Below are 72,089 nucleotides of genomic sequence, written 5' to 3' on the forward strand. Positions count from 1 at the left end.
CCTCCCCTGCAGTGCTAATGTCCTGCCGCTGACCAGACACGTTGGAGGTTTGAGCTACTCCCTGTGGATCACCCCATTCAATGAGTGTTCATACTAGGAAGCAAGCCGGCTAGACAGTAAAACATCAGAGGCTGCTCCCAATGCTACACTCAGTTTTTCCAAAATTAGTAGACTTTATGGCCAGAAGAGACCTTTAGAGCATCTAATCTTACCCCCTGCATATCACAGGCCTCCTGCATACCACAATAGCTACTTTTGGGCAAACACATTCCAGAAACGCGTCTAGTCTTCATTAAATGACATCAAGAGATGGAGAATCCACCACTTTCCTTGGTAGCTTGTTCCTGTGGTGAATCATCCTTGCTGTTGAATAGTTGTGCCTTATTTGTAATAGGAATTTGTCTCTTTTCACCTTCCAGCCATTGGGTCTTGTTATGACTTTCTGTGCTAGATTAAAGCACCCTTTAATACCAATTATTTTCTCTCCATTAAGGCACTTCAACATATCAATGAAGTCAACTTTCAATCTTCCTTTGATAAGCTAAGCAGGTTGAGATCTTTCAATAGCGCTCTAGAAGGCATTTTTCTCCAGCCCTCAGAACATTTGGTGGCTCTTTGCTGCCCCAGCTCCAATTTCTCAACATCTTTTCCAAATGAGGACACCAAAACCGGATGCCGTATTCCAGTATCAGCCTCTCTGATGCTGTATCACCTCCCTATATTACTCACGGCTCTGCTCGTACATCTAATGATGGCTCTAGCCCTGTTCACCACAGCATCACACTGGGAGCTCATGTTGAGTGGCTTCTCCACTATGGCTTCTAAATCCTTTTCAGAGTCACTGCTTTCCTGGATACACTTCCCCATTCTGTAGCTGTGCCCGGCATGCCTTCTTGCTTGGTATAAGACCTTGCATTTGGCTCTCGTCAAACTTGTTTTCTTTGAATGGGTCCAACTTGCTGAATGACCCAGATTGATCTGTATCACTGCCCTCTCCTCATCAGTAATTACCACTCTGCCAGTATTTTTTCACCCACCAGTCTTATCAGCAGTGATTGTATGTTTTCTCCCAATTCATTGATAAAAATTATGTTAAAAAATTAGTCCTTGAGAGCTTCTTCAGACCCTTAGTACCCAGGACCTGCTCCCCACAGCACAGTGAGAAAAGGCCGTCAAGCCCTGCTGGTACATAGGGGATAAGAACAGAACAAACACACCTTTAGGACCTGTCTTGTCCATAGGCTCTGATCAACATGTGGGGGTCAGCAGCTTACAAATGCACTACAGACCTGTAGTGTAGCCAGGTCCCAACTGTGTCTCAGTTTCCCACCCTGTAAAATGGGAAGAACAAACAAAACCTTGATTAGCTCTAGTTGATAGTTGGGGAAAACGAGGTACCCAGCGGTGAAGAGACTCGCTCATGGTCCCAAAGCCAGGAATAGAAAATGGCAGGTCTTGTGATAGCCAGTCCTGGGACCTAGTCCCAGTTATCCTGGCCTTGCTGCCCTAACTTTAATCACAGCCTCCATGTCTTTTCCCCCATGTCCCTTAATCCCACGTCACTGCAGAAGAAAGATTTTTCTGTTAGCCAGCTGCCTCTAATGCATGTGGACGTCGTTCCAAAAGACATGCTCTGGCTCAGTCCCATGCTATGGTTGGCTGAAGGAACCACTTGGTGACATTCTAGGGCCTGAGTTATACGGAGGTGCGACTAGATGCACATAATGGTCCTTTCTGACCTTAACGTCTATCAATCTCCACATTTTCTGCTGCTAGGAAGAGAACTCTGGATCTATTTTCTCTCATTCACTTTCAGTTGGAATAATTTAAATCCAGGCCAAAGGATTTCCTCTTCCATTGTGTCTTCAGCACCTTTGGGAGCAAACAGTTACTGTTAGCCCACAGGTTTCCAGTTTCAACCTGTCCCTGGGTGAGATGGCCAGGAAAGGGGTTGGTGCTCAACTGCACCTAGCTCAGGTTATGCAGCTCCCTAGGGTGAAGGGAATAAGTGTGGGGGTCACGTGACAAGAATCAGCATGTGACTGGGACCCAGGCCTGCTGAGAGATATAAGGGCAGCCTGTGCTCAGCCAGGAGAGAGACCCCAAGGGGAGCAGGTATGGGGGGGGGGCTTGGATAGTCCTTTAAAGATCAGAGACAAGCCGGGAAGGGGTCAGGCTGAGCATTTAAGGCCCTAGGAGGAAAATACAGGGCAGTTTAGGTGATGGGGCAGATAGTCTTGTTGGTTTAGGCTCCCTGGGCCAGACACCCACAGGTGAAGGTGATTGTCGGGGCTTCTGTCCTTATTCCCCAGGGTAGATTTGATAGGGCAGAAGACTGATGCCGTAAGGGAGAAGTGAGTTAACCCCAAGGTCACCCAGTGAGTTTATATTACGAATGCATACTCGGAAGGATCCAATAGAAACATGGATTTTCCAGTCTCTTCTTTCTAGGAGTCCCCAGCGCTAAGGTAAAACCCCTGCTGCCCCTCCCCATTCTGCTCACCTCCAAGATGTGCTGGAGTTTGTCTGTGCTGGGGGCTGCTGTCAGCAGGATCTAGAACTCGTCATCCATGTTCTCTGGGCAGGCCTTGCTCAGAGCCTGTCAGCGGAGGGAGACCATGGGTCAGGGTTATGGAACCTGGGGCTACACCTGCCAGGATGACAGCTGGCTCTGCAGTTCTTGCCCAGAGCAGCTCTCTGCAGAGGGCCTGGTGCACAGCAGGGTAGGGAACAGCCAAGCTGCTAGGGATGGGAGCTGGGCCTCTGGACAGAGTCCAGGAACCAAAGCACAGCCTGCAGAAAGAAAGGACTGCCCACGGAGGGACAACGTAATGTCCCATGGAGGGAAGAGGCTCTCCCTGCCATTTTTTAACCTCATGGGCTGTTCTCATGCTCTTCCAACCCCACCTCTCAGTAGCTCCAGCTGTCCGAGGGAGCAGGGACCAGAGGCCATCCTGCTGCTGGGACGGAGGTGGAGGTTGATGTTCTACCTGCATATGGGTATTGTCCTTTCTCATGCCCACGGTGAATCCACCATGCAAGGGAAGCTCTCAGGACATGCGATTCCAGCTCCAGAGCCAGGGGCAGCTTCAGCTTGCTGGAAGGAGACCGTGTATGAGACCTTGCAGTTGGGGGATGAGACAGGCACTAGCATAGATATGGAAGTTTGGGGAAATGGGGAAGAGGCCGGTGTGCAGGGATTTGGGAAGCAAGATCTGAGGATCAAACACTGTCTAATTGTTGGTTAGGATTATCCCCACTTCAGAGAGGAGGAAAGTGAGGCTCCACATGGAAGCTGGATCTGGCCTATTGGGCTGAGTGTCTGAATAATCGCTAGAGCAAAAATATAAAAGCCATTAAGTGTCAGAAGAACATTCATCAGGGAATTGGAGAGTTCAAGGCTGGCCAGAAAATCTGTTGTATATGGCATAAACCAGTAGGCGCTCTGCCACCTCACTGGTTTTGGAGACAAGGGTACGTCTCTTGGAGAGAGGGGTTAGAGGCTCTTTCTCTGAGACACACAACTGTCAATAGTTGGGAACCGAAACCCCATCTGTAATTTTGCTCACTAGCTCTGCCACAAACTCCACCTTCTAACCATTCTGAGCCAGGACCAGGAACACCATTCCACTGTCATAGTTACATGTACCTGCACACCTGCAGACATAGCAGCTGGCACATGCACTGGTGCTGGCGCTGTGACATGACCTGGATGAACCACCCTGCTGGCCCCCATATCCTGCCTTCTCTCTCTGAGCAATCAGTCCTGCTCCCTGCTCTTCCTCTCTTCCTGGACCGTGTCCCTTTCCTCCTGGGAACTTTTGAAAGCAACGTGCTCCTTGTTCCTCCTTGCCCCTATCTCCAACAGCTCCTGCATGGTCCTCCTCCTTCTGGCCCACTGCTGGCCACTTGCAGCCCCCGCAGTCCCAGGCAGCAGGCTTGACCCCGCAGGTGTGGAAGTGTCTTCCAATGGAATGAAACGGAGGGTATGTTCATTGTATTGCCATGGTGGGAGGGAGAAAGAATCCCCCACTTTGGTTTCTGTCTGTCCACAGGGCCATGATTTCCAACATTGTGGAATGCTTCGATATCACTCATAAAGTCTCATGTACACTCCATCTCACTTCTGCCCTTGGAGGATTCACACACGCACATCCTATGCAGGTGTGTGAGTAACACTGATTTTACTTTAAATCAATACCAAAGAAATTAAGAGGCTGGATCTGGCTGATGCAGGGTAGGCTGAAGTCGTGTTTTGGGGACATTTACCAATACTGACTCGGACTTTGTTTCATGCTCCATGAAAAACTTCCAAACATCACCTTCCAGGAACAGAAGGAAACCAGGACCCAAAGTAACATACTTTTGATTAGAATGCAGTGTTCTGCAGGCAGCAGAGTAGAATCTAATCAACCCTCCTCCTGAATCCAGCAACAGAAAAGCCCGGACAACACAGGGCAAAAGAATGCCCTGCTGCACGAAGCATCATCTAAAGTCGCCATCTGCAGCATTAGATCGGCGTACCCAAGATAACAAAAAGCTCTCCTTGGAAAAATACGCCCTCAGGCTCTGCTAGGCCTGTTAGCTAATAAGAGTATGGAAAGCTATATCTTCAAGGTTTTTTCCCCTCTCTTTGGACTTGTGATTGGGAATACAAACCCCACACTGGGGAACAAGAGGTTAAGGAGCTGCTCTGGCCTCAGCCAGCCCAGCTCCATCACACCTGCAGGGGGTGCACAGACTGAACGAGGACTTGTGGGCAGACCAGGCAAGAGGAAGGACCTCTACGTTGCAGGCCCTGAAGGAAGGCAGGATCATTCCCTCAGCAACTGCCTGAAGGTCCCTCTCCCTGAGGGAAGGGAGGACCTGTTCCTGTTGCACCAGGGTGTGGTGTTCTGTCCCATCTAATGGCACTGAGACCACTTAGAGAGAGAGTTAAATGAGTCTGCTCTATAACCTTAACTAAGAGCTAGATGGCTTTTAGCATATGCTATAGAGGCTCATGCACTAAGCTCTAGAGGTCCCAAGTTTGATCTTGCCCACTGATGACTGGGGTCTGTCAGTGTTACAAGTGGGGGGTTGTGACGTTATTGACATGAACTGTTACCGTATAGATCATTGTTGCAACCAAGGTCCTATAGTTGCACCAAATCTTGTACAAGGGAGGTCAAACGAGGTGTCTATGAAAAGGTTGTAATTTGCTGGTTATGATTATGCTGTCTGTATGTGTGTATCATTTTGTATTTGAAGTTAAGAGTATTGGTTATGTATTTGTAGCTCACTGTGTTTGATTCTAAGTAGCATTAGTGAAGCATTTGGTCAGCTTCTTGAGAAAGGAATTTTCAGATTAAGTGCCCAATCAAGAAACACTTAACTGACAATGGACCTTGGGAGACTCCAATCCACATATGAGAAGCCTTCCTGGGAACGTTCAAGGTAGCATGTGAGCAATGGTTGTTCTACCTGTAAAGAACTGAGTCCTGCATGGACACGTGACTTGCCCATGTGACTCCAAAATCCACCTCGCTGCTGTGATTTTCCACAGTAAGAACAAAGGGGTCCTTCCACATGGCAGAGGATAGAAAAGGCCTGGGAAACACCTCCATTTTGTCTTCAGTCCTGCTTCTTACCTCTGGAGGAACTTTGCTACAAACTGAAGCTCTGAACAATGGACTGAATGAACCATCCAAATCTGTGGATGTACTCCAGAGACGTGATTTGTGCCTGCAGTTTATTCCATCACTGCTACAAGCCTGAACCAAGAACTTTGCCATTGCTGTATGTAATTGTTCCTTTAACAATGTTAACTCTCATCTATATTTCTTTCTTTTTATGAATAAACCTTTAGATTTTAGATTCAAAAGGATTGGCAACAGCGTGATTTGTGGGTAAGATCTGACTCGTCTATTGACCTGGGTCTGGGGCTTGGTCCTTTGGGATCGGGAGAACCTTTTTCTTTTACTGGGGTATTAGAATCATAGAATCATAGAATATCAGGGTTGGGAGAGACCTCACCAAGTCATCTAGTCCAACCCTCTGCTCAAAGCAGGACCAATCCCCAACTAAATCATCCCAGCCACGGCTTTGCCAAGCCTGACCTTAAAAATCTCTAAGGAAGGAGATTCCACCACCTCCCAAGGTAACCCATTCCAGTGCTTCACCACCCTCCCAGTGAAAAAGTTTTTCCTAATATCCAACCTAAACCTCCCCACTGCAACTTGAGACCATTACTCCTTGTTCTGTCATCTGCTCCCACTGAGAACAGTCTAGAGCCATCCTCTTTGGAACCCCCTTTCAGGTAGTTGAAAGCAGCTATCAAATCCCCCCTCATTCTTCTCTTCTTCAGACTAAACAATCCTAGTTCCCTCAGCCTCTCCTCATAAGTCATGTGCTCCAGCCCCCTAATCATTTTTGTTGCCCTCCGCTGGACTCTCTCCAATTTTTCCACATCCTTCTCGTAGTGTGAGGCCCCAAACTGGACACAGTACTTCAGATGAGGCCTCACCAATGTCGAATAGAGGGGAATGATCACGTCCCTCGATCTGCTGGCAATGCCCCTACTTATACAGCCCAAAATGCCGTTAGCCTTCTTGGCAACAAGGGCACACTGTTGACTCATATCCAGCTTCTCATCCATTGTAACCCCTAGGTCCTTTTCTGCATTGGTATTGGTTTTCATAACCATTCATCCTCATAAGGAGTGGTGCTGGTGGTGATACAAGGGAACTGGGGTATCTGAGGGAATTGCTTGTATGACTTCTGGTTAGCCAGTGGGGTAAAACCAAAGTCCTTTCTGTTTGGCTGGTTTGGTGTGCCTTAATAGTAAAGGACACCCAGCCTTGGGCTGTGACTGTCCTGCTCCAAGCAATTTGTCCTGAATTGATACTCTCAGTAGTGTCCCACCAGAGGCCGCATCGTTACAGGGGTCATCTGGGATTTCAACTGGGAAGTCTCTGAAGCTCAGGACGCGCTTCCTCAGCGAGGGGAAGTATGTAACCCACACACCTTCTGGGTGTGGTGGTGTGTCCCATCTAGTGGCACCGAGACCACTTAGAGAGAAAGATAAAATGAGTCTGCTCTACAGTCTTAGCTAACAGCCAATTGGCTTTTAGCTCATGCTGTAGAGGCTCATGCACTAAGCTCCAGGGGTCCCAACAACCAGGGTCTGTCAGCATTACAGAGGCAGCTGCCACCACAAGAGGGAGAGAGCTGCCATGCCACGCCCAGCTGTGAAGAGGTGCCAAGCAGTGAGCTGACACCCTTCAGAGCCTCCTGTGATAAACTCTGAACTTTGGACACTAACTGGCTGGTAGGAAGTGTCACACCCTTGTGTTGCCCTCAGAGTGGCCTGGGTGAGACCCTGTGGGAGGCCCTGGGCTCCCCCACCATCTGCTGCACCCTCCCCCTCCGCATGTCGAAGGGCTGAAACCCTGAACACTAGGCAACATCCCCACGAGCGAATGCCATCACGAGGCATCTGTCTTTGAAAGTTTGCAGAGGATGCAGGGGCAGAAAGGGGAGAGAGGATGATTCTATGATTCTATGATGAGGGTGGCTGTTGGCGGGGGGGGGGGGGGGGAGACATTGAGAGAGAGAGAGAGAGGGAGGGTGGGAGCCGTATGGGAATCTCTTGTTTACCGCCATCAACCCAATGATCAGACCATTGATGCCTAAAATGTTCCCTGACATGTTGTAATTGATTGGATCTAGATTTAAAAATGGTTACCACATTTACAGACAGAGAAATGTCAGCGAGTTGAGTGGAAGGCCATTGCAAGCTCAGCTAATTATGTAATGGGGGTTATGCCCCATCTAACAAGCTCCTTAAACAATAGCTCCCAATTTTCATTCACATTGTTCTGTTTAATTCTTTTGCTCCAAAACACTTTCACTAATCATTTTGGTCAGCTTTGGAAAGTTAACCCTTTCAGTGCACCAAATATACATATTGCTGGTTGGGTCTGCCCTCTGTTGGTCATAAGAACAGCCATACTGGATCAGACCAATGGTCCATCCAGCCCAGAATCCTATCCTCCCACAGTGGCCAATGCCAGGTGCCCCAGAGGGAATCGACAGAACAGGTAATCATCAAGCGATCCATCCCCTGTCGCCCATTCCCAGCTTCTGGCAAACAGAGGCTAGGGACACTTCAAGAGCATGGTTTTGTATCCCTGCCCATCCTGGCTAATAGCCAATGATGGACCTATCCTCCATTAACTTATTTAGTTTTGTTGAACTCTGATATAGTCTTGGCCTTCACAACATCCTCTAGCAAAGAGTTTCCCCAGGTTGACTGTGTGTTGTGATGAAATACTCCCTTTTTTTGTTTTAAACCTGCTGCCTATTCATTTCATTTAGTGACCCCTAGTTCTTGTGTTATGAGATGGAGTAAATAACACTTCCTTATTTACTTTCTCCATACCAGTCACCATTTTATAGACCTCTATCATATCCCCCCTTAGTCACCTCTTTTCCAAGCTGAAATCTCCACCCAGTCTTATTAATTTCATCTCATACGGAAGCTGTTCCATATCCCTAATAATTTTGGTTGCCCTTTTCTGTACCTTTTCCAATTCCAGGATATCTTTTTCAGACCAGCTCCAGTATTCAAGATGGGGCATGTGACGGGTTGGATCACAGAAACCCCCTTGGGAGCTGCCACCCAATGTACCAAGACTACTCCTGCTTCTGTTTTCCCTGCCAGCTCAGGACTCCAGCACCCTGTCTTGCTGAATTAGACACTCCAGTCCACTTCAGCACAGACCCAGGGTCTGAATCACTTGCCCCAAAGCTGCAAGTTTACCTGAAAACAGCGTACAGTAGTGTGCTTGTCTTTAGCACTCAGATGCCCAACTCCCAATGGGGTCTAAACCCAGATAAATCCGTTTTACCCTGCATAAAGCTTATGCAAGGCAAACTCATAAATTGTTCGCCCTCTATAGCACTGATAGAGAGATATGCACAGTTGTTTGCTCCCCCAGGTATTAATACATACTCTGAGTAAGTTACTAAATAAAAAGTGATTTTATTAAATACAGACAGTAGGATTTAAGTAGTTCCAAGTAGTAACAGACAGAACAAAGTAAGTCACAAGCAAAATAAAATAAAATGCGCAAATCTATGCCTAATCAAACTGAATACAGATAATCTCACCCTCAGAGATGCTTCAGTAAGTTTTTCTCAGACTGGACACCTTCCAGGCCTGGGCACAATTCTTTCCCCTGGTACAGCTCTTGTTGCAGCTCACGTGATAGCTAGGGGATTCTTCATGATGGCTCCTCTCTCTCTCTGTTCTCTTCTACCCCTTTATATATCTTTTGCATAAGGCGGGAACCCTTTGTCCCTCTGGGTTTCCACCCCCCCCTCACTGGAAAAGCAACAGGTTAAAGATGGATTCCAGTTCAGGTGACATGATCACATGTCACTGCAAGACTTCATTACTCACTTGCCAGCACACACACATACAGGGAGACTCACAGGTAAACAGCCATCTGCAGACAATGGGAGTCATCAAGATTCCAAACCATCATTAATGGCCCACACTTTACATAATTACAATAGGCCCTCAGAGTTACATTTTATATTTCTAGTTTTAGATACAAGAGTGGTACATTTCTACAAATAGGATGATCACACTCAGTAGATTATGAGCTTTGTAATGATACCTTACAAGAGACCTTTTGCACAAAGCATATCCCATTTGCATTATAGTCACTTATTATCAAATTTTTTATAAAACTATCCCAGTTACATTATATTCACTTATTATCATGTTTTTATAAAACCATGTAGACTGCACAACGTCACAGGGCATACCATGGATTTATTGAGAGGCAATATTACATTTCTGTCTTCTTACCTATCCTGTAAGGTGATTTTGGTACATGGTCATATTCTGTTAGGAATGTTGCTGCAATTCAAAATGGAGTTTAGAAATTCAAGATGGCGCATATGATAGGAAGGGTTTGAACGCCGTTATGGTACCCTTTCTTCATGGCATTTTCCCGCCAAAACTCTGTTTTCCTCAAGGAACCTGAGGGACAGAGAACTGGCGGGAACCAGTTGGGAGCGGTGCCTTTCAGAGTGTGCCTCAGGAATGCGCGCCTCAGACAGCGTATAAGGGACTGTTAGTGGTGATGCAGGTGCTGTCCACCATCGAGGCAGCCATGTCCAGGTTCTTTGTGTGGCATTAGATCAAGACTTCACTTACTAACATCTGTCAAGGACTCTGATACTTACCTGACTCCTGTAATCCACCAAAGGATCCAGTGAAGGCTGTGCTATCCGCTCAGATCTGTTGATCTCCTGCTTGGGCAGTAGAGAGCCAGATCCTCCGATGTTCCAGAGATCCTGAGACTCACCATCCGTTGCCAGTGTCCTCCACCTGCAGCTAGAAGAGAGACAGTAATTATTTTTTGGACATTTATTAGTTTAGCCAAGGGACAGTTTAAGGGCCTGGGCTTTATGCCCCCTTGCTGGAATCTATTCATGGGTATTTGTAGTGTTCCCCATAGTGAATCTTCCCCCAGTTGTATCTATCCCTTAATAAATCTGCTTTCTGTTTAAGGTTATATTCTTTCTATCCTTTATTTCAATGCAACATGGGCGGGAGGCACACAGATTTCTAATTCTCCCAGCTGATAGATGCAGGTAGGAGTTGAACCTGTTGTATATGTCACCTCCTTATTATTCCACACAGAGATTTTGGGGTAACAATCCCTTTCCCTTTCCTAATGATTTCCCAACATTTTGTTCGCTTTTTTGACTGCCGATGCACATTGAGTGGATGTTTTCAGAGAACTATCCACAATGACTCCAAGATCTCTTTCTTAAGTTGTAAGAGCGAATTTAGACCCCATCATTTTAGATGTAGAGTTGGGATCATGTTTCTCAATGTGCATTACTTTGCATTTATCAACATTGAATTTCATCTGCCATTTTGTTGCCCCGTCACCTAGTTTGGTGAGATCCCTTTGCCACACTTTGCAGTCTCTTTTGGCATTAACTAACTTGAGTTGGTTTACTTGTGGCACCTTAGAGATTAACACATTTATTTGGGCATAAGCTTTCATGGGCTGAAACCCACTTCATCGGATGTGGGTTTTAGCCCATGAAAGCTTATGCCCAAATAAATTCGTTAGTCTCTAAGGTGCCACAAGGACTCCACATTTTTTTTGCTGATACAGCTTAACACGGCTACCACTCTGTAACTTGAGTTGGTTTGTATCATCTGCAAATGTTGCCACCTCACTGTTTACCCCTTTTTCCAGATCACATAGGAGTATGATGAACAGTACTGGTCCCAGTACAGACCCCTGGGGGACACCACTATTTACCTCTCTCCATTCTGAAAACTGACCATTTAGTCAGACCCTTTCTTGCTTGCCTTTTAACCAGTTACCTATCCCAGAGAGGACCTTCCATCTTATCCCATTTTGCTTCAGAGCTTTTGGTGAGGGACCTTGGCAAAGGCTTTCTGAAAATCTAAGTACACTATATGCACTGGATCACCTTTATCCACATGCTTGTTGACTCCCTGAAAGAATTCTAGTAGATTCGTGAGGCATGATTTCCCTTTACAAAAACCATGTTCACTCTTCCCCAACAAATAGTGTTTATCTAGGTGTCTAATAATTCTGCTCTTTACTATCATTTCACCCAATTTGCCTAGTACTGAAGTTAGCCTTAGTGGCCTGTAATTGCCGGGAGCATCTCTGGAGCCTTTTAAAAACGTTGGTGTCGTATTAGCTATACTCCAGACATCTGGTATGGAAGCTGATTTAAAGGATAGGTTACATACCACAGTTAATTAGTAGTACTGCAATTTCACATTTGAGTTTCTTCAGAACTCTTGGGTGACTACCATCTGGTTCTGGTGACTTATTGCTGTTTAATTTATCAATTTGTTCCCAAACCTCCTTACTGGTCCTTACTGAATACAGTCAAGTCATGATCAGTGCCCCAGAGCAACCACGAACATCCAGTCCAGTGCTCAGTTCATCTTTATCCACCACAAGGAGGCCCACAATAGAGTCACCCCTAGTTGGGTACTTTGCATTAGAAAAGTATTTATAATTTTTCAAACTCTCCAAGGATGATTTACTCCTGGCTACGGGAGACCTCCCCGTCTGTCTCCCAGTAGGAAGTCCCCCGTGCTAACCTAATTTCTTCCCACAAGTCACAGACAGGTGCAAAAGGAGAAACGTTTCCTGCTCTCTGGTTTGGATTCAGTGAACTGTGCCAGCCCCCCACCGGTTCACCTGCTGGGCTGTGTGAATTAGCAGATTGATCCCTATCCATTCGAGGTCCTGGGGTTCTCAATAACCAAGAACATAAAACAGGTAATGATGTGTCTAATGTGGGGATTCTCAAACTTCACTGCACTCCGACTCCCTTCTGACACCAAAAATTACTAAACGACGCCAGGAGGGGAGACTGAAGCCTGAGCCCTCCCGAGCCCCACCGCTCCAGGTGTGGGGGGAAAGCCAAAGCCCGAGCCCCATCACCCTGCGTGGGGAGGCAAAAATCAAAGCCCAAGGGCTTCAGCCCCAGACGTGGGGCCTGCAACCTGAGCCTGACTGTCCAGGGCTGAAGCCCTCAAGCTTTGGATTCAACCTCAGGCAGTGGAGCTTGGGCTTCAGCTTTGGCCCCATGCCCCAGCAAATTTATGCCAGCCCTGGTGACCCCATTAAAATGGGGTTGCAACCCACTTTGGGGTCCTGACCCACAGTTTGAGAACCGCTGGTCTAATGTAAAGTGCCACCCTGCCCACCACTTTTATCCTCTCTCCCCTACCTCAATGGGTTGTAACCAGTGACATTAACATTCCAGTCATACACATCGTCCCACCGGGTTTCCCCATTTCCCCACCCCAGGGAGAATTTCCAGCTCCTCTTCCTTATTGCCCAGGTTCCAGTGCCAAGAGCAGTGTTGCTTCCCTTCACGAGAGATGTCTTGCAGGGCACATACACTGCACCACAGCATTCTTCTGAGTCCACACTTGGGTTACTGCAGGTTGGGTTATCTATAAGCCAGGGAGAGACTCCATCTTACGTGTTCCTTTCTTCCCTCCATTGGAAGCTGCCGGGGGAGAAAGAGAACGTGTCCCTAGGGCTGAGGCAGAATGGGATTGCTGGCATTGCAGCATGGGATTGCTGGCGTTGCAGCATGCTCTCCAGGAACCCTCAAGCCTTCCCTATCTGCTCTGCAGCATCAGAACAGCAGAGCCTGGATTGGAGCAAGGGAATGGCCTCTTTTCCCACAGAATCCTTCCCTCAGGCCCGGAGTATTTAGAGCAGAAACCCCTGTGGGTGTTAATGTTTCTCTAAAAAGAGTGGTGCAGCTTCTTGACTACACAACGCAAAGTGATCTGTTTGTAGAGATGCATAACGCCCTGTAGTGATTTCTCTGAGAAGATTCCCCTGAGCAGTTGTGGGAAGCAGGACCTTATTCCTTACCTCTCATGATAGGGCTGTGTGAGAGCTTGTAGAGAGCCAGAGGCAGCTTTCTAGAGGGTTCATTCAAAAATTCCCTATGGAACCTAGGGGCTGCGGCCTACAGCAGGAAGGAGCCAGGTGGTTGTTGGAATGACTCTAGGTGGAATGCTATGGGATGGCTTTCTGATCACCGCTTCACTCTGCTTCTTCCCACACCCACCTTCGGGGTAAGTCCATCACCTCCTCCTTAGTGTAGATGGGCTGGAACCCAGATATGGCATTAGGGAGGTTGCCCACTCAGCCCAGGCACAGGAGGATCCATTGCAGTTCAAGTCCTCCTGCTTGTTGCAGCCCAGAGGAATGCATGACACTGAGCCTGAACTCTGTGACTGCATTAGTCACCAACAGGTGAGTGTGGCAGGAGAGGACACACAACATAAGCTCTGGGATCTGAAGAGAGGTCTCTGGAGCCTCGGGATGTGCAGGTTTGGAGACATGTGGCTCCTACCTAGTCCAAAGTAACCTGCCGTGCTCCCTGACAAGAGCCATATTAACAGGCAACACTGCGACTGACCCCCATGCCTCTCTATTTCCTTGGCCACATGTATTGTGTCCTTTTTCTGGTGGCTAGTCCAGAAAAAGAGAAGAAGAGCTCACTACTGCTACCACCTCAGGGATTTGTTGGCTTGAGATCATGTTGATAGAAGCATGCAGTAGTGACAGAAACTGGGATGTCAAGCCCCTAGAGTGACTTCTTACCTTTATAGACCTGCCCTTTCATCGTACAAGGCTATTTTAAAGTTGAGTGTGATAGTAAAGAGACCCATTTTCAACCCTTCACCACACAAGACAAAGCCCGCAGTATTCATCGTTAACTATTTATTTCTACGCTCCTGGCTCCCAAACTGTTTTTCCTCCTTACTGCCACCAGCCACCTTCGCGTTCTCCCTCTTCTCTCCCCAGCTCTGCTCACTTGAGTGCAGCAGCTCAGCGGATGCTCCAGCTTTACTCTTTCACTTCCATTCGTCTTCACTTCTGTGGATGGCTGTATTTGCCATTGAGCAGCAGGATGGAAATACCTGAGTCCTCTGTCTAGGCACGCAGGCCCAGCAGCTAAAGCCAAAGCCCCACTGAGAGCAGTGGGAAATTAGCTTAGTGTGTCAGGAGTGGAGGCTTGGCCCATGGGGACCCCAGGCACTGCAGCTGCTGCCACCTACATGGTGAATCCTCCAACCCATCGCCAAACAGCTCTTCCACATTCTGAAAACTGGCCTCACTGGCTGACTCTCTAGGAGCATAGAAACCCTTTGTTAGGGCAGGAGAGTCTCTTCAATGCAGCTCTCTTTCCACAGACCCCAGAGGGTCACAGTGAAACACCTGCAAGTCTCTAGGAGTCTCTCAAGGAGTTCCCTGCTCAGTCACTTGGCACCCACTAGCAATGGTCTCTGACACTGTCATTGCAAAGGGGAGCTCAGCAGATGGTCCCTTTCTATGGCTTCCTGAGTGGGAGGGAGGTTGGTCTTGTCATTTAAGGCCTAGCTGTCAGAGTCAGGGCTCCTGGGGTTCTCTGGCTTTAGAGGCGGGTGGAGTCTAGTGGTTGGAGCTGGACTGGTATCAGTACCATGCTTCCTTCCTGCCTCTGGCAGCGATGTTGTGTGTGACCTTGCAGACAGTTGCTTTCTATCCCTGTGCGCCAGCTAACAGAGATAATACTGACCCCCTCAGAGGGGCTGGTAGGGGTCACTACCGTCATGACTCAAATTGGAGTGAGTTGTGCTCTTGGCAGCGAAGGGCCCAGATTCAGTCCCCACGGATGCCTAAGGTATCTATATGTGGCCAAGGTTTGACTCACCTACCATTACAGACTGTTTAGCCCGGTCCTGGCCATGCGTGGTGCATCTTCTCCTGGCCCTCTCTGGCACACAGCTCCATCACACACAAGAACATGGCCCATCAAGGACAATCTATCAGCTCCCATTTGGTGTTCAGCTCCAAGATGGATGGTGAGCCCTAGTCAGACCATAGAAAGACAAGGTGGTGTTCTTTGGTGGAAACTGCTGGAGCTTCAGCCTCTGCTCCCACCCCCACCCACATGCTAAGGGCTTCAAAAGTGGTCCCTGATCCCAGGTCAACAAAGTAGCTGAGGTGAGGCCAGGGTGGGTGGAATTACTGTTGGGACTGATCCTAAGAAAAGAGGAGATTTCTCCTCTGCTCTAGGGAGATTCCCATAGGAAAAGCAGCTGGGGTGAGGGTGGGGGCAATACAAGCACTACCCCTCAGCCCTTGAATAGCAGGCAACCAGGACTTTGGGAGCCAAGGTACTGGTGTATCTTGCTGGACAGCAAAAAAGAGCATTGGAGAAATTGTACAATGTCACGGCTCGGTCAAGGGCAGCCAGACCTACTGGTCAGAGCCAGAGTCCACACTCACATGACAGGAGTTGAGACTCAGCTGGGTCAGGATTCTGGAAGATCAGAAGCACAAGAGAAACTTGCAATCACAACCACAAATCAGATGTCACAAAATCAAGCCAGGGGAGCAGCAGCAGAAACAGGCAGCACATGGTCCAGAACAGGGAGCAGCCCTGGTGTTCAGTCAGCTTCCTTTTCCTGCTGCTGCCTTAAGCAGGGCCAGAGGGCCAATTAGCTTCTCTGGGACTCCTCCAATAGAACCTCAGGAGTGGAGCCTCAAACTGGGGCTGAACTTCATGGGTCCTAGGTAAGCAATTTTCAGCAGGCTTCCAGGTGGAGGGTTGGAGTGTGGCTGCTTCCATGAACCCTACAGCCCCGGGTTGAAGACCTCTGGGTCCTGACAGTGAGTGATCTCTCCCCGTTCAAACCTCCTGCAGAAAACATTATCCAGGATCCTGGACACATCCTCTGAGAATAAAAGGAGGAGATCATGATGAGAAAAAATAGGTCTCTGTACCAGGGCTGGGATCCAGGGATAGGGAAAGCTCCCAACCAGGGTATGTAGCAGTAGCCCCGTTTGTTGCAAGAGCCTCAAGTGGCAGGAAGAGTCAACGGTTCTTACCTCCAGGAGATGCATGGGATCTTCCATCTGAGCCTCAATGAGACCCATGTTGCTTGGGGTGACAGGATGAGATCACCTGTCTCCACTGCTCCCTGAGCTGGGTTGGCTGCAGGATACATCTCTGTGAGAGGCTGGGACAGAGCCTGAAAGACAGATGTGACAATCAGGGTTCTGTCACCCCAGGGGGAGAACAGAGGGTCTCTGCACCCCAAAGAATAAGCAATTGAATCAACTGAGTCAATGCAGAATTATTGTACCATACAGGTACCTAATAAGGTCCTCTCATGGATTGGTAACTGGTTAAAAGATAGGAAACAAAGGGTAGGAATAAATGGTCAGTTTTCAGAATGGAGAGAGGTAAATGGTGGTGTCCCCCGGGGTCTGAACTGAGACCAGTGCTGTTCAACATATTCATAAATGATCTGGAAAAAGGGGTAAACAGTGAGGTGGCAAAATTTGCAGATGATAAAAAAACTACTCAAGATAGTTAAATCCCAAGCAGATTTAACTGCAAAGAGCTACAAAAGGATCTCACCACACTGGGTGACTGCGCAACAAAATGGCAATGTTCAATGTTCAGAATTCAGTGTTGATAAATGCAAAGAAATGCACATTGGAAAATACAATCCCAACTCTACATATAAAATGATGGGATCTAAATTAGCTGTTACCACTCAAGAAAGGGATCTGGAGGGGTATGGAACAGCTGCCAAATGAGGAGAGGTTAAGAAGACTGGGATTTTTCATCTTAGAAAAGGGATGACTAAAGGGGGGATATGATAAGAGGTCTTTGAAATCATGACTGGTGTGGAGAAAGTAAATAAGGAAATGTTATTTACTCCTCATCATTCAAGAACTAGGGGTCACCAAATGAAATTAATAGGCAGCAGGTTGAAAAATAAAAATAGGAAGTATTTTTTCACACAACACATAGTCAACCTGTGGAACTCCTTGTCAGAGGATGTTGTGAAGACCAAGACTATAACAGGGTTCAACAAAGAACTAGGTAAGCTCATAGAGGATAGGTCCATCAATGGCTATTAGCCAGGATGGGTAAGGATGCTGTCCCTAGCATCTATTTGCCAGAAGCTGGGACTGGGCGACGGGGATGAACCACTTGATCATGACCTGTTCTGTTCATTTCTTCTGGGGCACCTGGCATTGGCCACTGTCGGAAGACAGGATATGGGGCTAGATGGACCTTGGGTCTGACCCAGTATGGCCGCTCTTATGTTTGGAAAGCTGACAACACTCTGGTGATGAATATCCTTGTGTGATGTAGGTCTGAGTGGGGTATAATGAGTTCTATACATGTACTGGAAATACACCCCCTGAAATATGTTGAGGGATCAGACTTGATAAACCAGTTTGGCTTAGCGATAGAGAAGAAGTTCCTGTTTGTTTCATGTTCATAGAGCCATAGCTTAATAGCCAAGGCAGGAGGGGAGAAGAAAGTGTACCAGGGCAAGTGCAGGGGTAGGATCCGGTCAAGTGCCCAGCTCTCTCCCAGGTTTGTGGGTGAGAGCTAGGACAGGTCTCTGTTGGATAAAGGACAACGCCCTGCTCCTTACAATCCTCTGTGTCCATGGGAGAGAAGGGATGAATCCCTCCTTGAGAATCTCAGCAGCTTCCTAGGAAGGAGCCAGTGCTCTTCTCGGAGGGCCTTCTCCTGGACCTCACAGGGGTCTGATGCTCTCACTCCACAAGCCTGCCTGGGGCCTTGGAGTTAGTGCTCAACAGAACCAGGCAGAGCCCTGTTGTCGAGCACCAGTGCCTTCCTTCTATCCCTGAAGGTGGAAGGGCCCCAACACTGCCCTGCACGGACTGCCCTGACCACGGATGGCTCTCAGGTAGCAGGACACAATGGAAACGTGGATCATCCAGTGTCTCATTTCCAGGCCCCCCCTAGGGCTAAGGTAAAATTTCTGCTGCCCCTGACCATTATGCTCACCTCCAAGATGTGCTGGAGATTGTCTGTGCTGGGGGTTGCTGTCAACAAGCTCTTCAGCATGGCATCCATGTCTCTGGGCAGGCCTTCTTCAGAGCCTGCCAGCGGAGGGAGACCATGGGTCAGGATTATGGAACCTGGGGCTACACCTACCAGGATGACAGCTGGCTCTGCAGTCCTTGCCCAGAGCAGCTCTCTGCAGAGGGCCTGGTGCACAGCAGGTAGGGAACAGCCAAGCTGCTAGGGATGGGAGCTGGGCTTCCTGGCAGAGTCCAGCATCTGCAAGGAAGGGATTCCCCACAGAGGGGCAACATAATCTCCCGCAGAGGGGGAGTCTCCCCCTGACACTTGATTAAATCCTATGGCCTCTTCCCACCTCTGCCCACCCCACCCCCAAATCAGAGCAGCTCCAGCTACCGAAGAGAGCAAAAACCAGAGGCCTTCCTGGCCCTTGGGACAGAGGAGTAGGTTCCTGGATGTGAGTTTTGCCTTCCCCACGCCCATGCTCTATACTCCCTTCAGGGCAGCGCACAGGAACCCACCATGGACTGCTCCACCCTTGTGTTTGTCCCTACTTCAGTCTGCTTCATCTCTGTGCCAACCGTTTCCTCCTTCACCTCCCTGCAGCACTCGGCAGGGTGTGTGTGTGAACGATCAGCATGGTCCCCTTAAAAGCCCAGTCACCACTTAACCAGGACAAGAAGAACTTGACTCTACCCAAGCTCATTCTCTGCTCTGCCTCTGCCTCCCCAAGAGGAACACCCCTAACCCACAACCCCTGCAGCAGCAGATGCTACAGCCAGTTGGAGCCAGCCCGCCTCATCCCTCCTGGTGGTGGGAGGGGAACAGGAGAAAGGTCAAAAGAAGTAAGAGATGAAGAGAAAGGAAGGAGGGATAATGGAAAAGGTGAAACAAAAAGGACAAACCCTAATGTCCCCAGTGATATGGGACAAAATCCCAGGTGGGGAATAAAATTCTGCCACCTTAAACTAGTGTTTTCCATGCCTAGAATTCAGCTGGCACCGGATGGATCAGACTGAACAGGTTACAAACCTCTCGGAGGTACTTACCTTCTCAACAGGGACATCTGTTTTCTAGTAAAATCAGTCAAAGGAAAAGAGAAAACTCGAAAGAGGTTCCTCCTCGCGCTCACGTACGTGAACCCTAATACTCTCTCAGTCCTCAAAGAGAGACCTCGAGAAGGAGACTTGCTGAAGCAAAGCCACAGGGGTCTCCCAGGTTTCCCTGGCCCTGCGCCCCTGTCCTGCCTGGCTGATGTCAGCATCTCTCTGTGAGGTCACCACCACCCCACCACCTTTCACCAACAGCCTGAGGTCCTGCAAAAGGCCTTTGTGATGTCACTGCCACAACCACCCATCCCCTGAAGTGCCACAACCACCCATCCCCTGATGCTTCCGCGTCAGGCTCGTGCTGGCTGAGGCGATGGCGGCGGCAGCGTGACCGAGGCCGCGTGCAGCGCTCGCACAGCCCCCGCACACCCTGCTCGCTGTGCGGCCGTCCTCGCGCCCTTCCTGGCGCATGCGCAAACTATCCCACCGCTCTACTAGCCGCAGGCCCCCTTCTCCAGGCACGCGCTTTACGGCTGCTGCAAACCACGCCCCCTGGCAGACGCGGCGGCGGCCCAGGTAACGGAATGGCGGCCCGCGGGGGCTGCCCGCGCCACCCCGGGGCCCGTGCGGGTGTGGAGGGGGGCCTGGCTGGGTCCAGCGCCCCGTGGGCTCCGAGTGACGGGCCGGGGAGGTGGGGGCGCTCGGGGCGGATCCGGCCCGCTCCCCGGCCAGCTGGTGGGGAACGGGGGAGGGAGGTGCAGGGCCCCCAGGAGCTGCGGGAGAACCGGCCCCGAGCCGGGCTCTGCAGCCTGCCGGGGAGCGAAGCGCGCTCGCAGCAGCGGTCTCTGCCTGTGTGCGGGTGACTCGGGCACGCCGCTGGTCTCGGCCCGGAGCCGTGTGGCCGGTCGGGGTGGCCCCAGGAGGACCGTTCGAAGAGCTGCCCGGCCCCTGAGGTGGGAAACACACAGCGCCCCCCCCCCCCAACGCTCCTTAGAGCTCGGCCTTGAGCACGAGTAACACTAGTGCTGCCAGCTGTCTGAGCACAGAAACCCAGTGCCAGTCGTCCCTCTGCCCTGACCCTTTTCCCAGACCCCTTCCCCGCTCCCTCACTTTCACTGGGCTGGGGCAGGGAGTTTGGGGGTGGGAGGGGGCTATGGGTTGGGGGAGGGGTGCAGGAAGGGGGTGGGGGTATGGGCTGGGGGAGGGGGTTTTGACCTGGGGCAGGGGGTTTGGGGGTGGGAGGGGGCTATGGGTTGAAGCAGGGGGTTGGGGTGCAGGAAGGGGGTGGGGGCATGGGCTGGGGGAGGGGGTTTGGGGTGCAGGCTCTGACCTCAGACGGCTCCCAGAAGCAACAGCAGCTCACAGGCGGCCTGGCAGCTCTGTGCCTGTAAGCACTGCCCCCGCAGCTCCCATTGGCTGCGGTTCCCCATTCCCAGCCAATGGGAGCAGCAGAGTTGGCACTTGGGGCAGCGCGCAGAGTCCCCCTGGACTTCCCCGCACTTCCTGCTAGGAGCCACTGGACATGCCGGCTGCTTCCAGGAGCGGCACAGAACCAGGGCAGGTAGGGTGCCTGGCTTAGCCCTGCTGCACTGCCAGACTTTTTAGCGGCCTAAAATCTCCCAGATTAGCTTCAGTAGCTTCTGGGAGACTCCTGGCCAAAACAGGAGGGTTGGCAACCTTAAATATGCTTAAAGTGCTTTTCAAAGATTAACTATTCCCCAGAACATAGAATTCCTCAGAACATAAAATTTAAGGCAAGAAGGGACCATGAGATCATCTAGTCCAGTGCTTTTCAACCTGTGGTCCACGAACTCCTGGGGGTCTGCAGATTATGTCTAAGATTTCCAAAGGGGTCTACACCTCCGTGTGAAATTTTTTAGGGGTCTGCAGATAAAAAAAGGTTGAAAACCACAAATCTAGTCTGACCACCTCTAGATCACAGGTCACTACCCTGTACCTGCACAGTAACCGATGACCGAAATGAGACCCAAGTATTACAGTCCACAGGAGACTAGCCTGTTACATGCCCCAGACAGAGAATAGGAGAGTGCACCAATGTCTGAGGCCCTTACAATGGCAGGGATTACGTGAAATATGGCCAGATAATCTTGGCAAGTGACCTGCACCCACAGTTTGCAGAGGAAGGTGACATCCCCTCACCCCCAGTCACTGCTAATCTGATCTGGGGGGAAATTCTTTCCTGACCCTACATATGATGCTCAGTTAGACCCTGACTATGTGAGCAAAATCTAGCCAGCCAACCACCTGAGAGAATGCTCAGTGCTACCTCAGAGTCCTAGCCCTCCCTGTCCAATGTCTGATCGCCCATGATGCTTCAGAAGAATGAGATTTAAAAAAAAACAAGTCCTCTCAGAATACATTGGGCGGGGGGATTATTTACAACTGTTACAATAAAACTGACGTGCTTAAATTACCTGAAACATAGTGAGTAGCTAGCATAGATGAGATTAGAATTTGACTCCCTATCCTGAGCTCAGACTGCTATGCCAACCAGACAAATCTTTTACTTTTGAAATCAGACACTGCTTTCATATCTCAGACACATACTGTTTGATTGTATGCTGGTGTTAGTGCCAGAATAGAATCCAATTTATAAAGTAGCTGAAAGCCTTACTAGAGAAGAACTGTAGGTGTTTCCCACCCAGCAGATTTCCCAAATTATGCCAGCTCAGAAGTGACAGATTGAGCTGGAGTCTCAAACTTTGATCCCCCGAATGGTAGTTGCGTTCTACTACTACTGCTATAATTAAATGTTGGTGTTCAAACTCACTATGTTTAAAGCTCTGATTTATGTTTTTGACTAGCATCATCAGTACTACTTTAAGCTCATCTTATATCAGTGGTTCTCAAACTTTTGTACTGGTGACCCCTTTCACATAGCAAGCCTCCTGAGTGCCACCCCCCATTATAAATTAAAAACACTTTTTTATATATTTAACACTATTATAAATGCTGGAGGCAAAATGGGGTTTAGGGTGGAGGCTGACAACTCGCGACCCCAGTTTGAGAACCCCTGTCTTATATGGACAGGGAACCGGAAGCTATTTAGCTAAGGAAGAGCAGGATTGAAGAAAGGAAATGAACCAAATGTTATCACTCTGAACAACACAATACATGAGACATAATCAGAGATGTAATCACAGTGTAAATGACTGTTCTAATGTCTGGTGTCTCCTCAAATGCAGGATTTTCTCTCACAGAATGAAGTTTCAGTGCATTCTCATTTGATGTCCCAATTTCTGGTCAAGTGAAAGGAAAAATAAAACACAAAAGAGGAAAACGTTCTCTTTCCTATCAATTAATCCTGGTTTCTTGCTCTGATTGTTGTGGATCTGTTTTTCCTCTTTCTCCCATTATAGTTAAATATTTTAAATAACAAAATGGTCTCAATACTAAAATTGTTCCTCTCCCCAGCCAATGAGTCTTTTTAGGTAGTCTCTCTTATTTAGTTGGCATTTCTTCCCCTTCAGTAGGTGATTGTTCCTTATTAAACATGATAGTTGCACTTTGATGGTATTCTCACTCCAGTAGCTTTCCTAGATGTCTAGCTTATATAGTTAGGATTGCATCTAGATTGGCTGTAGTTTGAATGGGTTTTATTTGTTTAAAATATGTTTTTTCAAAGATAAGACTAGAAACCCAGTAGTCTCACTGATTAGCTCCCATTTCGTGTGGATTTACTCATAATTTGCATTACTCTTTTGTCTTCTGTAAGTACTTTATGTTCACACAATTTACTATAGTTTAAATTAGCTTTTCAGAACTGTTATACCTTGTTATTAAAAAGTAGATTTTGTATGTATATTTTTTACTTAAACTATGTGACCTTCCTTTGCTCACAGAAAAGCAAAGAAGTAATACGCAGTCTGAAAAGATGAAAAAGACTGAGCTGCTTTCAAGTGATAATCAAGTGAGCCCTGAAGACTAATGCAGAGAATTAATAAGAACGTGGTTTTGGCTCTTCTTACTTTGACAAGTTCAGTGTTTCTCCTGTTCCAGTTGTACTATTATAAGTACTACTTATCGCCAAAGGTAAAAAAAATCACTTTAAAGACTTGAATTTGGCACACATAAAAAATTAAAATAATACTTATTATGCTCAAGTGCGTTACAAATATTAACTAATTATTACTCAAAAATCCCTGTGGGATTGACAGCTATTACCATAAAATTGACATGCAAAAATTAAATACATTACCCAACAGGACACAGTGAGCAGGTAGCATAGAACAGATGAGATTAGAATGTTACTCTCAATCCTGAGCCACACTGCCAGCTAGACAAAGACTTTACCTATGAAATCAGACACTAGACTGAATTTCCGCGATTCCAGGTTTTGCTGCGCATTTGAACTCAGTCTGGTACATCAAAAGGTTTTTTTTAAACTTCCTGAGTGCATGCACTTTGACTTAACCCAGACTGATGTATGATTCTGTGTTGAAACTTGAGACAAATGGAGTTTCTGTAAGGCTGTTTAGGGAAGCAAAAAAGTAAAATGCAATTTGTTGTTTGCTGCATCTTCAACAGATGTGTTAAAATTAAAAGAAGCTACTGTTTCTGCAGAATCTGTCACCTTTAACTTGTCTCTGGGGTTCTGTTGTAAAGCTTTCTAGATACCAAATGTAAATTCCTGTAGTTATGATTCTGATTTAGATGTAATCTTTCCATAATGGGAAAATAAAGGCAATAATTAGCTAAAATGCTGCTCGAAGTGAAACCTTGCCTCATGAGGATTAAATGGTTTATCTCTAGATTTCAGTTCACACAGTACAAGAACTGAAGGCAACATTATGTCTTCACTTTCTCCTTCTTTAGAAGGAGAGTCTGTTGGTATCTAATTTCCTGGCTTAGCTCTTTTGGTGGGGGGAACCCTTATTCAGTCTGAAGTCTTCTTAGTGTTACATGACATTACAGTCTGGCTTCCTCATATGCTGTCCACAGCAAAGCTGTGAATTAGAAATCATTGTCCACTAGGTAGCTAGGAATCTGAGGCTTTAACACAAATATTTTCTTATGACACAAATATTTTCCTTCTCAAACTTATCTTTGACAGGCTGCACCACTGAACCTCATGTATGACTTTTCCCCAGTGTTCTGAGGCTACTGGCATTATCTCATCTTCCTTTTTCAGAGTGGATTAATTTAAATCACTGACTTTAATCATGATTTAAATCAACAAATAGGAAACCTTGATTTAAAAAAATCAATTTTAATCGTGTTTTGCATTTGTACATTTTAGTTATTTTCCATAAGAAAGCTTGATTTTCATTGGTTAGTAACCATTCAAACATTGATTGCAACTAAATGTAGCCTTTTAACTAAATGTGGTGCTTCTTTTTGCTAACCAGGTGGGTACATTGTATTTATGCACATTTATTTAAGCAAGTATATTGCTTAACTTAAAAGAAGTTACTTAATTTTTATATTTTTTATGTTAGAAAATGGTGAATGATGCATTTCTTATTCGCTAGATAAATTTTTAACTTGCACTTTGCGTCACGCTCTAGTTGGATGGAAATTCAAATTAAATTTAAAATGCAGAAAACCAGCATTTTAAATTAAATAAAACTACCTTAAATAGCCTGGATGCATAAGAAAATAATTATCAAAACATATTTTGCCTTTACAACTAACTGATTTATTAAACGAAGTATTATCTGTAGTTAGTGAATTGAACTTATTGTTTCTGGTTACCATGTCTTCATTTAGAAGTAGTAGATATCATCATCTCACCTTGTTTTTAATCATAGATTGAAAAGCAAGAAAGCTTGTTTTCCTTTTCTAACTCCCAATTACTTTTTTAACTTTGAATGCACTGAACTTGCTGAACAAACTGAAATGAAGGAAGTATTCTTGCTGCAACTGCAGAAGAGGATACTGCTGTCAAAAGCTGGTTTAGCACTTCAGCATACTCTGATTTCAAGTCCTTTGCCAGTGACTTCCACAAGTTCTGTAATTTGACTTTCTTTAATACTTTGGCAGCAAACGTACCGCTTAATATTATTTTTTGTATTTAATTTAAATTATTTTAATATATTATAATAAGTTTAGGCCTAAACACAGGTTGTCAATTCAAAATGTAATTTTAAATATGTATATTTTTAAAATAAACCTATATTTAATTTACATTTTAAAAAATTGTTTTGTTTTGATTTTTTTTTTAATCTATTCTTACCCACTCTGTCCTTTTTTCTTTTACTAATTGGCCTATTGACTTGGAAACATAAGGCTAGATCCAGCAATCCTTGCATGGTCCTTCTAAATATATTAAGTGAATACTACTGGCCATGCTTTTTGCTCCATGTAACATATATAAATAACTTAAAACTGCAATCCTTGAAATGTAAAGTGTTAGTGAAAAAAATATGTAAAATTTCCTTTTATAAATCTAAACAAAACCACCATTTGGGACATCTTAGCTTTTAAAATATCTTTTGTCCTTCTTCTTGCTAGAATGGAGCTGTTTTTTCAAAAGTTAAAGGAAGCCAGTCAGGACAAGATGGCATACAATGGGTATGTACAATGTTCCTTATTTATGCAGCATCTCCTGTAAGTATCAATGAACTCTTATAGAACTGCAAATTATGGGTCCACTTCTGCATCCAGTTTGGTCATTGGGAATTTTGTTGTTTTAAATGGAAGCAGCCTCGATCTTACCGCCCTGAACGTGACCATTAAAGGAAAGGGGATTTCTGAGTGCTCAGTTGTCTCAGGATCATGCCCTGTGTGCTGTACACATAGGCATCACTTCTGAAATGCACCTGTTTCTAGAGGGGAACTTAGCCTTGTAGTTGTGGCATCAGTCTAACAAAATAGTTTAGATACAGAAAGTGAAGAATAACTTATCCTATTAAAACAGCAGGGACAAGTTAGATAGGCAGCATGTAATTTAACCTGATTAGAATTGAGCCAAAACACTAACGCAGAAACTGGAAATCTTTAATTTACTTTTTTTAAAAGTGAATTTAGTGTTTGTGAAAGGTGTCAGATTGATGGATTTGAACACTGAAGTCTTCTGTTTATCCATAGAATACACTTGGGCATGCTAATGGGAGTGCAGTGCAAGCGTCTCCAAAGCTCCTGTGCCCCCATCTATAATATACTGGTTTCAAAACCTATTCAGTTGGAACAGTTTAAATTGTTCATTCAACTCTGTTTGACGCTTAATATAAATGGTGCTTCAGGGCTCAGAGGGAAGTCATTTTCCATGTCTGTCCAATCCTTGGCCCTTTTGATGAGACAGCCAGCACTGGTCACAGTTAGAGCCAATTGTGACAATTAATTTCATGATGTAAACTTCTCTCTAATCAGAATTGGACTGAGGCACATACTCATTTACATGAGCCAACCAACAATTATTTTTACAGTGTGCTCAGAGACATAACTTTTTTATTGATTATGGTGGTACCTAATGGGGAGAACAAAGCTGAAGAACTGAAAGTTCCTTACCACTGAATTCCACTCTCTACTATAAAGATTAATCAGATTAAATAGGTCATTGGGAGGCCTTGCTCTCCACTTCTCCAGAGGACTTTTTGAACCTTAAAAGAAAAGGTTCAGATTGGTCACTTGCTATTTAAGAGCAGAAAAAATGCAGATCTGCGTGGTGGCATTGTTAAAATGATGGATCATCATCGTCCTGTTCCTATTACACCTCTGGCGTTTAGGGCAGTGACGAAGCTCCTCCACTCCTGTCTGTTTCTGGTAAGTCTTTCAATGGTTCCCCAGCTGTGGCCAGGGTTTTTCAGCTCGGCTTCCACAGCTCTTCGCCATGTTGTTTTCGGGCGGCCTCATTTTCGCTTGCCTTCAGGTGTTCATCTTATTGCTACTCTGGTGGTGGAATCTGTTTCCATCCGAAGCACATGACCAATCCATCTCCGATGCCTCCTGGCAATGATGGTGCTCAGATCCTCTTGGCTGCACTGCGTCAATAGATCTTGGTTTGAAATTGTTCTGGGCCAAAAGATGCAGAGGATTTTTCTGAGGCAGGTTGTGTGGAATGAAGACAGTTTGGACATTTCATACTTTCTCATTCCCCAGGATTCTGCACTATAAAGTAGTGTTGAATGTATGCAGCTCTGATAAATCTTGAGTTTGGTTTTGGTGTTGTATTTTGATGATTTCCAGACTGTATTTAAGCTCTTGAAGGTGTTCCTGGCTTTATTGATTTTGTTCCGGATGTCCTGGCTTGTTCCACCGTCCTGGCTGATGATGCTGCCCAAGTATGTGAATGTTTCTACATTGGTGAGAACATAATCCTCTATCAGTACTGGTGATGGTGAGGCAATATTAAAGTTCATGATATATGTCTTATTGCGGTTGATTTTCAGTCCAATTTGCTGGCTGAATGCATTGAGTCGAGTTGTTTTTTCTTGTATATGGTGTTGGGTATGTGCTAGGAGAATGACATTATCTGCAAAGTCCAGGTCTTCAAGGGATGAGAAGAGTGTCCATTTAATGCCTCTTGGCATGTTTTCTGTTGTACGCTGCATTACCCAGTCGATGGCAATGTTGAAGAGGATTGCAGACATGACACACCCCTGAAGTATTCCTGTTTTGACTCCAAAACTGAGCTCACTGTGATGAACATTGCATGTAAAGTTGAAATGGAAGCTTTTGATGACGTTAATTATACGGAAAGGAATTCCATATGCCCGCAGAATGCACCATAGGCTGGTCCTGTGAATGCTATCAAAAGCCTTCTCAAAGTCTATGAAATTTATGTAGAGTTGCCGTTGCCATTTTAAGCACAGTTCTGTTATGTTTCGTAGAGTGAAGATCTGGTCTGTGCATCCACACCCTTTCCGAAAACCAGCTTGCTCTCTTCTGAGAACACTATCAACTGCCTCTGATATACGCTAGACTATGATCTTACACAATACTTTGCTTGGCATAGATAAAAATGTAATACCATGCCATTTATTACAATCACTAAGAGTTCCTTTCTTTGGTATCTTCACCATAACCCCATTGGTCCACTCATCTGGCACTTTTTCCCTTTCCTAGATTGATGTAAATAGAGGGGCCAGGATAGATGCTGCTAATTTAGGATTTACCTTGAACAATTCTGCATTCAAGTTATCCTTGCCAGGAGCGTTCCCATTTTTTTAAGGATTTGATGGCTTGAATGATCTCTTCCTTAGTTGGGGTATCTTCCTCCTAGATGTTTGCTTCCTCTTTAGGTGGCTCCCTGTTCAGCAATTCTTTGAAATGCTCTGTCCAGCGCATTTCTTGTTCTTATTCAATTGTTAGTAGGTGTCCTTGTTTGTTCCTGATGAGTGTTTGTTGGTGTCTGCCATTTACCACTGATAAGCCGCGTCATTTTGTAGACGGTTCCTTGTTCACCACGAGCAGCTGCATCTTCTGCTTGTGTTGCCAGATTATCACTATAATATCGTTTGTCTGCTCTCACAAGGTGTGTGACTTCCCGGTGTGCCTTGCTATACTGCTCGGGGTATTTGTCCTTTAGCTTCTTGGATTTTGTGTCTAAAACTTTTTTCTTCAGGGCTTGTCTGGTTTCTGTGGCATTCCATGTGCTGTGTGTAATCCACTCCTTCCGTCTCTTCTGCCTGTAGCCTAGACAGACTTCACGGCTCTGTTTATAAATTGCTGTTACTTTGTACCACTTCGTGTTGATCTCCTCATCCGCATTCCCCTCCTCTTCATCCAGGTCTGCAAGTGCCTGAAACCTGTTCTTTAACTGCAGAACAAAGGCTTTCTGTATTTCAAGGGACTTTAGCTTGTCAATATCATAACGTCTTTGTCCCTTGTTTGGTGGACCCACACTTCTCAGTTTTAGCTTGATGGAGGCTGTCAGAAGGTGGTGGTCACTGCCAACATCTGCACCCCTTCTCACTTTCACACTTGTCAGTGAGTGTCGCCGTTTGCCATTGATCATGATATGGTCAATCTGGTTCTTATCTCTGTCATTTGGAGAACACCATGTCAGCTTGTGAATTTCACTATGTTGAAATAGGGTTCCCCCGATGACTAGGTCATTCATATTACAGAAATCAACAAGCCTTTCTCCGTTTTCATTCATGGTGCCACACCTACGTCTTCCCATTGCTCTGCCGTTGTTTGTGTTGTCCTTACTGACCTGGGCATTCAGGGCTCCCATGACGATAGTTAAGTCGTGACGTGACACTCTAACTCCGCCTGTAGTATAAGGTAGAATTTGTCCTTTACTTCTTCATCACTGTCATTTGTCGGAGCATAACACTGAATCAGGGTGATATTATTATGTTTCCCTTTCAGTCTGGCTCTCAAGTCTGCTGCTGATGGATTTCCATTCAAGCAGGGAATCTCCACTCCCTTCTTCGAAAGGATGGCAACACCCTCATAGTGTTGTCCATCATCCCATCCAGAAAAGAGCAAAGTTTCTCCCGAGGCTGTTGTTAATCTTCCTGATCCCATCCATCTGCTCTCACTGACACCCAGGATGTGTAAGCTCTAGCGTTTCATCTCTGCTGTGACCTGAGCTAGTTTCCCTGTTTCGTACATTGTCCGTACATTCCAAAAACCAAGTTTGGTTTTTGTCTTGGTGTTGAGCACTTCAGTCTTTATGCCAGTGGCTTCCTTTTGGCTTTCACCACTGGCATTCATACGGGTAATTGACTCCTGAAGGCTGTCACACACAGTAATGGTTGATTTCTCCGTCGCTGTTTCTGTAACATATTTTGTTTTTTACAGGCCAGGGTTGTTAGCCCTGTGCCTAACCCCCAACCTGGAGGACCAGGGTGTCTGTTTTGTCTGGCCCCTCCCCCACAGACCAATCCGGGAGCAAAAAACCCCCACCGACACAGACTCTGGGGATTGTTAGAGCATGCAAGCTGTCCCACCATGACCGGGCACGGACACCAGAGGACAGAAAATGGATGGTCTTGCCAAATTATCTACCTTTTAGGAAATAGTTTATTTTAACTACAGTTCATAATCCTGTGTATATGATACAGTACAGTAAGACTCTCCATAGCTTTCACGAAGAATCCAAACCCGAATATTTTTAAAGAGAGTTTATAGCAAGTGTGGAATTATGCAATGATTTGGATTTGGATTTTTGTCCAGAGTCCTTGCCGTTGCTGGTTAAATTTTATATCAGAAATGTTTGTAGCCATGTTCACCTTTCAAAAATCTGGGTAAAGTAAAAGATGCCTTCTGTCAGATCACCATACAGTGTAATACTTATGTGCACCAAATGATGCCTCTGTCAGATGAGCAAAATTACAAAGCATTTGAAGACATTGGTTGAAATTCCCTATTTTTGAAACAGAAGTATTGAACTAGGGTTGTGGGTTTGGGGACCTCAGAGATTCTTTTGTCTGTGTAGTCCTCAAAACACTTTCCCACCTTTTAAGAAACATTTCTGCAGGACCTGGCTTTGTCTTTCCTTTTCTGATGTAGAAGTTCTGATCCATACCTTTGTGTCCTTCCAAATTGAATATTGAAATGCTTTGCTTATTGGAATTCCAGCTTGTTTAATAGGCTGCAGCTGGCACAAAATCACCAGCTACAATTTGTACTGGCAGATAGTTACATTACATAATACTGCACACTCTTCCAGTTGTTTGACCTTATTTTGCTTGCTGTCACTCTAGCTTCATGTTAGTTGTTTATGCTGACTTATAAAGCTCTTCACAAACGAGGCAAAGTTACCTTTCTGAGCTACAGCTCCTTACTCCACTGGTTGGAGGCAATGCTGCAGGTCTTATTACTACTTCAATATCAAGATATATTTTGGTTGGCTACTTTTTTAAGGGCTTAATCCTGCAGGCTGCTGAGCACTGCTGAAAGAAGCTCAGAGAGCAGAAGGTGTAATGCTTACGCTTGGTATTTGTTCAGAACCTCCTTAGAAAAGTGGGTTGTGAACAAATCTCTGGGCCTGCATTGAACTCCACACTGGTGGTTATGGAGAAAAGTGGATGTAAGGGGGAGACTCTGTGTAGGGTTGCCAACTTTGTAATCGCACAAAACTGAATACCCTTGCCCCACCCCTTCCCTGAGGCTCCACTCCTTGCCCCATTCCCGAGACCCCAGGGTGCGGGATGGGGCTTTGGTCTGGGGCAGGGAGTTGGGGTGCAGGAGGGGGGTGAGGGCTCCAGCTGGGGGTGCGGGCTCCGGGGTGAGGGTAGAGATGAAGGGTTTGGGGTTCAGGAGGAGGCTCCGGGTTGGAGGGTGGGACCGAGGGATTCAGAATGTGGGAGGGGCTGCCGGTTGAGGCAGAGGTTTGTGGTGTGGGAGAGGGTACGGGCTCTGGGCTGGGGCCAGAAATGAGGGCTCTTGGTTTGGGGGGGCTCAGGGCAGGAGGTTGGGGCGCTCCCAGTCAGCGGCATAGCAGGGCTAAGGCAGGCTCCCTGCATATCCTGGCTCCGTGCTGCGCCCCGGAAGCGGCCAGCAGGTCCAGTTCCTAGGTTGGGGGACCAGGAGGCTCTGCGCGCTGCTCTCACCTGCAGGCACCGCCCTCCCCACCCTGGCCAATGGGAGTGCGGAGCCGGTGCTCAGGGCGGGGGCAGCGCGCGGAGCCCCGTGCCGCCCTCCCCCCCCCCCCCGCCTAGGTGCCGGACCTGCTGGCAGCTTCCAGGGCACAGCGCGGTGCCAAGACAGATAGGGACCAGCCTGCCTTAGCCCTGCAGCACCGCCGACTGGACTTTTAACGGCCCGCTCAGTGGTGCTTACCAGAGCCGCCAGGGTCCCTTTTCAACCGGGTGTTCCAGTCGAAAACCAGACGCCTGGCAACCTTAAGAATGTGCCCTGGGTGTGCCCTTTGGTTTAAATACAGTCCTGTGCTTGCAAGTGATGTGCATAGTAGCCATTTTAAAGAAGTTTAGGTACTGCCAGCCAGGAATAATGGCTACTCGGGAATGTTCTAGAGCTGTATTTGGGGAAAGTCAAAGCAGGGGTAGCTGCGAGGACTGCCTTCTTACATAGAAATATTTGATGATTCTATGAAGTGGCATTTCTCATAGCCAGCTACTGAGTGCTTCGTGACATGTACTGGACGTGATGTTCTTTCTGGCTCAACAGCCTGCAGGAATAGCTCCCTTGTAGCTTTTACTTTATTGGATTGTTAGTAACAAAGCAGAATACTTATCCTGCTGGTGGCTCATTGCAGTTGTTTCTCAGCTTTCATTCTGCAGGATAAAGCCCTAAATTATTCAACTTCTCTGAATACCTGAAACTTCTTGACTTCAGGACTATCCCTCGGTGCCTCTTGTTTAAGTTTAAACTTGAAGAGCATTTCCTCTGTGAAACACCTTCCTTTTTCCACAGATTTACTCCCTGATATTCAGAGGTAAATCTGCTCACTTTAATGACAAAAGTAATACTTTTACTACTTTACCTTCCTAGTAGCTGTATTGGCTCTGCAGAGCTCAGGGAGGGAATGGATTTCATCCCTGCTTGTGAAACTCCTATAGAACTGGTTCCTAAATTCAATTTGCTGAGCTATATTCTGTTGTCACTTACACTTATGCATCCCTATTAAAGCCAGTCGTGTTCTAGAGGTGGCAGAACATGACCCACAGAACATATATTACACTGCTCTACAGCCAAAATGCTTCTGAAATAAATGTAGTCAAACTTTACTAATTCTGGGTCACTGAGAACGAAAATGTTGCTTAAAATTGTTGATTGGCTCTAGTTTTCAAGATATGCTATTGGGTCAGTATATACGACCCTTGACTTGGGAATGGCGGAGGATAAGTGAGTTATAAAGGGAAGGGATCTCAATTTAAACCAGAAATGACTAAAATACATCTTTGACTGGATCTATGAATAAATCTATGACTGGGTTTGGACAGTACTTGCTTTTTAGGCAAAACAATGAATGATGCAATCTGAAGCTGGTATTGCGTCATACATGATATGAATTGCATCATGTTATTCCTAGAAGTCATGGATGATGCAATCATAACAAAGCTTACATCACTCTGCTGAACAAATTGCCCTATATCAGCTCTAGAAATCATACAGTGTCGTGCTCTCTTATTTGTGAGTGTTTGATTTTGCAAAGGGACACATTTCTGTTTAGCCAAAGTGAGCAGAGATGCCTCGTACTTGTGTGAACAGTGCAGATAACTTCTGCTATGTTTGTGGTGAAGTGACTTTTGCATCACAAAAGCGCGGTATAACCACTATGGTTAAGAAAGCCTATCACCTTTATTTTGGCTGCAAAATTGGAGATTAAGACAAGAGGTGGGCCCCACACACATGCTGCAACACTTGTGCAACAAATCTTCGCCAGTGATTGAACAGGAAAAGGAAATCTATGCCTTTTGCAGTGCCAATGATTTGGAGAGAGCCAACAGATCATACCAGCAATTGTTACTTCTGCATGGTGCCTCCAGTTGGGAAAGGTGTGTCAAAGAAGAAAAAGTGGACTGTGCATTATCCAAACATTCCATCAGCTATACGCCCAATACCCCACGGAGAAGGACTGCCGGTTCCTGATGCACCAGAATCATTCTCACTTGAGTCAGACGAGGAAGAGGATGAAACTTCTGGTCCTGAACCATCAATGTCACAGGACCCACATTTTCTCCCATCCTCCTCCTCTGAACCACACCTCATAACACAAGGTGAACTGAATGCCTTGTCAGGGATTTGGAACTACCCAAGAGTAAGGCAGAGCTGTTGGGCTCCAGACTACAGCAGTGGAATCTCCTGGCAAGTGATGTTAGGGTTTCCATGTTCCGTGACCGTCAAAAGGATCTTGTCCCATTCTTCTTCATGGAAGGTGATCTTGTAGCCTGCAACAACATCGATGGTGTGATGGCAGCCCTCAACATCGTTCACGATCCAGATGAGTGGAGCCTGTTCATTGATTCATCGAAGACGAGTCTTAAAGCTGTTTTACTGCATAATGGCAATGTTTTGCCATCAATTCCAGTTGGTCATGCAGTCCATATGAAGGAAACCTATGACAACATGAAACAACTTTTGAGGTGCATAAACTATGACCAACATCAGTGGCAGCTTTGTGTTGATTTGAAGGTTGTTGCTCTCTTGCTTGGTCTGCAGACTGGATACACAAAGTACTGCTGTTTTCTCTGCGAATGGGATAGTCGTGCAAGAGATTCCCACTACATCAAGAAAGATTGGCCACTCTGACAGTCATTGGAGCCTGGGAGGAAAAGTGTTTAGCATCCACCACTTGTTGAATCAAGGAAGATTTTGTTACCACCCTTACCCATCAAGCTGGGTCTGATGAAGAACTTTGTCAAGGCCATTGACAAAACACAAGCAGCTTTCAAGTACCTCCGTGGAAAATTTCCAAGGTTAAGTGAAGCTAAGATAAAGGAAGGTGTCTTTGTTGGTCCTCAGATTCGTGAACTTCTTCGAGATGATGCATTTGACCATGCACTGCGTGGCAAGGAAAAGACGGCATGGAAAGCCTTCCAGTTAGTGGCAATAAATTTTCTCGGAAACAACAAGCAGACAACTACAGGTTGTTGGTGGAAAACCTCCTCAAGGCATACAAAAGCCTTGGTTGCAACATGTCACTAAAGATACATTTTTTGCACTCTCATCTAGATTTTTTTCCACCGAACTGCGGAGCAGTGAGCGACGAGCACGGCTAGCGATTTCACCAGGACATTGCAACAATGGAGAAACGCTATCAGGGCAAATGGAGCCCATCAATGCTTGCAGACTATTGCTGGACAGTGACAAGAGATGCTCCATTTAATGAATACAAGAGACAAGCCAAGAAGCGCCGAGTAGACACTGAATAGGACTAAACTATGTACATAATAGTTTTTTGCCTTTTGTTTCATAATAAATTTTATTTATATAACCCTTTTGCTGATTTTTAAAGTGTTACATAAACAGGACAGGTGAAATATCATGTAAAGCAACCATAAACACATGAAAAGACCTAGGTTTACAATTTATGATTAAAACTCTACTATCTACACAATATACATAGACCTAAAATGTAAAAACTTAAATATCTTAGAAACAGTAGCCAATCAGTTGTTTTAATTGTCATAATTATTGGACACAATGTGTGACCCAAACAAAACCATAGCTTGGCATTCAAATGCCAGGTTCAGTTTGCAGGGCTGTAGTTGGAGGGTGGGGCAAAGTCTCTTGTCTGAACACATTTGATCTGGAATCATTGAGGTATGATGAACATGCAACCAACCCTGCAATGCCATTTTTACATTCACTTTCAGAGTAGAACTGCACATTAAGGCATTTGCTTGTAATTGATTTAATCCATCCTGCAGTGTTAAATTAGATTAACTTTTAATTGTTGTCACAGTACGATAAATTGCTGTAAATGTTTGTTGATTTTTCATCTTCCATGGAGATGTGACTGTATCTAATTGAAAGAATACCTGTGTATGAGTCAAGCTAACAAATCACCCTCCTAGAGACTGGATAATCTGGCTGAAGCATCTAGTCCTTACAGTGCTTTTTTGATACTTACAAACATCAGAGTGGTCTAGACCAAACAAAGAGTGCATTACATACAAGCTTGCCTGAACAGTGCACCTTTTGTACATACCAGAAACCATAGCATTACAAAGAGCATACTTGATACAGGACTGATGGCATGAATTGTGCAGTTCCGCTTAACGGAGTGACAAATGTCCAAGTTTGCTCAGGATATTCTTGAAATCCACCTGCTAATTCTTCTCCCTTGCCCCTCAAAAATAAATATGCAAAAATTCCTGATTAGATTTGCCAGTTCCACAGCAAAAGAAACTGTGAAATAGTGCTACCATGAGCATGTTTTATGATCAGAGATCGTTTCCTTCACTCTTCTTGTCAGTTTCACCATTTGTAAAATAGGATAAGAATATTTATCTGTTTCTGTCATATTGATGAGAATTAATTAGTTAATACATGTGTCACGGAGAATGGGGGGACTCAGGGCCCCGCACCCCTCTTCCTGAGATCGACTGTGACTCTCAACCAGCCAGTAAAACAGAAGGTTTATTAGGGGCCAGGAATACAGTCTTAAGCAGAGCGTGTAGGTACGACCAGAACCCCTCAATTAGGCCCTTCTGGGAGGTTCAGGGAGCTTAGACCCCAGCTTGGGGTTCCCTGCGTTGCACCACCCAGCCTAGCCCTCCTCAGACCCAACTCCTCTCTACCCTAGCAGCCCCTCCCTCCTTTGTTCAGTCTCCCAGGCAGAAGGTGTTACTTCCCCCAACCCCCCTCCTGGCTCAGGTTACAGCTCAGGTAGCTTCCTTCAAGGGAAGTCCCCCATCCCCAATGCAACCCCCCCTGCAACATTCCCCGGTCAAATCTGCCCCGCTCCCTGCTCCGTCACAACATGTATAGTGCTTTGAAGACCTAAAGTGGTGAATACATGCTAATTATTATTATGGCATACCATATAGTATCTACTAAGTGTAATAATAAACTCCTCTTCCTCCCAAATTTGAGTGACCATTTTGTAAGATGACTAGCTCACGTGATTATATAAACCTGTTGACTGGGATTTTTTAAAAGTAGTCTTGTAAAGAATTTTAATTCTAATTTGTATGAATATCACATTTTGTGCTTTCAGGAAAATTATATATTTTTATTAACTTATTTCATAAGTGAAAAAAGCCAGTAAATTTCACTAAACCCACAATTTACTCTTAATTTTGCTGCTGTTGTCTAATGATCATTGTCTCAAAAGCTAGTCTGGCCTTACTTTTTCCAGTAGAGGGCTCTGCTGTACAGCAAGAAGTGCACTGGCCAGAAACATGGAACACAAAACGTGAGCTTAGAGTTCTTGAAAATATATGGACATGAGAGCTCCTATATGTCCACATAAGGACTACGTCACACACATGCTATTGCACATAAAGTATAACCAGTCAGTGAAGAATTTTGTTCTTAAGTGTGTATCACAGGGGAACCCTGTTCTTTTATGTACGCACTTCACTCTGTAATCTCCTTTGGAGCTATCAGGTTTGGTGCTTATTCCACTTTCTGTTCCCATTGCAGAAGTCTTATTGGGAGAGATCAATTCCTAATGGATTCATAATTTTAAAAGGTTAACTTTTACACACTTTTAGGGTGATCTGATTCTTATTTTTTGCTCTTCCAAACAGCACGTGATTAAGAAATTCCTTGGTTTAGTGTCCAGTCACAATGTACCAGTGTATCTCATTGATCCTTTGGTTCTGGGATTAATTCAGAAAGACTTTGAACAGCTCAGCAGCTCTTCTGATGGCATGAGCCCAGAATGCAAGTATTTGTGTGCTCCACGGGACTTCACCACATTTGCATTACTGGACAAAACATGGAAACATGAAGTAAGATATTCTCCTTTTTCATTTTTGTCTGCTGTGATGCACCCAGCCATTATAGAATTAATGGTTGAACAGAAAATACTTAGACTTCCAGGTTTAAAGTTCATGATGTGAAACTGGTCTAAAAGTAGTGGTGTACCTAAAAATTTTTTTTTAGAAACCTTGGGGTAAAGGGAAGTCATGCAACGGTCTGTTCAAGATGCATGGCACATGGCAGGGAAGTCCCAAAGAGAGAATAGCTTCTGCCAACACTCTTGAGAAGCTCAGATAAAATGTTTCAAAGGCAGTCTCAGTGAATTGAGAATTCATCAGGTAGCCCAAAGATAGTTGGGCAACTGTCCACAACATACATAGACTGAGGGGAGAGGGGACCAACTTTCAGAAGGAAGAGAGGGAGAGATCTGTTAGAAAGGGAAAAGAAAAAGAAATAGAAATTTATCATACATATAGCCATAGTAAATTTTGAGTAGTATCCACTGCAGAGGTAGCAGAGCTGTTAATGTGTATTTATATGATTGTTTCATAATTACAGCAACCATATACTGATATATGTTTGTTACCTTGTCATTTTTTTTATATTATAAGATTTTAATTAAACTCTTTCTGACAGAAAAAGCTGGGGCTTTATGATAAAAAAAGCTAGGTGTACAAAATTACTGTATTCTGGAAATGTGTATTATTTGATTAACTTGCACAAGATGTATGGAGATGACTTCAATAAAAATCTAAATAATTTTATTTAAGAAGGGGGAAAAAATGTGAGACAGGCAGATGTAAAACTCTTTACTCAAACGCAGTGAAAAGTGGTGGCATTTTGGGCCTGAGTAAAGAAGGTCAGCTGTATTGCTTTCTTTCTCTCTGTCAATACTAATTTTAGCTTACAGAAACTGAGCATGGGGCCATGAGTCAGAACACTATTCTAGGTTTCCCTCTTTGTGCCTCAGTGATGCCATCTGTAAAAGGGGAGCTTACAGTTTTGGATTTGCTGTTGAAAAGAGGTGTTTAAGTCTTGAGTGTTGATCTTCTCTTTAGTCATCATCTTATTCCCCTCCCTTGAGGAATATGTTAAAGCTGATTGGCTTCATGTAACTTGTGAAATTTAGGCTAACATTTATGCAGATCATAAAAGAAGGATTTGCAACAGTCAAGTCATGATATAATCAAGGCATAAATAAGGATGTCAGAAGAGTCAGGTTCAATATAAGGATGAATTCTGGGAGTGATCCAAAGCTAAAGACAAGGTGCTGTGGGGTGGGAGGAAACAAGTAAATTCAAAGTCAAGGACTCTCTCAAGGTTTCAGCGTTGGATGCAAAGTAAAGGTCCAAGTTAAGGAGAGTAATTGAGACAGTGGGAAAACGAGGACTTTTTACTCTGTAGAAGGACTACAGTCTTTGAAGCATTCAGTTTTAGAGGATGTTATGATCTCGCCGGGGCTGATATGGTTGAGACAGGCAAAGATAGATGGGAGACAAAAGGGTCAGAGAGTGAATGGAGAAAGCTGAAGGATGAAGTGATGATCACGATTTAATCTAGCAGTGAAATTATCTAGTCTCTTCAGAAAGAGAAGACTATCTGGAGTCATAAGACGTATCAGAACAAACTCATGACAGATGTTAGTCACGTTGGTTAATGCACTACAGGAAGTCATTTGGATACTACAGTCTGACCATCGTATGACAACCTATGTAGACTAGAATATGAAGCAAATGAAACACTGAACATTTTGAGGTATTTGATAGTGGATGGAAAGATGTGAAGTGTGTGTGTGTTTTTTAATGGCTAAAGAAGCAGGATTCAAACAAGAAGAGAAGAATACCAGGGAGCTGAGTACTTGCATAAGGCATCAGGAAGGGTACAGTGTTTCATAGCAGAATCTATAAAGTAGCACAGAGGTTGGCAGCTTCAATGTAAACATTTATAATCATTCCAGTGAAAAATCTGCGCGTATATATTTACACAGTGACAGTTTTGTTAGAATATTTTGTGGGAGTTGGATTTAAGTAAGGGCTTGTCTACATGAATATTTAGTTTGCAGCAAGTTGGGCTGTGAATCTACCCTGCACTAGCCTGCCGTGTGCTGTCAATGTGCACTCCGCTGACGCGCACTAACAGTTCATTAATGCGATTTGATCTCATCCTTTTTGAAATGGGACTAATCAAAGTGCATTAATGAACTGCTGATGCATGTCAGCAGGATCCACGCTGAGGGTGTGCTGCAAACTAAGGGCTTGTCTACACGGAGAACGTTTTAGTGAAGAAGCTACTATGCTGACAGGAGAGCTTCTCCTTTTGACGTAGTTAATCCATCTCCGCAAAAGGCGGTAGGTATGTCAACAAAAGAAGTCCTCCTGTCAACTTAGCACTGTCTACGCCGGGGGTTAGCTCGGAGGTCTGGATTTTTCACCCCCTGAGTGATGTAGTTATACCAATGTGCGTAGTGTAGACCTGGCCTTAAACGTTCATGTAGGCAAGCTCTAAGTAGTGGAAGAGGTGTCATATCCCAGTTTGTATTGTATGATTACGGGACTTTCACCAAAAGAGGGAACTCATCATATGGTTTCATTGTGCACTACAAAACTGGGAGAAATGGGGACATTTAAGCTTTTTTTTTTTTTTTTTTTTTTAATCTGTTTATTTTGGTATTGCTGTGATTTAAGGTAAGTGAAGTGAAAACAAGTAGAAAACAAAAATGTGCATAGATGGTTACCATCCTTTTAAGGTTTAGGAGAAATTCTGGAATAGGTAGGGCCTGATTCTGATCTAATTTGTATGTTGTAAATCAGGAATAACGTATGTGCATGAAGAATTGGCCCTTAGTGTTGAAGTCTTGTTTTTGTCCTCTTCACAGTAAGTGTTGTTTCTCTGATGTTTAGGTGAGTTTGGTTAGAGCTGCTGAAAAAATGGGGTTCCGGTGGCTAAAGATACAGAACAAAGACCCCCGTTTGGAAGGGATGGATGACCTCTCTGGGATTGAAATTCCCCTCCACTATATCTTCAAACTGGCCGCTCATGCCATCCACCTGGTGGTCTTTTATGAGAGGAGTGGTAACTATGTCTGGCATGGCCCATTGCGGCTGAAACAAAACATAGACAGAAAGTTTGTTCCTTTCCGAAAGCTACATTTTGGTCGCTACCCTGGAGCTTACAACAAGTAAGTTAAAAATGGAGGAAGACAAGGAGGATTTAAGGCTATTATAGCACGTTAAATACTACCACTTTGTCTTAAGATCAGTAATTCATGGTTCTAAAGGGCAAGTTATGAAATTCATCTTGTGTTCACTAAAATATAGGAGAATCAAAAGTTTAAGGTGACAAATCCAATTATATTAATAGTAAAACAAGTATTTTCCCCAATTTACAGATGGAGAAATTGAGACACAGAGAGGTTAAGTGGCTTAACCTGGGCGTGAGAGATCCAGTAATGGGCCAACCCAGCATTGATTTGTGGTAGGATATTTTGATTTCCAAAGAGGTATGGTAGCACATCTTGCCAGCAGATAATTGAATGACTCTGCTTGTCAGCTTATGTCTGAAATATTTTGAAGTAAATATATGTCAGGAAAGATAGGGATTGTCATATTAGCAATATCTGATATTAAAGAAGTGTAACCTCTTTCCATACGTTTTGTATTATGCTACAGAGCCAAAACTTGGTCAGAAAACTTCATATGTGACACTCTCAGCATTGAGAAAAGGGGAGGCTACATTTGCAACAAAGGTCATTGTAACAGTACCTAGTGACTAATGTGGAAGGATATTGAAGAGAAACCTCTTTTTTGCCAGCATAGCTGGGTCAGAAATGCATTTGAACCCATTGCGTCAAACCCCTCCCCCATATTGGTGCATGCAAATAAGGGAACCCATATTTATGCACAAGTGTGGGGTTTTTCTGGTGCAGTAGATTTAGGTCCATTTATTTAGTTGCTTATATATAGACTATTGAAAACCAGTGGTTTTTCAGCCCTGGTTACCTCAGAAATGACCAACTGGAATTTTACCAAAAGCCTCCCCTCAAAAATAAAATTTTGAATGAGCACAAGCAATTTCAGCCAGAATAGGAGTAGTAACATATTATCTGATTCTGCACCATTGAAAGCAATGGAAGTGTTGCTATTTACTTAAATGGAACTGGGATCAAGCCTATAGTGCTTTTCATATTCAATGCACTTCACAATGTTAATCCTCACAACACCCCATCAGGTACTTGTATTCTTGCCGTACAAATAGGGAAGCTGAAGCAGCAAGGTTAAGTGAATTGCCTTGTCAGATGTGCAAAGTCTGTGTCAGATCTCGGATGAATTATTTGCCCCCAGTCTTGTGCTTAAACTGTGCTTCTCTTCCATTTTTAAAGTTACTGAAATAGGAACTTGGCATGAAAGTGCCTCTACTAAAATTGGTCAAAAACAGGTAGCCTGGCTCTGAACTTCCCCAGAATTCCAGGGTGATCAGATCTGGAGTTTGGGGTGGGTTTTGAGAGAGAATTGACTTCACATTTTCTGTACTGTGACTTTATTTATTTTTTTCATTATAGGGGCCTGATTCTTTTATTCACTTTAGTAAATGTGGTAAAATAGTAGTGTCAGAAATAATTGTACTAAGGTTATAATAAGGGAAGGTTAAAAAAGGAATCCACAGAGAGTAACATCATTGGGAAACTGATAAAAAGCTCAGTAACGGTTGACTGGAACTCTTGTAACTTGACTCTTTGCGTCTCAATTTCTCTTTCTATCTTTCTTTCTATATTTGCCTTCCCTGAGCAGCATGTACTTTGGTGTTGTAAGCCCAGCCTTCTAAGCCACAACTAGGCTGCCTTCACTTATGCAGTGTTTCAGTAGCATGTGAAAAATGGCAAAGCCACACACTTGCTGCAGTCTTGGCGAAGCAAGATGCATACAGCCTGACTGTGAGAATAATATTCCTGCAGTCTACTTGACATTGTCACAACAACCAGAACAGAAACAAACGCTTGTAGTTTAAAAAAAAAAAAAAAAAAAAGGAAAACTTTTTGCTAAGAATTACTGAGTTACTAAACGTCCCTTCTATACCTTGAACTCTTGTATTTATTATATGCATAAACATTTAAAATCCGGGGCATTAACTATCGAATGTCATTCAACATTTCAGTTGTCATGAAGGCCTAAACTATTGTTAAATTATTAATATGGGCCAAGACTTTCAAAATAGGGGCTAATATTAGACTCCTAAATCCATATTTAGGCACTGAATTAAATGGCCTGGTTTTTCAAATGCTCTGAAAAACAGCAGCTCCCAGTGAACTCGGTGCGAGCTGCTGGCTATTTGGCACATCTGAAAAATAAGGTGATTTATTCAGTTGTCTAAATATGGATTTAGGAGTCTAATATTAGCCCCTATTTTGAAAATCTTTGCCTAGGAGAGTAGTTTGTAGATTTTATTGCACCCAAGAGGTTCTAGTTTTGTGTAATCAGTTGTAATACATTTGGTTATAGGTAGCAACTGCTCAAGTGCTCAACATGTTTTAGATCTTTATAACCTGGGCCAGAGATAGGAGGTGGTGTTTGATTAGTCACCGATGATGCATTCTTGGCCAGGTTAATATAATGTCTTTCTTTCACTGCAGGCCAGAAGTACTACAACTTTCCATTGATGACTTAAAAGTTCAGATTCCAAAAAATCTGTCCCAATTTCTAGAGGAGATGTCACACTCTAGGTTTCTTGAATGTAGGTACAGAGAAGCTCGGGCATTCTTTCAGGTGAGTGGTAATCAGGTAGTGTTTCCACTGAAATGTAAAGTAGATTTCCACTCATAGGCCTCCATCCTTCAAACACTTAGGTATGTGTTTGACTTGAATGGGTCTACTCATAGGCTTAAAATTAAACTCTTCCATAAGTGCAGCATTGGGGCCTTCGTTCTCAGAAAGTAAAGAAACTAATTTTTTTTTACAATTGAGAGTATAACCTGAACTTTTTTCTCTGAATAACTAAAGATGTTTCATTTGTTTGGTTTTATTCTGGCTGCATTTGTCTCTGCATTTGAAATCATATGGAGAATAGATAAATGGTTATATATAGATTTACACACACTTTAAGACCCCTCTACTCTGTCAGAGTTGTATAAAGCAGCCTTAGAGTAAATGAGAGTCCCAATTTTCTGGTAATTTTTTAATTTTGGTCACAGTAGGATTGACCATGCATTACAGCACATTTGTAGTGTTATGCTTAAATTTGAGAGTACATTCATTCAAAATCCCCTTTTTCAGGGGCTTGTAACTTTTGAAGTGATTGATTGGGTTGAATCTTTTTAGAGCTTGTTCAGAGTAAAGAAAAAACATTTTTTTGTTTTGGAAAGTTGGTACCAGAGTTATCCCAGTGGAGACCTTTTGTTGTTAAGATGCTTTTTTGTGCTCTGATAACTTGAAAATGCACTGCTACTCTTAAATGACTGTGCCTCAACTGAAATAAGTGTAAACTTGTAACTTCACTACACTATTTTAACACTTGGTGGCACCAGACAAGTTGTAAAAAATGTGCTAAAAATAACCACAGTGAGCCCAATTCTGTCCCCAGTTGGTATCCATAAGAGTTTTGTAATTGACTTTAGTGAGAGCAGGATCAGGCTCAATATGCATTATTGTTGTAAGCTTTGCAGAGGTTTAATCACAGCATTTACATACACCTCTACCTCGATATAACGCTGTCCTCGGGAGCCAAAAAATCTTACCGCGTTATATTGAACTTGCTTTGATCCACCGGAGTGCGCAGCCCCGCCCCCCCGGAGCCGCTGCTTTACCGAGTTATATCCGAATTCGTGATATATCGAGGTAGAGGTATATTTTGTTTCTTTAATATATACATTCATCTTTTTGGTTTTGGTGTGGATCATTCCAGTAGTACGTTAATACTGACTTTTACATTTTATGAGTTTGGAAAAGGTAACAGAGGATGGTTTATTACAGGGGTTCTCAACCTTTTTCTCTCTGAGGCCCCCCTCGACATGCTATAAAAACTGCAGGGCCCCGTGGGGGTGGAGGGGCTTCGGGGCAGGGGCCTTGGGTATAAGCGTAGTTTGACTTCTATTTAGGGGAGAGGCAGGGGCCAGCGGGGCTCGAACAACCTCCGCATGGTGGGGTCCAGGGAGGGAGTGCCACCTCCACCCCGACTCACCTCAGCAGTCCACCCACCTGTCTGGGTTGGGGGGGGGGGGCAAGCAAAAATTATAACTCAAAGGTGGGGAGCTTAGCTCGAAAAATTTGAAAACAGCTTAGGGTGCAGGGAGGGGGTAGCTCAACTTGCAGGAAGGGGGTAGCTGGGGCTGTGTGCACACGGGGTGGCTGTGGGTACAGGGAGGGGGTGGCTAGGGGCTGTGTGTAGGCAGGAGGTAGCTCAGGGTGCAGGGAGGGGGCAGCTGGGGCTGTGTGCAGGCACGGGGGTAACTCACAGTGCAGGGAGAGGGGTACTAGGGGCTGTGTGCTGTGAGGACTCCCCTGCGGTCCCTGTTCCCCAAGGAGTCTGCCAGCCACGGTGCTAGGTCTCCCCACCTGGGGGGACTCTTACTGACTGCCTCTGCCGGAGCAAATGGTAGCTGAGGAGCATCTTCAACCTGGGGCACCGCAGGAGAGGAAGGAACACTGTTGCTGCCTACTCCATGGTGCCAGCCAGAGCAGCAGCTGCCCCGCACTGCCCGGCTCCAGCTTCCGCCTCCGACCTGGCCAAGGGGCAGGGAGAGGAGATGGGGAGGGAGGTGTGGAACTGCCCCAGGGACTGCCGTAATCTAGTGCTGCAGTTTTTGGGGGAGGGGGGGGGAGGCGCAAATGCCCTCCATGTCCCCAATTCTGCTCATAGGCTCAGGCTTCTGCCTCACAGGGAGCACCAGGGCTCGGGGCTCCGGGCTTCAGTCCCACAGGGGGTGCTGGGGATCAGAGCTTCAGCCCTGTGGAGCGGGAGGGGGGAGGGGCAGGGATTGGGGCTTCAGCCCTGTGCCGCCCATCTTCAGCCCCACGGGGTGCGCCGGGAATCGGGGCTTCAACCGGCCCCCTTGAAAGAGCTCACGGATCCCTAGGGGGCCCCGGTTGAGAACCACTGGTTTATTGTATAGGCACTTAAATTTTACTTTTCTCCTTTCACCGTTTGTATTGCCAAACAGCCACAAGATGGTGGTGTGGACAGTGTCCAGAGACTGACTACGGTCTTGAAAAAAATTGCCCCCCCCCCCTTTTTTTTTTTAACTAAGAACATTTTCAAAATTAAGGTGCATTTATGTCTGAAAGTAGTTTAATGTTCCTTAACCCTTTAGCTGTATCCTGATGATGCCTCTCTTGATGCAGTGGAGTTTAGGAAAAAAGCAAAAGCATTGCTTCATCTGGCTGCCCTGACATTAAATAACTTAGGAGTGAGGTTCTGGCTGAGCAGTGGAACATGCCTTGGTAAAGTATTTGAGCTTATATTGTATTGCTTTTCAAACCCATTAAGGCGCCTTTTGAAATCTGAAACATTTAATCCTGTTTAGTTCCAGTGCTGGTGGCTGAGATTGACAGCTGAATGCATCAGGTTAGTAGGGGGTATCTGATAGGTGTGTGAAGCAGTGCATTAGCACAGTTAAAATAACGTCACTGCTAAGTCAAAATGAGGAATCCACAAATTACAATAAAATAGTATTTGTTTTATTTCCAAGATCCCTTTCAGAAGCCACTTAGAGCCCAGCCATTTGAGATGCTGGACATGCTTCATATGAAATGTTGAGCGTTTTCATTTAAGTCAGTAGTACTTCAGTACATTGATCACTTCTCAGGAAACTCTCAGCAGCTTGCAGGACCAGGTCACTAATAATAATTTGTAAAGGTACTTGAAAGAAAATGCAGAGGAATCTTGCTTCTCAGTTATCTTTTATTTTAGATGCAGATTTTTCTCCATCCCACACAAACTTGGTGTTTAGTGTGATAAATTATTTATAAAACTTCAGTATAGGGGGGACCATACGGTAACCTATTGACAGTACCAAGGTTGAAAGCAATATCCCAAATTCATTATGGGTGAAAGAGAATGTTAAATTCCAAAGTAGATTATAGCCATAGATTTAATAATTCTTGTTAGTATTTCATTAAATGTTAGGGTTTATTTTTGCCTTAAAATGGAGTATTATTTTCGTGATGTGCAGTTACCTACGATGTGGCTTAAACAAAAGGGGGTAGGGGGGAAGCATATCTGGTTTCTAGTCTCACCATTTCCCAACAGCAGCACGTAGGCAGTTTACATCCCAGAAATAACTAGTATTTGAAGTGAAGTAATCCATTTTTAAAAATAGAATTGTGACTCCATAAATATTAGATTAAACTTGGCATAAAGGGCTCAGATCAGGAATAGTTTTCTTTTAAAAATGTAAGTTAGAAAACAATGTAAGTTAGGCGAGAGAGAGGGGCCGTTGTTTAAGTGGTGGTAGGCTCCTTCCCAATACTCACTTCTCCAGAGGAGACAGCTGGCCACAAGTGGAGTTAGCTCCCTATGCTCTTCCTTTTCCAATCCAGGTGTCTCTGTAGAGGGCAGCTGAGTGGCTTCCCCCAAAGATATCTCAGTTAGTGGCACATGAAACTTCATTCTTACTTAGTTTCAGCTCTAGCTGTATATTCACCATGTCTCTGATTTCGTGTTTTCTCCATTTTTTAGGCTGGTATAGACAGTGTAATATTATTCCCTATAGCAAAGACGTGGATTTGGGGATCTTCATACAAGACTATAAATCTGATATTATTCCAGCATTTCAGAAGGCAGGACTACCACTGAAGCACAAGTTTGGCAAGGTTAGTGAGTAACAAATCTGAACGGTGAACTTTATCTTCATTATAACATTTTTCTCAAGGTTCTAGTTGGCTGAAGGTGTTTAAAAACAGTTTTCATAAGGGAGGATCTTGTGGGCCTTGATCGTGCAAATGTTTGTGCACATTTAATTTACCCATGTGTAAACTCATTGACGTCATACACTTTCTGGGGCTAGGGGAAATGTGTGTTTTGTACAATACCTTTCATAATGGAATCATGATCCTGCCCCTGAATTCTACTCTGTATGTGGGTTTCTAGCTGTGTGTTAGTGTCACTAGAGAACCTTAAATATGAAGGTGGATTGTGTTCTTTTGGTATTGATTTGGCCTGCTTATAGGGGTATCATTCTGCATAGACTTGTGCTTACAGCCAGGAGGGGCTGGAAGGGCTGCAAGAAAAGTGCCTCAGGGTGCCCATCAGTGACCCCCAGCTGGTTCAAGAAATAGCATTGTTAGACTCCAAAGAGTTGATGGCTACAGTGCAGGATCACAAGGGTGGGGTGAAGAGACAAAATCACAGGTCTCGGACAGAGATGCGGAAGACCTCAGAATTAAAAAAAAACATTGTTGATTAAATGTAATTATAAGTGTTTTATTAGGGGCTATATACAGCCCCTATGTCAGTGTGTGATCTCACAAACAGTCTTAGTTTAGCTTGGGTTCAGGAGATTCATCATTAACTGGTGCTAATGGACATATGAAACGAAAAGGAAGGAATGTTAATAAAATTAATTGAGGTTATTCTGCTCTTTTATTGAGGTTATTCTGCTCTTTTATGTGACTCTCAAACTGGAGTCAGTTTTTTGCATTTTGCGTTCTAATAAAATACTCCTGCTGTGAGATCTGGCTAAAGAAATGTGGTTACACTTGCATTGTTGCCAATATGTATACAGAATAGAGCTATGGAAACTGGTCTTCTGTGGTCTTAGAGAGCAGTTGTTTTCTTGGAGAGGGCTTGTTAAAGGGTTTCCTTGCTGACCAGATTCTTTTTTCTCTTTTTACCCTTCAGGTGTCCCCCACTGAGGGGGACACCCAAGATGGTAACAAGGCAATTACTCCCCTGTAACATGTCAGCACAAATAAATCACAGGCAACCTCTTGTTTTTTTCCTGATTGTTATATGAGGATATGAAGTGTATTTGTCTGTCTCACAGGTAGAAGACAGCTTGGAACTCTCCTTTCAGGGAGAAGATGATGTGAAACTTGATATTTTTTTCTTCTATGAAGACGATGACCACATATGGAATGGAGGAACTCAAGCCAAATCGGGCAAGAAATTTAAGTATGAATTCATTTAAAGTCTATAGAAGGGAAAACTAGTTGAACAAGTTGTTACAGCATTAGATGCTGTTATTAAATACTATGTGTTACTGTAATGGCAAAGTTTTAGAAATAGTAGTTACAACAGTTGGCATTTAGCTTTATCCTCCAAGCAAGAAGGTGCTTCAGGAAGAGAAGAATTTGTAGAGATTTTGCACAGTGAGGGCTGGAGAAATGGGAAGAGAAACAGTGACATTTAAGTGTCTCATCAAATTGGTGTTATATTCAGCATTGTCAGCGTGCTCTTTGAAAATCTGCAGTAACCTTGGAATCTAATTGTTAAACAGATGTCATCTGGACTAAGACAAGCACTAGTTTAATAAAAAGGGAAAAGGGGACTCAAGCTAAAAAATTTTTCTTTCAAGTGCTTGTTTTTATGTATTTTGTAGCACTGAGGGTTCAGTCATCTATTTGTGTGATTAGAGATTATGGCACAGGGGCTCACCAGTCCTTGCAAAATAACCCAACTCATTGAGATTCTGCAGTAATGGTCCACAACAATACATTTCACAATAGCATTTCTGCAGTGATATGGGCCGTTACTCTCAAATGCCTTTGGTATTTTTTAAAGTATGTTCCTGTTATTAAAGTGGTTTAGGAAACATGGAACCCCATTTACAGTATCTTTCTCTTTTCTGTATCAAATATGCAGGTAAATGTAGATTTAAGCATGCAGGTTAAGTTCATGGAGGATAGGTCCATCAATAGCGGATGGCGAGGAGAGTCAGGGAGGCAACCCAATGCTCTGGGTGTCCCTAAACTTCTGACTGCCAGAAGCTGGGACTGAATGACAGGGGATGGATGACTCAATAATTGCCATGTTCTATTCATTCCCTCTGAAGCATATGGTGGTGGCCACTGTCAGGAACAGGATACTGGGCTAGATGGACCATTGGGTCTGACCCAGTACGGTCATTCTTATATTCTTAGGTAAACTGTCAGCTGAGCAAACTCAGCCTGGGTTCTGAGAGTTAGACTGGGTTCTTTCCGTCTGATACCTCATCTCCAGTGATAAAGGTTGTGCCATACCTATGTTGTGACATCTAGTTCCTTGCCAAAAGAGCTGATATTCTCTTCCAAAATTATATGTGTGCACCAGTCATTATGGGCATGAAAGCAGCGTTTTTTCTCCCTGCACAAGGCAGAATGCCTCCCATGTATGAGAATGGATGTTGGCTTTGAATTCATGCTCCAATGTTGTGCCCAAGGTGCTGCACTCTTGGATATGGTACAGATGTTCTAATCCTTTTTTTTTTTTTTTTTTTTTTTTGCTTGTTAAGCAGTATTGGAGAAAGGCTGGTGTGGAAGTTTGGTCTGTGATAGTCAGGTGGGGTTAGAAAGTAGTCAATATAATGAAAACTTGAAATCCTAAAGAGATGCTTCCTAGGTATAGTAAACTATATCTAATATATATCAAAAAGGAGCATGGAAATTAGTCCTCTTGATCAGTAACAGAATGTACCTGTTCAGAATGTCTTAACCTAGCTTCCATTGTATTAAATACCTTCTTAAAAGGAGAGATACAAGGAGAGATTTTTTTTTTAACAGTTAAACCTTATTATTAACCACTCTTGACTTTAAAGGTTGGGATACCCACCACCATTAGGAGCTTTCACTTTGTTCTTTCAAAATGATTGTGGAACGTGGGAGGAAATGGGGTTGGTCAACCAAGACAGAAGTTATTCTGTTTAAGTCATGCTAGAATCTAATTCTTCAGCTTGGAGTGAGTTTCAAAGAATTATCACCTTAAAAACAGAGCTTTCTACTGTACGAGGCTGCAGATGGGAGAGTTTCTAAACATCAAAGTGACAACTAGAGAGTTTAGAAGCTATAGAGTTACTGCTGCAGAAATTAGAAGCTCTATCATAAGTACATACGGCGCTCATATGAACTTTTTATATTGTCGTATCTCTAAGTGACCTCAGCTAGGTCTGAGCCCCTGGAACTGTATGGACAGACAATAAATGATCTCTGGATTGACTGTTCTTCAAGAATAAATGGTGATAATACAGTAGAAGCTCAGAGTTACGGACACCTTGGGAATGGAGGTTGTCTGTAACTCTGAACAAAGCGCAGTTCGGGCTCCAAATCCAACAGCTGACACTCCAAGCAGCAGCTGAGCTCCCTACTCAGCCCTGGCATGAGTTTGCAAGCTTGTCCCCTTCGGCCAGGGATGTGTGTGAGAGAGAAAACAGCATGTCCCCTTCCTGGCGGGGAGGGGAAGGGAAGGAGGGGAAAAAGCTGCGCAGACCCCAGCGTTGCTCCTTCACTGCAGACTATAGTTGCCTTGGGCTGGCAGCCCCAATGTCTTGCTGTAAGTGGCTGCCCTGAAGGTGGGGGTGGGGTGGGGACAAGCAGCCCAGATGTGCCTACCTTTAAGATGCAATACAGGCACAGTACAGTACTTGTTGCTTTTTTTTTCTTTTTTTTTCCCCTCCCCTTTCTCTCTGCTGCTGCCTAATTGGTTACTTCTGGTTTCACATGGTGTCCAATTGGCTGGTCAGTCCATAACTCTGGTGTTCATATCTTTGCGGTTCTACTGTACCAGAATTTCTATGGTTGGGAGTGAATGCTGCAGAATTTAGAAGCTCTGAAGTTACTGTGGTGTAGCAACAACTTAATATTTCACAGTAGAAACAATAAGATATATTAGATTTAAATCAACCAACTAAACAAACAAATCACCTTGGGAAATAAACAAAAAACTTAGCAATAGGGTAAATAGTATTAGTATAGGAACACTATGAATTTCCTCATTTTCAAACATTAATTTAGTAAAATTTTATTGGAGTAATGATAGTCGTATAATTATTTACAACTATAAGTATTTTAACAACGTTTTTGCCTCTGAATTATAAGGACAATGCAGCTGGTTGATCAGCAGACACTTTTATACTGGCATTTGAGAGACTGTTAATTTGACATCATAGGAGTGTTGTGCCTTAACTAGTGTGTAGTAAGGTTTGTTGCAGACTTTTGTTACGGAACTGGTGTGATCAGATAGTGTCATTTTTACCAGGGCTTTGGAGGAGAGCCCGGAGCTGGAGCGCGGAGCAGTAGGTTTTTTCCCGGAGCCGGAGCGGACCAGTTCAAAAATTTGATTGCTCCAAATCCCTGATTTTTACCACACAGAGTAAATGCCCAGTGTAGAATGCTCACCAGTTATTTACATCATACTAGAAGTGATCTTAATGCTTTACAGTCATGAATAAAAGCAGGGTCCCTACTCCAAGAAATGTATAATTTGAATAACCAAAATATAGATGAAGGATGTGGGAAAGGAAAGCAAAGTATCTGAGCAGTTATGTTTGGCACATGTTGTTTAATTTTTTAGAATTGTATCTATTTTTCTCTTTTGTTCTTGTGGAGCTGGTTTCCTAACTTCCTCAAGAGATGCCTTGAATAGACATTTTTGTGAGTATGGCCCTAGTCCTGCAAACACATATATTGTGATTAATTTTATGCACGGGATACTCCTGGGGGAATTCTGCACCAAAAAATTTAACATTCTGCACACAATATTTTAAAATTCTGAAAGATTCTGCATATTTTATTTGTCAAAATAACACAATATAATCACACCAGTTTCAATTATTTTGGTAATTTATTTCAAAATACCTGTCAGCAAGTATGTCTGTAACAATATAGAAAACAAAAAGATCAGGAAATGTTTTTTGACAAATAGAGTCCTCACTAGGCATATAAATACAGACATCTGAATAATAATTCATTTAAACTACAGAACCATATTTCCTGCACCCCTCAGAAGCAGTGCAAATGCTTAGAGGAGTCAGTGTGGGAGAGGGAAGTAATTGCTGAGAAGGAGCCTGGGTATGAACTTGTAGGGTTGTTGGATATGGGTGGGAAAAGTATGGAACAGGTTTTTTTGGGAGGTGGGGAAGGATCCCCCATGCAGACCCTGGCTGACCCCTAGCCTCTCCCATTCAGTCAGGCACATCTGCGCCTGTCCCCATGTGTCCCTGCACCCCCTCCCCTCATCTTCATGTGTCTCTGTGCCCCTACTCAGCCAGCCTCCTGTTCCCATGTGGCCTTACACCCTTCCCCCATCCCAGTGTGTCCCTGCACCCCTCATCCAGCCCCCTCCCCTCATCTCCATGTGTCTCTGTGCCCCCACTCAGCCATAGCCCTTCCCCTCTGTAGCTCTGCACCCCCTCCTTCTCTGCCCATGTGGCCCTGCACCTCCCTCCCCCCCGTGGCCCTGCACCTCCACTCCATTCAGCCCCTGGCCCAGTCTGTCCTCCCCCACTAGCCTTTATGCGCCCCTGTATGACCCCCCAGCAGCCCCACGCTCTCTGTCTCCTGACCTGGCCCGACAAGTGCTCTGAAGAAGGCACTGCAGCCTCTTTCTCTTCCCTATCCTAGCTGGGGCTAGCGGAGAGCAGCTGCTGTGTTCTGATGCAACAGCGCCCTCTGGTGGGCAAAAGGCGGAACTGCAGCAAGTCTTCAGCAGAAGCTTTTTTCTGCAAATATATATATATGCATGTGCGCGGCACATGTGCTGCTCCTGGGGCTGCTCGACTACTATTTGTCCAGGTCAGCGTGTAGGGTTACAGTCTAACCCGAAGTTAACTTGTCCTGGGTTTGCATCACAAGTCAGTGACAAAGTTGGAAGTAGATCCTAAGCTCTCTGTGCTGTATCTTCTCCATTGGATCACCTGGGCATTGCTGGTATGTCTCATTCTACCACAGTTGTGAGAAGAGGGAGGGGCATTCTGCATAGGTCTGGCAACTTGTATTACTTCGATGCCCCATGGCAGGTTTGGTTTTCTTTGTGATTTATATTTTTAAGGGCATTGCATCTGCAGCGAAGCAATCAGGGAGAGCGTATTGAGCATGTAGCCATAATAAAACTCCAACTTCAAAGCACTTGACAGCCATTAACTAGTTAATCCTCACAACATCCCTGTAAGGTAGATAAGTCATTACTACCCCTATTTCACAGATAGGAAACAGAAGTGGGGAGGTTAAGTCACTCGCCCAAAGTCATGCAGCAAGTCATGGGCAGGGAAAGAATTGAAATGCAGATGTCCCTGACTCTGTCTTATGCTCTGGCCACAATACACAATCTGTACTCCTTCACAAGTTTAAAAATCAAATGGTGTAGTGGTTGCCAAGGTTTTGTTTACTGAATATCATACCTATCTTTGAGTCTTAACTATTGTGTTCTCTTATTGTAACATAGGTACCTGTTTCCTAAGTTTACACTGTGTTGGACTGAGTTTGTAGAACTCAAGGTACATGTGCCTTGTGAAACCCTCCGATATGTCGAAGCCAACTATGGCAAGGACTGGAAGGTACCTGTGAAGGTGTGGGACTGGAAGAGCTCTCCATCCAATGTGCAGTACAATGGGATGTGGCCTGTTGATGAATGGGATGATGTCATTCAAGTCTACTGATCACATGGATGTAACCAGGATTTGTTTGGTACCATCGGACCTATCCATGCTTAAATTCCCTCACCCCAAGATGTCGAGATCAGTTTTCTGATCAGTTTTTATCCATTTCCTAAGGAGATCTTGAATCTTTATTGGCATAATAGGTGGTGTGTGTACTTCTCACGGCACTTGTATCTGACATTCTCTGTGACAGCTAAAGGAAGAGAATGAAGGTAATATGTGTGAACTCAGAAGACTAGCTGAGAGGAAAGAGGTACAAAAGGAATGTAAGAAAGATTGAAGTGGGAATATAGGTAGGAAAAAATTAAACTTGAACCCAGACCAAATGGTTCAGCATGCTTTGTCTCGTGGGGGGGAAATTCAGCACTGAAATACTAGAGTGAAGATAGATAAATTGATCTAAAGCATCCCCTAGTGGTTGTGGCAGTCAGTCTGACTTCAGAGGTCACTGGAATGTTGTCCAGTTACTCAGAGCAGGAGTGACTGCTTTGTGAAGGGGCACAACTAAGATAACGAGGGATACAAAGGTAGCCCTGGATGAAAAGGTGGAGTAAGACACTGAAGAGTCCTATTCCCATCAGAGGAGGTGTGGGCTTTCCTAATATGTCCTTGGGAAAATCTGAGCTTGGGGCTCAGTTAACAAAAGTAGAGATGTTTTCTATTAACCACTTTATGTAGATATGTCAGGGAATGCTATCTACTGTTTATTTTTTTAACATGGAGCCATATGCTACAGGGGGACACTTTGTATAAAAGGAGAGTCCAGAATTCTAATCTTTGATGCTCTAAACCATGGGTCTCAAGTAACCTGGGAGTTGTAAACAGATTTTATAGGGTCATGATCACCCTCCCTTTCTTTACAATTAGATAGGAGTGGAGTCCTGAAACTTCTTTATTGTTGTTGTAACCTGGGGTCATGGTATGGATGAGGTTGAGAATCACTACCCTCATCTTTTAAGTGTAAACCCCAGGCTGTTAATTTGTAGACAGCTGCCAACTCCTTCCTCAGATTTACAACAGTGTAATGTAAAGGCTACTGCTGGTGTGTCACTGGGTTTAAAAACCTCACAACTGTATCTCCTCTCATTGCTACCTGCATTTTTGGTCAGTACAGGAAACTTTCTTGTATTTCATTTTGGGGAGGGATTGCTGAATAATAGCTTCTGTCTGAACCTGTGCTTGAATCCATTTAGCGAGATGGATCTCGAGTATACCCAAAGCGAAGTCAGGGAAGCTAAATGACCCTGATTTGTTCAGCTCCTTCTCAGTGGGCAAGTCAAGAGCTTGGGGTTGTTAATGAAATATGAATACCAAATGTACTGGCCTAACCCTGGAGCACTCATGGTGCCAATGTCAAGGAGTTAAGCAGTTTTGATGCTTTCATATCTGTGTATAATAAGGCTGTAGTCCAGATTTCTTTCCTGGAGTATGATGGTTATCTACAAGTCACAGCTTTTTTTGTCAGTTACTGGCTACAAATAGGACAAGTCTTTGTTTTGTATTCAGTTGATACATAAATAATGATTTTTTCAGGTATTTGTATCCAAGTTAATACAGTTTTGAGTAGCTAACACAGCTGCATCTGAGTGACTGTTTTACTGCTGTACCATTCCAGGTGCACTCTGGGGCTTCCCTGGTATTTACAGAGTGCACAACACACTCTATTCCTGCCAACCCTCCTAGTTCCAGCACTCTCCTGCCACTGAATACTGCAGTAAATAATTCCGAATTTGGCAAGTACTTTAAAAAATGGATTTGTCACATCCTTAATTACTACTGGCTTTTTAAACACTACAAAAACGTTGGTGTTTTTTGTCAAATTGGGGAGGGGAAAAGGTTAAATCCTAGTAATGTTTTTACTTGATGAGGTGAAGCACTGAGTCTGGGAAGGGATGAGTTTTCATGTGGTACTTTTTGCATTCTTTTTTGTTGTTGCGTACGGCCTAAAGCTAATCTCCTTTTGATGGTTTTATTATTCAGAGCTCTGTGTTAAGCAGCACTATGCTATTAAATAAGGTACAGTTGCTCTCTGTTTTTACAATGTGATAGAACTTTGGAATGGAAAGATAAGAGAGTGTCAGGATAGAAAATGTGCAATCCTGTCACAAGTTTGTGATTTTATATTTGTAAATGGAAAGGCTAGTAGCAAAAACAAAAATGCTCATCCCCTAAGCAGAATAGAGTGTTTTAAATATCTGACTGCAATACTGTATATGTGTGTGTGTGTGTGTTTAACTTATTGTCCAGGCTGTTAAAATCTTCAGAAGAAATGTATTCTTTAACACTGACTAAGGCCATGTCTACACTACCACTTATGTCGACAAAACTTATGTCGCTCAGGGTGTGAAAAAAATATCCCCAGGAGCAACAGAAGTTTCACTGGCCTAAGTGCCGGTGAGCACAGCGCTATGTTGGCGGAGAGCTGTTCCCGATGACATTGCTGCTGCCGCTCGTTGAGGTAGTTTTAGTATGTCTCTGGGAGAGGTCTCTTCCGTCGGCAGAGAGCAGCTACGCGAGCACCCTTACAGTGGTGCAGCTGCATCGGCACAGCCGTGCTGCTCTAAGCTCGCTAGTTTAGACATGGCCTGAATGAATGAGTTTAATTTTCCACTCAGTCTGCTAATGTACAATTACGTTTTGTTATCTAGGGCAGCATTTTTAACATACGGTTCAGTGTTACTGTGGAATAATTTGAAGAGGAATGTTTTTGATCTTTGTTTTTCTAAATTGTTTATTGACCATGTTTACCTGAAGCTTTTATTTTAATAAACTCTATGAAAACAATGTTGTTGTTGTACCGAATACCAGAAGTGATTTACTGTATCTGAGAAATAGGTGGCATGGATTAGATTCTTCCTTTACTTACACGGGTTCAATCCCACTGACTTCACTGTGGTTGCACAGGTGTAAGTGAGGGAAAAATTTGTGCCACCTTACCCAGCTCCTGCTGCAAACCTTTCTGACATTCCCTGATTTATTTACCCACTCTTGTCACTTACCTGCATCCCTTTCTTTATGTAGTTGCTATGCCCACATGAGAGCGCAGAAGGGCAATAGCAAGAGTAACAGATTCCTCACATTTGTCAGAAATTTAGTAGCTTTTTAGCGATATCTACACACTTAGCTCCACCTATAGAACTCTCCTGGTCTGCTTTCTTTACTTGTGAGCCTATTTTTTGCTTCCAGCAATATAAAATCTAAACTTATTACAACAAATGCCACATGGTGAAACAACATAAGGAAAGAGGCAGAAGATTCTGGAAGAACCATGAGCAAAACCAAAAGCAGCAAACAAATATACCAGGGCAGGTTTGAACCCAGGATGTAGTTGTATCCATTTTGCAGAATATTTCTAGGGGTCCTCCTTGAGAAATAGCTTATTGCAGCTTCCCCTTCAGAAAATGGTTCCTCTGATGATAGATCAGATCATGTCTTCAACAGACACACAGTAAGATAGAAAAGTAGAAAATTAATGATACATTATACTCAAACTGGAATCATTTCCTGCTGCCTTATCCTGTTATGCATCTGGCTCACCCTGTCATGCTGGAGATGATTTGTAGCTGTGCTCAGATCACCCCACGCGGTGTGTTGCTCTTGCTGTCGCTTAAGCTTGACAACCAGAGCCAGCGTGACAAAATTAATTCCTTGATACTGGAAGTCACATTTTCTGATGTTAGTGCTCTATGCAAACGCCAAATGCAGACCTTGGACTATTGTAATAGTATTTTTCATCACTACTGAGTAAATGGCAGACTTAAAAATCTCCATTTGTTCTGTTATGAAGCACTGAATTGTGGGGGAGGCACACACAATCTAAGCCCAGATGCATTTTTGACTTTGCAGATTTGTTCTCTTTTGATTTGTTCTCTCTAACTAAAAAACCCACCTTATTTTTGAAAATGAAAATTTTTGTAGGCTGCATGGTGTAGTTCTGATCTCACTGCAACAGTGTGAGTGCTTAATCCTGCAAGGTGCCAAGTACTCTGGCCCCGATCCAGCAAAGCATTTAGGCACAGCTTAACTTTAAGCATATGAATAGTCCTGTTGAAAATGTAGCCTGGTGGGATTCTTGGACAAGAAACAGGTGGGTTTTTTTTTTGTTTGTTAACTGTGCAAGACCATCCATCGTGAGATCTCACACCAGTCTGTGCTAATTAGAAGTCATTAGTGGGTTACTGATATTGGGTTGAAAATGTGCAGAAGTTGATAATACAAGGAAAATCACTATTTATCTTTTAAAATATTTAAGTAAATTTAACTGTTGCACCTATTCCTATAAATGGATATATATCTACAGGATGGGTCTAGTATTGACAACAGGATGTATGTCTCAGCTCTAACTTCAAGGAGGCTACTCATGTGAGTAAAGTGAAACATTCTGGATCTAGTCAGAATCTTGTGTGTAGAATCTGGGTCTTAGTTTGATATAAATTTAATGCACAAATATTTTTATACAATCCCTGATTTTGGATGTCATTTCTTCACACTTTATTCCATTTCCGGATGAGTTAGCTGCATTTTGATCAAGATTTGAAACTGCAGCACTGTGTGACTTATAGATATTTGTTTTTATTTTATTTGTGTTACGTACGCTCCTAGAGACCCCAACCAAGATTGGAGCCTGATTGTGTTAGGTGCACTGTACAAACAAGTAGTCAGAAACGGGCTGCTGCAATCTAAATAGACAAGTCAGAAAAAGATGGCGGGGGAAAGAGGCACAGAAAGGTGAAGCCCCTTGCCCATGGTCACACAACAGGTCAATGACAGCTGGGAATAGACCCTAGGCCTGGGTCCCATTCCAATGGAGCCCACTTTCCTTACCTGGCCCTAGAAGAGTTATTCTGAGAATTCTATACGGCCATTTTGAAAATATTGTGCTATTTAGTTTATTCTCCCTGTTGGCTGAATGTTAATATTTGTCATTAAATGATGTCCTGTATTTGTTTTACTATACATTTTGACTGATTGTCTAAATGTGTCTTATTTCTGCTGTCTTTCGTTTCAGTATTACTGATAAAGTCATAGCATAATTTTTTGCAAAGAGGATTATTAAAAAGGAACTATTTTGCTTGTTGATCGACCACTGCCATCCTAACTTTCCAATGAGTTTAAGAAAAGCTGCACATGAAGGGCCAGATGTTTAAAAAAGCTCACCACCAACAGCTCCCATTCAGGCGCTTGAATAGCGGGGCAAGATTTTAAAACACGCTTGGTACCCAACAGCTCCCATTAGGAACAATGGAGAATCCCTGTCACCCACCTTGGGAATACTAGGAGTTGCAGGGTTCTGAGCACGCTTGAAGATCTAGTCCATTTAGGTGCTAAAGTGAGAGCTCAGCTTTTTGAAAATCTGGCCCCAATTGAGGGTGCTGAGCACGTTGGGAAATCTGGCCTGCAATCGATTATGGGCTGGATCCTGTGTCTCTTGGGAGGCACTGAGCACCTCCATTTGTCATGGACAGTGCTCAGCATCTTGCAGGAAAAGGTCTTTTGAGTTGTCCCTCCACCCCCAAGCTTTTAAAAATGACTGGGAAGGCGTGATTGGTGGCTGCTGCTCTCCAGTCACCTGTCCTGCTAACAAAGACAGGAAGAAGTCACAGTAAATAAATCCCACTTTCTCTGCCATCCACATAAAGAAGTGCAGGTGCTTTGTATTATGCGTTTCCCTTGGAACAGTGTCTGTGAAGGAGGCACGGTTCATGGCCTTAAAAACAAATGAACTTTAACCTCTGCTACTTCAGAAATCTGTTTATGGTGCGTGTCCCGTCTTTTTTTACGTAAAATTGCAAGGAAGAAAAAAAATTCTGCATTTTAGCTGCCAATTTCTCCACAGTCAGGGAGCCTATCAGGTTTTTTTTGTTTTGTTCTTGTGTATGTGATATTACAGTGATCAGGTCTGTATAAAAACACAAAGTTCCAAAGATCAGATTGTCAGGGTAACGCCCATTTTCACTACTCGTGTCTGTCTTTTATTAGTTATTTGTGGAATGCTGTGAGTGTATGAGCCATCTCACAAAATTCTTGAGACAAACACCTCTGCCTGGAGAGGCGTAACCAGACCAATAGGAAGCCAGAGACAACAGTTCACATGTAAGTAGGTGTGAAAATGTTATCTGTGTCCTGCATACCAGCAGAGCAGATCCCCTCACCTAGTACAGAGACAGCTTCAATGACAGCCGATTTACACCAGCTGTGGCTCTAACCTAATAGCATCCAGCCTCTACCGTGATTCAGTGTTATACACAGATGTACTATTGATTTAGGCTGTAGCAGGATACAGTAGTTAAAATCTGAATAAGAGTTACAGAATCATCCAGATCAGATCCATAACTAAGGAGGTTTGGGTAAAAGCTCTTCCCAAGGAAACAGTGCCAATGAAAGGTTCGCTTTTGAAGGAGGGATATAATAAACACCACTGAATTATAAATCCTTCCTCCTGTCACTCAAACAGAAGCTATGGGCTGAGTGAGATTCTCTGCCCTGTGTGGTGGATAAGGGTGAACATCTCAACGCAACCCTCGATCACTTTACCTGCTCTGCCTAATGCAGTCTTACAGAATAGCAATCAGATCCTACACTTGGGCCTAGCTTGGATGCTGGCGGGCTGACATCTGGAAGGAGCTGTCTAGCTGAAGTTCAAAACATTCTGTACCAAAGTAGGAAAGCCTCAACCAGACTGACTTAGAAAGGTAAGTGGAAGAGGTTTTCTATTTAGACATCTCAGCTGTCTCCCACAACACCACCCATTTCAGCAATATCGGACTACTTGCCTTGAAATAATCTGGACTTTCTGTCATGTCCATAATGGTCCATTTAGCAGCAATATCTGCACATCACTGTCCTATCCAGGGCCACATTGTATTTACTCTCCCTACAGTGGCTAGATTCCTTAAGGGCGTTACTCAGATTTTCCCCTCTGTTCTGGAGCCCCCTTTCTTTTGGGACCTCAATGTAGTATTAACGAGGTTGGTGCATCCCCTCTCTTTTAGCCCATAACAGCTTGTTCCCTTTTTTCCTGCTGTCATTGAAGAGTGCCTTTCTAGGAGCCATTACATCAGCTCAAAGGTAGGGAAGATTCAGGACCTCACGGTGAGTTGACATGATACAGTGTTTTATAAGGACAGAGTCACTAACGGGTGAGACTCACCGCTGCGGCGCCTCCTGCTGTCGTCCTGGGAATTCGCTCTTTCACAGCCTTGGAGCGCCCGCTGCAGGCCCCTATCTTGCCTCAACAGGCCCCCATCTTGCCTCGACGGGCCCCCGTGTCTCTCCCGGACCCCGGTGCCCCTTTCCACTGGGGTTCTGCCCCTCGCAGTACCCCCACATCTCAGTGGGTCTCCCCTCCCCAGAGAATCCCCACCCCCCTACCCCCCACCTTGCCTCAGTCTTGGGTACTGCCAGTCCCCATCTAGCCCCTGTTCACTGGGGCAGACTGCAGTATGATTGCCACTCATCACTGGCAAGGAGGGTTTGGGCCTGCTGCCTCTGCCTACTCGTGGGCTGCCCTCTGCAACCCCAGTACCTTTCTAGTGGGCCCTTCCTTCGGCCTGCAGCCTGGGGCTCTGCTAGGCTGGAGCTCCCCAGCTCCCTGGCCCTTCCCCAGCACTGCTCCACCCTCAGTACCTTCCTCAGCTCCCCAGGCAGCCTGGTCCCTCCCTCTCCAAAGGCGAGAGAGCGAGTGAGTGTCTGTGCTCCTGGCCCACTGCCCTCTTATAAGGGCCAGCTGAGCCCTGATTGGGGCGTGGCCACAGCTGAGGCTGCTTCCCCAATCAGCCTGGGAGCTACTTACTCCAGCAACAGCCCTCCCCTGGGCTGTTTTAAGCCGGTCCGGGCCGGAGCCGGTGACCACCCTGCTACAGTCACTCATCCCAAGTTCCTGCCCAGTGTTGTTTCAGAATTCCATGTGAACCAATTGATTGATCTCCCAGTTTTTTTCCCCAACCCTAGGGGAAGCAGAACATCACACACTCAATGTAATACTACTGTAACAGGACAAAATTATTGAATTATTGACGGGTTCAGTCACAGAGACCCCATTGGGACTGTCACCTGACATGCTGAAATGACCTCTGAGCCCATTTTTCCTGCCAGCTTGGGACTCCAGAACCCTGCCTTGTTGAGCCAGGCACGCTAGCCTGCTGCAACACAGACTCAGGGTCTGGGCCACACCCCCAAAGCTGCAGACTTTGAGCATAGCTACACTTGCAAATGTAGAGCGCTTTGAGTTAAACCAGCCTTCGTAGAGCGCAGTAGGGAAAGCGCAGCAGTCTGTCCACACTGACAGCTGCAAGCGCACCGGCATGGCCACATTTGCAGCACTTGCAGCGGCATTGGGAGCGGTGCATTGTGGGCAGCTATCCCACAGAGCACCTCTTCTCATTCTGGCGCTGTGGCATGTGGGAAGTGGGTGGAGGGTGCGGGGCATTCTGGCTCCTGTCCCAACGCCCCGTGATGCATCAGTTCGGATCCCAGCAACCCCTCTGCTTCCGTCCACAATTGGCACCATCTTTCAACGTTTTTTGTACTGCGCGCTCGGTCTTCCCTTTCGGTCTGCGGGAATGGAGCCCAAACTGCTGAGGAGTATGCTGACGAGTCTTGCCAGCACATCACGTTTGGCAGTCGAGTTATTCCTTAAGATCCAAAGTGACAGCGAGGAGTCCGACGATATCGACTCAAGTAACGCGTACGACACGAGATTGCTTGTGGCATTCACGGACCTGCTCACCACCGTGGAACGGCGCTTTTGGGCTCAGGAAACAAGCACTGAGTGCAAGTCTGGGATGATGAACAGTGACTGCAGAGCTTTTGGATGAGAAAAGCCACTTTCATAAGACTGTGTGATGAGCTCGCCCCCACCCTACGGCACAAGGACACGAGATTGAGAGCTGCCCTGACGGTGGAGAAAGCGGGTGGCTATTGCAATCTGGAAGCTGACAGCCACCGATCAGTCGCTAACCAGTTTGGAGTGGGGAAGTCGACCGTTGGAATCGTGTTGATGCAAGTGTGCAGGGCCATTAATCGCATCCTGCTCAGAAGAACCGTGACTCTGGGTAACGTGCATGACATTGTGGCTGGCTTTGCACAAATGGGTTTCCCTAACTGCGGAGGGGCGATAGATGGGACGCATATTCCAATTCTGGCACCAGCCCACCTAGCCTCTGAGTACGTTAATCGGAAGGGGTATTTCTCTATGGTTCTCCAGGCGCTTGTGGATCACCGTGGGCATTTCATTAACATTAACGCAGGCTGGCCCGGAAAGGTGCATGACGCACGCATCTTTCGGAACACAGGCCTGTTCAGGAAGCTGCAAGTCGAGACTTTTTTCCCAGCTTATCAGCCGCTCCGTGCTTTGGTGCCGGTGATCCTCATTCTGCTGGCGGACCCTCCTTTCACTCTCCCGCCACTCCTGCACTTTTTGATTTTCATTAAGGGAGTGTTGCATGACTTCATGCAGCATGTCCTCTTTGCTTCTATGTGGCCGCTTCCTGATTCTTTGCAGCCTCTCGGCCGATGATAACACGGACGGCTGAGATCTCAAGATTGCATCTGTAAAGGCAAAATGCAACACTTAACAGAGGCAGCATTGTTCACACCAGACAGAGCAATGATTCCCCCGTACTTAAGGAGGGCCAGCACAGTCTACACAATAGCATAATTTGCCCATCCCAAAGCGAGCGCACATAACCCACGGGAGCCCCAAAATGGTGAGTAAGCACAGGGTCAAGGGGGACTGATTGTTTCAGGGCTGTACTGTCCTCTGGGGTTCTGTGCCTTGGGGAGAGCCAACAGCTGCAGGGGGCCCCTATACTGAACACTCTCCCCACATTTTCCACAGGAGTTCGTCCTGGAAGATCTTGCTGCTGAGGGTGACCTGGAAGCAAGGGAGAGTCTTCTACTACAATGCGGCTTCTGCCCTGGCCCATATGCAGCTTGCCTGTGTGCAGCAATGGTCCCTCCGCCCCTCACGGCACAGTGCCGCAGACATGTTAGCCTGACTGGGACAAAGACCACAGCGGCTCTCCCAAGAAACCCGCGCAAGCGCATTGCCCAAGTTCTGGCTGAGACCTTTGAAGAGATCACTGAGGCCGATTACCATGATGTGAGAGAGCACATCAACGCCCTATTCCGCATCTAGGCATGCATGCAGCCCTAACCCTCCTCGCCCCAAGAGCCCGCACCGAATAACTTCCTTCCCAAAATAAAAGCCGCTTACCGGGAACCTCCTCTGGTGTTTGTCCTTCCCCAAGCACCAGCTGCCATGACTGGCTACCTTCCTCCTGGCTGCATTCATCTAGGGATACTGGGGTGTCTTCCTCCTCCTCAGCACCCTTGCTCCCGCTTTGCTCCTCCTCCTGCTTTGTTGGACTGGGCTCTGAAGTGTCCATGTGGTACTTGGAGTGGAGGTGGGGTCACCCCCAAGTATCACGTCCAGCTCTTTGTAAAAACGGCAGGTTGCGGGGGCAGCACTGGAGTGGTTGTTTGCTTTGCGGGCTTTGTGGTAGGCATTCCGCAGCTCCTTCACTTTAACCCTGCACTGTATGGCCCCTTTCCATCATGGCCCTTGATATCTGCCCGAAGGTATCGTAATTCCTGCGACTGGAGCGCAGCTGGGACTGGACAGCTTCCTCCTCCAAACACTGATGAGGTCCAGCACCTTGCGATTGCTCCATACTGGGGATCGCCTGGCGCGTGGAGGCATGGTCACCTGGAAAGATGCGCTGAGAGCACTCCATGCCTGGCTGAGCAAACAGGAAGGGGATTTTCAAAATTCCCAGAGAATTTAAAGGGCGGGGTCTGACGGTTGGTCACCTGAGGGCAGTAGAGTTCAAAGTGATGACCAGAGTGGCTAGAACAGGCATTGTGGGACACCTTCTGGAGACTGATCAGAGCGCATTAACAGACCAGGGCGTCCACACTGGCGCCGCGGCGCTCCAGCGGGGGCGCATCAAATGTTATTCCAGTCGCCGAGGTGGAGAACCAGGAGTGCTCTAGCCGCGGAGTCAGAGCGCTCTACGTGCCTTGCCAGTGTGGATGGGTCATGAGTTAGAGCGTACGGGGCTGCTTTAATGCGCTCTAACTCGCAAGTGTAGCCATGCCCTTTTACCAAAAACAGCTCAGCAAGTTACTTCTCCAGCTCCCAGACACCCAGTTCCCAATGGGATCCAAACCCCAAATAAATCCGTTTTACTCTGTATAAAGCTTATACAGGGTAAATTCGTAAATTGCAAGTAAACAGAGCCATTTACAGTTCATTGATTCTGAAGCACCCTTAATGGCTTCCACTTAATATGTTTACATCAGTAATACAAGTTTCTGTCTTATTCTCCTAACTCCAGATATAGAAATAAAATTTTTATTTAAGTTAATAAATGTATACAAATAGGATGACCACACTCAGTAGATTATAAGCTTTGTAATGATACTTTACAAGAGACCTTTTGCATAAAGCATATTCCAGTTACATTATATTCACATTTGTAAGCATATTTTCATAAAGCATATGGAGTGCAACGTCACACACACCTAGATTGTTCATGGCCCTTGCTGATAGGGTTAGGAGTCAGCTTCACAGAGATAACAAAGTGGGTCTCCTACTGTATAAGAATAGGTTACGAGTTCATCACGTGAGAGCTCATTCCACTGGAGCTCAAGCAATGTCTGCTGCCTGTTTGAAGAACGTCCCTGTATAAGACACTTATTTGGTAGAGTCTTCCAGATCGGATGCCTGTTTCGGTAGGGCTGTCCTGCAGTCATTGTTTAGTTAGGACTCTTACTACCCATCTCTGAGCAAGTAGACATTTGCTTGTTAGTCACCAAGTATGGAATCCATATGGACAATCTCTTGAAGAAGAAAGCCAATTGCTTACCTTACAGTAAGTGTGGTTCTTTGAGATGTATTGTCCACGTAGATGACCGCTCTTCTTCCCGATCACTATGAAGTCCCTCTATGGGAGTCTGTATTGGCAATGGAACTGAGGGATGGTTGGGCTCACTCTGCCCTTTGTGCTCTCATGTGGGGGAGCATGAGGATCTCTGGCAAAGGCACGGCACCAACCAGACACTGCTGGCCAAAATCATCCAATGTCACACACATGGGGCCCTGGAATCTGTGTGGACAACACATCTCAAAAACATAGTTACTGTGGGATAAGTAACTTTTCTGTTCCTGGCACTGCAGTGTGACTTTCGGCAAGTTACATCACCTTTCTGTGCCTCGGTTTTCCCCCCACCTTTTCTCTGTCTTGTCTATTAAGATTGTAAACACTTCAGGGCAGGGATTATCTCTGACTGTGTTTGTATGATGTTTAGCACAATGGAGCCCTTATCTCAGGTGTGGTCTCTAGGTGTTGCAGTAACACATAAAACTAATAATGTCAAAACCTATTTGAGAAACTTGATCCAAAGTTTAAAAAAAAAGAGTTATAATTTACATAATTAAGAAGGCAGGAATACCAGAGTATTCAAGCGCTCCAGATTTCAGCCATGTCTAATCCATATGCCATGCCGCCTCCACTCTGAGCGCCATGTCACTGATGGATGCATAACTATCTGATGTTGGTGATTTCAATATGAAATTCTAAATGTGTGTTCAGTGAGTCAACTGTTGAGAAAGTGGGGAAAATCTGGTATATAAATTCATTTTTTAAAATTTCTCTTAAGAACTGCCACACTCAGGAATCTACAAATACTACAGGCCAAATTTTCAAACAGGGGCACTGTGACAAAGTTCCTCCTCTACCTTGGTGGGTCCTGCGCTTATTGGCGGATTTGCTTGCCTCAAAGATCTTCCCCTCTGGTGGAATCCACAGTCCGGGTCAACTCCTCCTGTGTCTGATCAGGAGTTGGGAGGTTTGGGGGGAACCCGGGCCCGCCCTCTACTCCAGATTCCAGCCCAGGGCCCTGTGGACTGCAGCTGTCTATAGTGCCTCCTGTAACAGCTGCATGACAGCTACAACTCCCTGGGCTACTTCCCCATGGCCTCCTCCAAACACCTTCCTTATTCTCACCACAGGACCTTCCTCCTGGTGTCTGATAACGCTTGTGCTCCTCAGTCCTCCAGCAGCACACCCTCTCACTCTCAGCTCCTTGCGCCTCTTGCTCCCAGCTCCTCACACTCCCACCACAAACTGAAGTGAGCTCCTTTTTAAACCCAGGTGCCCTGATTAGCCTGCCTTAATTGATTCTAGCAGCTTCTTGATTGGCTGCAGGTGTTCTAGTCAGCCTGTCTGCCTTAATTGTTTCCAGAAAGTTCCTGATTGTTCTGGAACCTTCCCTGTTACCTTAAACTGGGACTAATAGATGTCTGCCTTCAATCACTCTCCTGCTGCCCTCTGGCCTGGAGGGGGAAGGAAGGCAGGGGGCTGTTGCTGCTGCTGTTCCTGCTGCTGAGCACTGGCCTTCACTGCTGCTGCTCCAGCTGCTCCCCTGGCTGGGACACACACCATCACCACCTGCCCCCTTCTCTGCTACCCAGTTGCTGGCTGGCTGCTGAACCCTCCCCTCCCCCCTCAGTTGCTGCTGCTGTTGCTCCAGCTACAGCCCCGGGTGGGGGGAGGGCTGCTGGCCTGCTCCCCAGAGGAAGAGGGGAGTGAGGGACCCCAGCTCCAGCCCTTGTTGCTGAGGACACCACCACAACCACCATCTGAGCGGGGTCCCTCCTGCCTGGACACCAGACCACCACCACCTGGAGCTGCTGAGGTTGCTGCTAGGAAGCTGTTGGAGCCCCAAGGAGGAGGAGGAATAGAAGAGGACCACCTGCTGCTGGGGGAACACATGAAGGCTTTGAAGACCACTGTGGAGGGGGCATTTCTGGACTAAGTATTTTTCAAACTGCGCTCTTGTGGTGGGGGTCTGGACTGTTTTTGTGGGGACACCGGGGGTGTGGCGTGGAGCCTGTCCCTGGTCCATCCGTGACCCCCTTCGCCCCCACCACCACCATCGTTGCCCCCTCCACCACCCCCACTGGCTGTTTTCCATCTGCCTCGCCCTCCTGCCTCTGGGACTGAGCTACTCGCCTGGCTTGCCACGCCCACTTCCACCGTTTGGGCCTGCAGCAGCAGCCAGCCAAACACTGACTTTGCGTACAAGCGCTCGTGGGCGCACATCCCCCCCCTGGACTGACCCCCTCTCCTTTGCAACAGGCCCCCCAACAGGTCCCCCAACTTGGCTCAGGGAGGCAATGGTGGGGCAGTATGTAGGAGGAAGGATTCTCCCTGGTGCAGGCCCTCTCCCACGCCCAGTGGTATCTCTGCTGCACCCTCCTCCACAGGCCCCGCCGGATCGCAGACAGCGGAGGCGGGGCTCTCCCGCTCGTCTGGGCGCGCTGTGGGGGAGTACCCCTTGGGCCCGAGCGGGAGCAGTGGTGGACCGGGAAGGAGGAGGGGCAGCGCTGGGCAGCCAGGGGCGTCGGCGATGACAGGGCCGGCGCCTTGCTGGGGCTCAGGGGTCCTGGACGCTCCTCCGTGCCGGGCCAAGGGGCAGTCCCTCCGGACGTGCCCCATCGCCTGGCAGAGGTAGCACCGGGCCTCCCCCGTGGAGTAATGCACCCGATAATGGGCTCCCTGGTAGGGGACCAGGAAGGACCCCTCGAGCGCCTCTCTGTCACGCGCCACCGGCGGCAGTTGAAGCTGCACTTGCTGGCGGAACGAGAGGATGTGACGGAGGGTGGGGTCTTTGCAGCCCAGCGGGAGAGGGCTGATGACAGAGATAGGTCGCCCCAGGGTAGAAAGGGCAGGCAGCAGGGCGGCATTGGGTAGGAAGGGAGGGACGGAGGTCAGGATTAACCGGACCTCCAGGTCTTCCAACGGCTCCAGGGGGACAAACACCCCACCGCCAGGCCTGTCTCTACCACCTCCTGGGCGGCGGCCTCCGATGCTAGGAAGAAGACTACCCTTCCGTACATTTTGGAGGCCGCCACGATGGCCATGGGCCCCACCACCCTCGCCAACGCCCACACATAGGTCTCCACATGGGGCGAGGCGGGCACCAGGAGGCAACGGACGCCGTGCTTCCTGGTCAAGGTGGGAAAGGGGCCCCAGCCGCTATAGATGGTAGTGGAAGCGGTGGTCGGAGGAGTAGCGGTAGGCGGGGGGGCCGCCGCCACCTGGGCGGTGCCGGCTGGGGATGACGTGGCAGCACCGGAAGGTAACATCGCCCCTCCTCTGGAGTCACTTCCTATGGAAGCCCCTGATGGAGCCCCTCTCACCCCCTTACTATCTGAAGCCCCTGCGAGTGTCGCTGTGGGGGCTGGCGGGGAGAGCCCTGGGGTGGTGGAAGGTGATCTCCCCTCCATTTATGAGGAGATCGAGGCCCTGGGTCTGACCCCGGTCACCCAGGGGGAGGATGGATTCGGACACCCCCCTCTGCCAGCGGGCCTCGATCTAAGCGACCTCACCCTGGTTCCCCTTTCCCTGTGTTCCCTTCCCCTAACCGCTGCTTCTGCTCCCGCCTCTGAGGGGCCCCTGGATTCTTCCATCTGCCCGGCCGCAGGTGGCACCCCGCTGACGGCTGCCGAGCCTACTGAGGCGACGGTCAGTGCCACGCTGCAGGGGCCCGATTCCCATGGGCTGTCCCTCTTAGGTGTGGAGCAACCGACCTCCTTCCCAGGCGGGGACCCACTGAAGACTGTCCATCTCCAGATGCCGTGGCTGCCACACCGGCCATAGTGGCTGATCCCGGCATCATTGAGGGTCCCCTTCCCACTCCCCAGATTCCTGAGCAGGACCGAGAGGGGCCACCTTCCAGCGACCCAACTACTGAGGCTCGGGATCCTGCCTCTGCCCCCCTCCCCGATTCTTTTCCTGATCCCTGCACTGACCCTACTCCTGACCCCTGCCCTGTCCCTGATGCCAACCCCTTCCTTATCCCCTCCACCTCCCGTGATGCCATTGCCGCCCCTGGGGCCGACTCCTTCCATATCCCAAAGGCTGCCCCCCCCGGGAGTGGCCTTTGTATTTCCCTGTCCCGACCCACCAGGGGCTGCTATTTTCCCTCCGCTGCCCTCTGTTGAACCGAGGAGCGGGGCAGACCACGTGGCATCGGCCCATCAGACGCCACGTTGAGGGTCTGCCCCCTGCCTACCCGTCTCGGTGGACCATGGGGCTGTGACAGGGGCCCCACTGGGAGAAAGTTGTAGATCAGTAACCCCGCCCCCCCATACGCTGAGAAAGGAGCTGCAGGAGTTCCTTGAGGACATCCGTGGCTCCCACAACAAGGTACAGCTTGCACTCCAGCGATGGGGAGATTTCCATCAGATCCTCCAGGCCGTGAGGGCCCTCATGGGGGAGGGCAAGAAGACTGGGAAGTAGGCCGCTGCGGACTACCAGTGGGTCCGCCTCTTCCGTGACTCCTTACTCACCTATGGGGTAGGTCACGGTTTGCTGCGCGACCCGACGGAGGCTGTGGGCGTCTCTGCCGGCGAGGATCCCCCCCAGCCCTCCTCATGGTACCGATCATCTTCGCAACGTTGAACACCCGGGGCGGTAGGATGGGGCTCCGCAGGAGCCAGGTGCTCTCCTTCCTTCGGGACGGGGGGTACTCTGTGATTTTCCTGCAGGAGACCCATACGGATCCGGCCGCTGAAGTTAGCTGGCGGCTGGAGTGGGGGGACAGGGTCTACTTTAGCCACCTCACAGTTCGTACGGCTGGAGTGGCGACCCTGTTCTCCCCCGACCTACGGCCCAAGGTGCTGGGGGTTGCCGAGGCTATGCCGGGCCGCCTGCTGCACCTCCAGGTCCGCATGGAGGGGCTTGTGGTCAATCTCGTCAACATTTACGCCCCAACATCGGGCCCAGAGAGGTTGCATATTTATCAGCAGGCTTCTGCCTTCCTCGGCTCCTTGGATCCTCACGAATGCCTGGTCCTGGGCGGGGACTTTAACACCACCCTTGAGGAACGAGACCACTTGGGGATCGAGCAGTGCCTGGCCGCCGCGGACGTCCTCCGGGAGATCGTCGAACATCACTCCCTGGTGGACGTCTGGTGCGACCACCACCCGGACGACGTCTTGACGTTCACCTTCGTCCGGGTGGAGGCCCATCGGTCGCGCCACTCCCGGCTGGACCGCATCTACTTGTCACGTTTCCACCTTTCACGGGCCCACTCCTCCAACATTCGGCTGGCCCCTTTTTCAGATCACCACCTTACCACTGTGATGGCCTCTCTCTGCGCAGAGAGGCCAGGGCCGGCCTATTGGCACTTTAATAACAGTTTGCTGGAGGATGTGGGCTTTGTAGCGTCCTTCTGGGAGTTCTGGCTGGCCTGGCGAGGGCAGCGGTGCGCCTTTCCCTCGGCGCGGCGGTGGTGGGACCTGGGGAAGGTACACGCCCGGCTCTTCTGCCGTGACTACACCCGGGGCACCAGCCAATGGAGGGATGCGGCGATAGAGCTGTTGGAACGGGAGGTCTTAGAGCTGTAGAGGCGTCTGGCCGCCAGCCCCGAGGATCCATCCCCCTGTGGAGCGTGCCGGGAGAAGTGGGAGGAGCTCCGGATCCTCGAGGACCATCGAGCCCAGGGCACCTTTGTTCGATCCCGCATCCGCCTCCTTCAGGAGATGGATCACGGCTCCCGCTTCTTCTACGCCCTGGAGAAAATCCACCATGATTTCAACACCTTCCACCCCACCATCAACCTCAGCCTGGACCAATCTACACGGGAGGTCCACTTCCTAGACACCACCGTACAAATAAGTGATGGTCACATTAACACCACCCTATACCGAAAACCCACTGACCGCTATGCCTACCTTCATGCCTCCAGCTTCCACCCCGGACACACCACACGATCCATCGTCT

At 46.1% G+C, this 72,089-nt stretch overlaps 1 protein-coding gene across 2 annotated transcripts; it reads left to right on the top strand.

Moving 5' to 3' along the window:
- Positions 1-23,435: 23,435 nt before the first annotated feature.
- FKTN (fukutin) lies at positions 23,436-54,294 on the top strand. 2 transcript variants are annotated; one of them, XM_065406761.1, is made up of 10 exons: positions 23,436-23,540; positions 25,353-25,460; positions 25,962-26,021; positions 37,565-37,768; positions 40,640-40,917; positions 43,366-43,498; positions 46,039-46,168; positions 47,406-47,539; positions 48,712-48,839; positions 54,081-54,294. In XM_065406761.1, exons 1-10 carry the CDS (start codon positions 23,436-23,438, stop codon positions 54,292-54,294), a joined length of 1,494 nt encoding a protein of 497 aa, XP_065262833.1. The 2 variants fall into 2 exon arrangements, with proteins under 2 accessions (XP_065262833.1, XP_065262834.1); XM_065406762.1 differs by lacking the exon at positions 25,353-25,460.
- The last annotated feature ends 17,795 nt before the right edge of the window (positions 54,295-72,089 follow it).

Source organism: Emys orbicularis, chromosome 6 (assembly GCF_028017835.1).
Source record: "Emys orbicularis isolate rEmyOrb1 chromosome 6, rEmyOrb1.hap1, whole genome shotgun sequence".
In the NCBI taxonomy this organism is placed as follows: domain Eukaryota; kingdom Metazoa; phylum Chordata; order Testudines; family Emydidae; genus Emys; species Emys orbicularis.

Excerpts from the sequence above, each read along its gene's own strand:
- FKTN (XM_065406761.1), top strand. The coding sequence starts at position 23,436 with ATGCAGAGAATTAATAAGAACGTGGTTTTGGCTCTTCTTACTTTGACA. Across the intron at positions 46,169-47,405 it reads GAGCAGTGGAACATGCCTTG|GCTGGTATAGACAGTGTAAT; the intron begins GTAAAGTATTTG and ends TCCATTTTTTAG. Across the intron at positions 47,540-48,711 it reads TGAAGCACAAGTTTGGCAAG|GTAGAAGACAGCTTGGAACT; the intron begins GTTAGTGAGTAA and ends TCTGTCTCACAG.